The sequence below is a fragment of the Monodelphis domestica genome, chromosome 7 (assembly GCF_027887165.1).
Source record: "Monodelphis domestica isolate mMonDom1 chromosome 7, mMonDom1.pri, whole genome shotgun sequence".
NCBI lineage: Eukaryota > Metazoa > Chordata > Mammalia > Didelphimorphia > Didelphidae > Monodelphis > Monodelphis domestica.
In genome coordinates this window covers 288,033,494-288,105,582 of record NC_077233.1, presented here as the reverse complement: position 1 = coordinate 288,105,582, position 72,089 = coordinate 288,033,494, and positions in this window count along the sequence as shown.

Below are 72,089 nucleotides of genomic sequence, written 5' to 3'. Positions count from 1 at the left end.
CACAGTTTGTTCAGCCATTCCCCAATTGATGGGCATCCCCTCGTTTTCCAGTTTTGGGCCACCACAAAGAGCGCAGCTATGAATATTTTTGTACAAGTCTTTTTGTCCATTATCTCTTTGGGGTACAGACCCAGCAGTGCTATGGCTGGGTCAAAGGGTAGATATTCTTTTGTCGCCCTTTGGGCATAGTTCCAAATTGCCCTCCAGAATGGTTGGATCAATTCACAACTCCACCAGCAATGAATTAATGTCCCTACTTTGCCACATCCCCTCCAGCATTCATTACTTTCCTTTGCTGTAATGTTAGCCAATCTGCTAGGTGTGAGGTGATACCTCAGAGGTGTTTTGATTTGCATCTCTCTGATTATAAGAGATGTAGAGCACTTTTTCATGTGCTTATTAATAGCTTTGATTTCTTTATCTGAGAACTGCCTATCCATGTCCCTTGCCCATTTATCAATTGGAGAATGGCTTGATTTTTTGTACAATTGATTTAGCTCATTATAAATATGAGTAATTAAACCTTTGTCAGAGGTTTCTATGAAGATTTTTTCCCAATTTGTTGTTTCCCTTCTGATTTTAGTTATATTGGTTTTGTTTGTACAAAAGCTTTTTAGTTTGATGTAGTCAAAATTATTTATTTTACATTTTGTGATTCTTTCTATATCTTGCTTGGTTTTAAAGCCTTTCCCCTCCCAAAGGTCTGACATGTATACTATTCTGTGTTTACCCAATTTACTTATGGTTTCCTTCTTTATGTTTAAGTCACTCACCCATTTTGAATTTATCTTGGTGTAGGGTGTGAGGTGTTGATCTATTCCTAGTCTCTCCCACACTGTCTTCCAATTTTCCCAGCAGTTTTTATCGAATAGTGGATTTTTGTCCCAAAAGCTGGGATCTTTGGGTTTATCGTATACTGTCTTGCTGAGGTCGCTTTCCCCCAGTCTATTCCACTGATCTTCCTTTCTGTTTCTTAGCCAGTACCAAATTGTTTTGATGACTGCTGCTTTGTAATATAGTTTTAGGTCAGGGACTGCAAGGCCCCCATCGTATGTGTTTTTTTTCATTATTTCCCTGGATATCCTTGATCTTTTGTTCTTCCACATGAACTTTGTTATGGTTTTTTCTAAATCAGTGAAGAAGTATTTTGGTAGTTCAATGGGTATGGCACTAAATAGATAAATAAGTTTGGGTAGGATGGTCATTTTTATTATATTGGCTCGTCCTATCCATGAGCAGTTAATGTTTTTCCATTTGTTCAGGTCTAGTTTTAGTTGTGTGGCGAGTGTTTTGTAGTTGTGTTCATATAGTTCCTGTGTTTGTCTTGGGAGTTGGGAGATAGATTCCTAGGTATTTTATTTTGTCTAAGGTGATTTTGAATGGGATTTCTCTTTCTAGTTCTTGCTGCTGAGCTGTGTTGGAGCAGAAGTTTCTAATATTAATAAAAATCACAGATCTCATCTTCATGCCCCCTAGAAGTATGAGTGTAAACACACACACACACACACACACACACACACACACACACACACACACACACAAATATCCCCATCTATCTGTCTTTCTCTTTACTGTACCTGTTACTAGTCAAGAGGAGTTGGGACACTTTACCTTATCCCTGGCCATGGAGTAGCTCCTCTGCCCTGGATCCTTCACACAGTGACTGGGTTCAGACCGGGGATCTGGATCCTGGATAGGGCGACCCAACAAGTGTTACTCTCTTTTCCTTTCATTGTTTTCATCGGTTGCTTTCAGACCTTGGAGAAATGTACTGAGAGCTTTGGTGCAAGTCTAGTTCTGTGTTTTACCCAAGGTGGGGAGAGCTAGAGTAGGAAAGAGCTATTTATTCTTTCTCCACACAAACAAGCTTGACATATACAAAATCCATAAACATACATTAAAAAAGGATAAAGTAAGATATAGTGACAACATCACTCCTACTCGCTTCGGAGGTTGATACTTCAAACTACCTTAAAGTTGAAATATTAATCACTTAAAACAGACAGCTAAAACGTTTTGCGCTCCCGCTGATAGGCACTTTTGACATTCACTTTGGCTCTGTCCTGTCCCAACAATTAGATCTATATTTTCTGGAAAGTGCTGCCACCTGATGACCCGGACCTTCAGACTTCTAGATCTCACAAAAATCCCTTCTAAGCTTGGATATATCCATTGCAGCATTGCAGTGAGGTCACCTATGTTTAAGGCAAAGAAACACAAAGAAAAGCTGCCATGCAACAACATTCACTATGCTTCCTGGGCGTGGGGAGGAGAAGGCAAAATGAGAGAAAAGGAGACACGGAAAGAGTCAAAGAGATGAATCGCTGTTTTAAAGAACTGAAATAAGAGAAGCATTTCATCCTTTCAAAGTGCCAAGGCTTTTTAGCACTGAGCTGTTTCCCCAGAGAGTGCAAGGCTGTACAGACTCAGGACTTTATGAGGTGTATTCAAATCCAACTCCATGATATAAACCCACAGATTCATATAATTTAGGCCATTATTCCTAGAAGGTTACGTTTGGAGACATCCTCAGCTTACAGATAACAAAACTGAGTCCCAGAGAAGTGAAGTGAAGTGTGATCACCCAGATTTTATACGCACGTTATATTTGTATGTACACACATGTATGTGTATGTGTATACATAGACATACATTTATATCACACAGACATATATGGTTATATGTCAGATTGGCTAACATGACCAAAAGGGCAAAATGACAAATGTTCAAGGGATGCAGAAAAGTGGGCACGCTAATAAACTGTTGGTGGAACTGTGAACTGAATCATTCATTTTGGAGAGCAATTTGGCATTTTACCCATAGAGCTATAAAACTGTGTATCCTTAGATCCATATTGCTGGGTCTATTTCCCAGGGAGGTCAGGGGAAAAGAGCCTCTGTGTACCCAAATGTTTGCAATTTCTTTCTTTGCGGTGGCAAAAGAGCTGGAAATCAAAGGGATGTCTATCAACTGGGGATGGTAAACAAATTGTGGCATATAATTGTGATGAGGTGCTTCTGTGCCTTAAGAAATGAAGAACAGATACATGTTTAAAAATGCTTGGAAAGAATTACCAGATAATTAAGAGGGAAACAATTGCATACAGTAACAGGTCAAATATTTGAAGAATAACTTGTGAATGTTCACCTTCAGAGAATGAACTGAGACGTGGAAACATTAAAGAAATAAGCTATATATTTTGCTAGATGATTCCTTCTATAGTGTGGAGAGGGTAGGGAAGAGCTGAATAAAACAAATCAATAAAGTGGGGGGAAAAGAATTTTCTGATTCTCAGTTTCTAATGTAAAATGAGCACCTTTCCCTAACATGTGTATATGCACACAAACATTTGTACATGTATATATGTGCATACGTATGTACATATGTATGCATGCATGCATGCATGTATGTATGTATGCCTATATCTAACCCCTCTGTTCAAATACAGGCAGAGGCTATATCTGGTTTCCTATTTCTCTCCCTCTTGGCAGATCCCTGGCTACACTTCCCCAACCCCTTTTAAAGTCCAAGTAAAAGGAAAAATTCCAGAATTAAACAGCTATATGCTAAGCCAAGGACGATATGTACAGTCTTATGCTTTGAATCACATCTTCACAGCAGATCTGATGCTGGCTCATTCCTACATGGTGTGTATATTCATATAAGCAATACAGTAGAAAAAGAACAGGTGTGATTGCTCATATGAAAAAATGAACCTTTAGTTCTTGGTCCAAGCCATTCCTCTGCCATATATTGGCTGTGTGATCTTAACCTGGCAGTGACTCAGAAAACATTCTAAGGCTGCAACCTGAAAAAGAAAGGTGCCAGTAAAAGGACTTCTTTGCCTGGACCACGTGGATGAAAAAGATGAAAATGCTGGGTATACCAAAATGAAAACGATGGAAGCAAAACGGCGATAGGTTAGGTAAAACCAGCAGTGTTGGGGACCTTGGACTTATCTCCCACCAGTACTTACTACAAAGGCACCTGGGATATTATATAGAGTATAGCGGGATTGGATGGGACAGAAACTGGTACCAATAGTCCATCTTGGCTGGAAATCTAGAGAGTGTAAGAGGAATGATATATATTAATGCTGGAATGGAATATCCGAGTTAAAATTTGGATGACATTAAATGCCAGACTAGTGACTTGTTTGATCTTTTCTGTTCAGTTATATTTGGAGATGGAACAAAGGCGTTTAGAAGAAACAGCAGAATTCTTATTAGAATATTTGGCAGACAAATATAGTTTTCCAGAAAACGATTGATGCCCTGGAAGCAAATATACAAGAAAGTGGGTAGTTATTTGTGCACTTCTTTAAGGGAACTGCATAATTCAATGTACTGACAATATGCTTTGACATGACTAAGATCTTGTACCATTCACAAAGACTAAGAGTTAATTAGAAATTCAGAACTGAAAATTGTCAGTGAATTCAACCATGCAGGCAATATATCCTGAAAAGATGCTTTGATTAACAATCAGTCAACAAGCCATTATTAGATGCTTACTATGCAAGAGGCACCATGTTAGGGGATGAAGATAGAAACACAAAAGAGAAACAATCCTTGCTCCTAAAAAGCCTAGACTATAACTGAGGGAGAAAAATGTAATATACTTACATGATATACATAAAAGAGATCCAAGGTAGTTTTAGAGAGAAAATCCTACTATTTTGCTTGCAAATAAAATCAGGAAAATCATGTAGAAGTTAGTGTTTTGGCTAAGCTTAGAAGGAAATTAGGGATTGTAAGATGTGAAAGTATGGACAAAGTAAATTCCACGCATGGGGAATAGACAGTGGGAAAATATAAGCATGGGGGATAGCATTCTTTGTACGAAGCACAGAGAGAAAGCCAGTTTAGCTATATTATACTGTGGGTAGGTGAGTACAATGTAATAATATTGAGAAATGAAGTAGCAACCAGTTTATAAAGGACTGTAGATGCTAACAGAGTCGTTTATATTTCATTCTAGGGCCATTAGGGATTCACTATAGTTTCCTGAGAAGTGAGTGACATGGCCATACCTGTGATTTATGAATATTATTATTTTTTAAAAATTAATTAATTAACAATATTTCCCCATGATTGCATAATTCATGTTCTTTCCCTTCCTGTTCCCAGAGCTGTCGAGCAATTCCACTGGGTTATACATGTATAATTGTTCAAAACCTATCTCCATATTATTAATAATTGTAATAGAGTGATCACTTAAAGTCAACATCCCCAATCATATACCCATTAAACCATGTGATCAATCATATGTTTTTCTTCTGTGTGTGAATATTATTTTTGAAGCTATGTGCCAGTTGGACTAGAGAGGAGAAAGGTTTCCCCATGTGGCAGGAAGACCAACTATTGTTGCTGTAGAATAGTCCAGGAAATGAGATTCTGAAATAGGACAGTGACTATGTGAGTAGAGAGGAGACTGTCAATGAACAGGCATTTATTTGGTGCCAACTATGTACCATTATGCTAAGCACTGGAGATATAAAGAAAAATATAAAGACAATCCCTGCTCTCAAAGACCTCACACTCTGAAGGGGGAGAAAATTAACAACTATATGCAAATAAGTTTTTTACAGACTAAATTAGATCATATGATAAAGGGTACTAGCACTAAGGGGGATTGGAAAAACTTCTTGTAGAAAGCAGTATTTCAGCTACAAGTTGAAGGAAGTCATGAAGCTAGGAGGCAGAGTTGAGGAGGGAGAAAATTTCAGGATTAAGGGACTGAGTGAAAATGCTTAGAGTCCAGAAATAGAGTATCTCATATAAGGAATGGCAAGGAGGCCAGTGTCACTGGCTCCCAAAGCATATGAGAATGAAGTTAGATGTAAGAAGACTGGAAGGGTAGGAGAGGGGCAGATTATGAAGGGCTTTGAATCCTAAATAAAGTGTTTTATATTTTATCCTGAAGGTGATAAAGATATTGGATTTCATTGAGTAGGTTGAGGGATTTCAGGAAGATCATTTTGATAGCTAAGTGGAGGATGAGCTGAAATGGGAAGGGATTTGAGGTGAGGAGATCAATAACGATAAAAGCATATATATATATAGCATTGGGATTTATATTTTATTTTAGTTTTTTTATTATAAAGATATTTCATTTTACCAATTACATGTAATAACAAACTTTCACATAAGTGTTCCAAAGTTATATGATCCAAATTGTCTCCCTCCCTCCCTTCCAACCCTGCTCTTGGAGCTGGCAAGCACTTCTATCTGGGTTATACATGTATTATATATTATGAAAAATGCATTTCCTTAATGATCATTTTTGTAAGAGAATAATTATATAAAATCAAAAATCAAACATAAAATTCCAAATAAACTAAATTAAAAAATCACATGATTTGATCTTCATTCAGACTCCAGCAGTTCTTTCTCTGGCGATAGATAGCATTCTTTGTCGTAAGTCCCTCAGAACTATCCAGATCAATATACTGCTAAGAGTAACTAAGTCTATCACAGATGATCATTCCACAATATTGCTGTTACTTTGTATGATGTTCTCTTGGTTCTGCTTATTTCACTCTTCATCAGTTCATGTAGGTCTTCCCAGCTCCTTCTGAAATCATCCTGTTCATCATTTCTTGCAGGACAATAATATTCCATCACCATCACACAATATAATTCATTCAGCCATTTCCCAATTGGTGGGCATCTCTTCAATTTCTAATTCTTTGCCACCACAAAAAAAAGAGCAGCTATAAGTATTTTTTGTATGAGTAGGTACCTCCCTTACCTTTTTTTCCCTACCTCTTTGGGATACAGACCTTTTAATGGTATTACTGGATCAAAGGGAACGCATTTTTATACCTTTTTGGGCATAGTTTCAATTGCCCTCCAGAATGGTTGAAAAAGTTCACAACTCCACCAATAATGCTTTAGTTTCCTAATTTTACCATGTCCCCTCCCACATGTGAAGATTAAAATTAACTCTCCCCTAATTATAACAATGAAAATACTTAACTCTCCCCTGATTATGAAAATTAAATTGTAACCCTTGTCTATTTTTATATTTAATCCCCATAAGTGTAAACACAGTACTTAAAAGTTAAATATGAAGGTCTGCCCATTTATATCTAATCACCAAAAGTACAAATATCCCACTTAATCATGAAGTGGGAAGTATGTGACCCATGTGTGCAACAGTGGGTAATGAATCAGAATCAACTAACTGCCTTCTGGGCTCTCCTAGAACAGGACTTCAACTGTGATTGGTAGATGTAGAATTAGGAGAAGACACAGGAAGTGATGCAAGAGAAAATATCTTTAAAAGGAGCTGTTACTTCCTGTGAGAATGTGATTCTTCATGCTTTTGAGTTGAGGCTGGTGATGAGGGGCAGAAGGATCTTCTGACTGGACCTGAGACCCTGTTTTCCTGGTCTGCTGACTGGACTGACATGTGACGACTGAAAGGCCAACTCTTAACTGCTGGTTTTTCCTCTGAAGAGACCTGCCTCAGGAAAGACCTACTCTTGAGAAAGGCTTCCCCGGGTCCTTGGCTTTGCCAGGCCAGTTGAAACTAATTCTCCCTGCCCAGAAGGGCTGGAAGTAAATTACTTAGTGCTCAGGCTAGATATCTTACCTTATCTTCTCTCTGATTTCTTGCTTCACTCTTTCTACATTTTTAAAATAAAATGTCTTTCGAATTAATTAAATTCCTGGTGACCACACTCATAAAATATAAAGTCCAACCCTTTTAAATTTAAACCCCTTTACCCCCTTATACACAGTTATCATTTTTCTTTGCTGTCATACTGGCCAATCTAAGAGGTGATATCTCAGAGTTGTTTTAATTTGTATTTCTCTAATCAAGAGGGACTTAGAACATTTTTTATATGATTATTGATAGGTTTTATTTCTTCATCTGAAAACTGCTTGTCCATATCATTTGACCATTTGTCAATTAGGAAATGACTTGTATTCTTAGAAATTTGACTTAATTCTCTCTATATTTGAGAAATAAATCTTTTATCAGAGAATCTTGTTATAAAAATTGTTTCCCAGTTTGTTGTTTTCCTTTTAATCTTAGTTATAATGGTTTTGTTAGTAAAACCCTTTTTAGTATAAAATAGTCAAAATTATTCATTTCATACCTTGTAATGTTCTCTTTCTCTAACTTATAAATTCTTCCCTTTTCCATAAACATGACAGGTAAACTATTCTATATTCCCCCAATTTACTTATAGTTTTACCTTATATGTCTAAATCATATACCCATTTTGACCTTATCTTGGTAGAGGGTATGAAACATTGGTCTATGCCTAATTTTTGCCATAGTGTTTTCCAATTTTCTCAGCAAATAGTGAGTTCTTATCCCAAAAGCTGGAATCTTAGGATTTATCAAACACTATATTGCTAAGGCCATTTACCCCTAATTTATTTCATTGATCCACCATTCTATTTCTTAACCAGTACCAGATTGTTGTGATGATTACTACTTTATAGCACAGTTTAAGATCTGGTTCTTCTAGGCCACCATCCTTCACATTAAAAAAAATTAATTCCTTTGATCCTTTTTATTCCAGATGAATTTTTAAAAATTATTTTCCAGGTCTATGAAATATTTTTGGTAGTTTTATTGCTATTTCACTGCAAAAGTAAATTAATTCGGGTAGAATTTTCATTTTTGCTTGGTTCACCCATGAACAATTAATATTTTTTCCAATTTTTTAGGTCTATGTAAAGTATTTCATGAATATGATCAAATTTTATCTTCATAATAACCCAAGAAGTTATTGATGTTAGTATCATTTTACAGAAGAAGAACTGAGGCAGACAGACATCACATAGTTGGTAAGAATCTGAGGCTAGATTTGAACTCAGGTCTACCTGACTCTTAGTTAAGTGCTTTTCCCACTAGAAATATATTATGATAGTACATGACAAGGCAATGAGGGTCTCCACCAGCATGGTGATAGTGTCAGAGGGGAAAAAAGGCAATCAAATGTGAAAGATTTTGTGAAGGTAGGATCATCAAGAGTTGGTGATAGATTGGATATGGTAAGAGAGAATGAGGAGTTGAGGATGGCAAGACTATGATAAATTGTAATTAAATTAAATGCGAAGGTAGGTAATGGAAATTGTAGATATAGGTAAATAATTATTTTCCCACCACAATAGGAATCATTTCTTAATATGTAATTAGTATTAATTAAAACTAAAAATTAGCATTATCTAGAATGGAGAAATGCTAGAAGCTTTTTCATTTAGAGTGAAGGTAAAGTGAGGATGCCCATTTTCACTGCTTTTATTTAAAATGGTTCAAGAAATGTTAGTTATATCAGTAAGATAAGAAAAAGAAATAAAGAGAATAAAACTAGATAGTAAATAAAATTATAGTTATTTAAAAGTAATTAGATAAGTTTAGAAATTTAACCAAAACATATATCTTGGGCTATAGTAAAAATGACTAAAAATAGCTCATAGATTTAGTATCATATGATAATTTCAATAACAAGTTCAATAACCAAACTCTCAAGGAATATTTTCTAGATATAGGCAAGTGCAGTTCATCTGAGAAGCAAAAAAAAATCAAGAATCTAAAGGTAAATAATGGAAAAAATGCTAAAGAATAGTAATCATAAGGACTTTTAGATACTGCTTAAAATAAATAGAAAAATTGATCAGTGGTATAGATTAGGTAACTAAGGTCTAAAAATGATTGAGGATAGTAACACAGTGTTCACAAAGCCAAAGGAAACCAATTATTAGGATAGGGACTCACCATTTGACAAAAACTGCTGAGAGTGGCAGTTAGATGGCTCATTGGCTTAAGAGTCATTTCTAGAAATGGGAGGTCCTAGGTTTAAATTTGGCCTCAGATATTCATTGCTCAATTAATTAATTTATTACTGGGATAATTCCATCAATTGCATCTTTTGATAGGGGATACTGAGGAATAGAGGGAGGTGGTCTTACCTCTCTTTTGCTTTGGAACCAATAGACAGTATTGATTTTTTTTAAAAACTCTTACCTTCTGCCCATTTTTCCTGTTAGAAAGCCAAAATTAGGTCCAGATGGGAAAAGCATCTATAAATTTGTCCAGGACTTAAGGGCTATTAATAACCATGTCATAAAAAGCCATCCTGTAGTTCCAAACCCAAACACTATGATTTCCTCTATTCTTAGTACAGTCACATACTTTATGGTAGTGGATTTGGGTACAGTCTTTTTGTCAATACCAATTTTTTTGAGATTTTTAGGATTTTGAGAATTTTAGGAATATATTTACCTGTACCATTATTGGTTCTAAGGCAGAAGTGTGTTATGGGCTTGGGAATGGGGTTAAGTGACTTACCCAGGGGCACATAGTTAGGAAGTATCTGAGGCCAGATTTGAATCTAGGACCTCCTATCTCTAGACCTGCCTCTTAATCCACCCAGCTACCCAGCTGTCCCCCACAGTACTGATTTTAAGATGGCAGGTATGGCTTTTTATTTTTAAAACAACTACTGAGAAAACTAGAAAGCAGTCTAGCAAAAATTAAGTTTATAAAATATGTAACATTATATGCCACAATTAGGGCAGCTAGGTGATGGAGTGGATGGAGTATCAAGCCTGGCATCTGGGAGATTCCTCTTCCTGAGTTCAAATCTGGCCTCACATACTTACTAGTTGTGTGATCCTGAGCAAGTCATTTAATTCCATTTGCCTCAGTTTCCTCATTTGTAAAATGAATTAGACAAGAAAATGGCAAAACTTCTAAACTTCTCCTGTATCTTTGCCAAAGGAAAAAAAAAACAAAAACAAAAACAAATGAAGTCACAAAGAACCAGACATGACTGAAAAATGACTGAACAACAACAAAATATACAACTAACTCCAAATGAATATATGACCTAAATACAAAATAATTGTGAAATTGAATATACTAATTATCTTAATTTACCTTTAATTTACTATGTAAATGAGGAAGCTGTGTGAGACTAACTCCAATTAATTGGGATTCTGAGTGACTTGGAGGAACTGCTTGATAGGAGATAACCTGAATGAAGTAACCATGGAAACCAGTTAATATATTGAGATGGGAGACTCTGCTAGTTCCTTGGGTCTTAGCAGACTATCTATTTCTGTTAGCTGTGGAAAATTCCTGCCAGGCATTGTATTAAGTGATTAGGGATGTAATTCTCACAAGATAAAATTCAAGTTATCCACAATATTTTCAAGACATGCTCTCATTATTAATAATGTCTTGAAAGAATGACTTAAGTTTCAATACTCTACATCAGTGATGGAGAAACTTTTAGAGATGGAGGGCCAGGCCCTGCCCTCCACCCCCCCCCCAGATGATGTGCTGTGCACCCCCTTATCCCACCCAGGGGAGAGAGGAAGTACTCTCATTGGGCTGATGGGAAGGTGAAGTGAGGAATGTCCTCAGTGAGTATAGAGAAGGGAAGGGGAGTGACCGGAGTGCTCCATTCCCCTTTAGCTCTGCCACTTGTGAGCCACCTACCTTGCCTGCTGTGTGTTCCTATTGGGCTGCTGGGCAGAGGGGCAAGGGATGTAAAAAAAATCTCATCAGGCATGGTGGAAAGGGGTGACAGTTACATGCCCACAGAGAGTGTTCTATGTGCCATCTTTGGCACTCATGCTATAGGTTCACCATCACTGCTCTACATCTTCTCAACCCCTCCTGAGTTGTCTCTCCCCTTTGATTGGCAATCTGGAGGATAGAGCACTAAAGTCCTCCCAAAGCCCCCCTTTAGAGAGGGGCTCACAATTCCTAGTAACTCCATTATCCACCAGCAACATTTTTTGAATTCCATTCTGCAAAACAACTTGCTCCTAAATGGACTTCTCCTTTTAAACCTCTCTTCTCCCTAGAGTTCAGCTTCCTCATATTTGTGCTTTCTTCCTCTATTTGAAGGAAAACTTCTTAAGGACAGGGCCTCTCTTTTTCTTATTTGTATACCTAATACTCAACACTGTGCTGACACATAGTAAGCACTTAATGAATGTTTATTGAATTCAAGTTCCCAGCAATCTCCCATTCAATAAGTGTCTACTACATGCCAGGCATTGTATTAAGTGATGGGGGATTCAAAGAAAGTGAAAGATAATTCCAATCTTAAAGGATTTCACAATTTAGTGGAGGAAATAACAAGCAAACAAATATGTTCAAACAAGCTCTATACAGGATGAATAGGAAATAATTAACAGAAGGAAGGGACTAGAATTAAGAGATAGGGATATCAGTTGGGGACTGGTTGAACAAACCATTGTATATGAATGTAACAAGTTTATTGCACTATAAAAGTGCTAAATAAGATAGGTTCAGAAGGACTTGTAACTGATATAGAATAAAATGAGCAGAATAAGAGAGACAGTCACATGATGATGACAACAATGACAGAAGAAATAACTCAGAACTCTCACTGATCATGACTTGAAAAGACATGATTTTAAAAAAGCATAAAAATGGACATTTCTGGGAACTTGCCCACTTCTTAGAAGGGAGGGGAAGAAGCAGAGGGACAAAATGAAATATCCATACAGTCAGGGTAAAGGCTTTGATTTATTTTCCTGGACTACATATTTGTTATATGAAAGGGTTTCTACTCAGGGAAGGTGACTAGAGGTCAGTGAGAGATGTGGAAAAACGAACAAAAAAACTTTTTAAAAAATGTGTAGGTGATAAAACCATTTTATTAACCTTTGTATGTATTTGTATATTTCTTTAACAAATGGTATATAACATCATTTACAGTATCACTTATATTCTTTCCTGTTTTTATCTTGAAATACATTTGTTGAAGATTGTGAAGTTCACAATAAAAATTAAACTTTTAATAAAGGAAACATCACTGACTCTCCTTGTCTCCAGAAGCCTCTCCCAGAACCTCTCCCCTCCTCCAAGGATTGAACTCAGGACCTTCAGTATTCTAGAGTGATGCATGACCTTCTATGTTAAAGAATCACTCAGCTTGGGCTTAGCCCCCATCTAAGGTGGATTGTTTTACTTTAGGATCCATTATTCAACCTGAAACTGCTAGCCTGAGATTCCCTTCAGGGTGGATTCTCACGGGAACAGGGAACAAGTACAAGCTTTGGGGTCCCCAACTTATACACTAGTCCTAAAACTTGGGGTTCATCAGATCTCACTAGGCTACAAGTTTGGGGTTTCTCGATCCCATGTTGACAAATCCATCAGTACATTTAAAAAAATCAAATTTGCTGAAGAGTTCTAATGATTGTTAATATCTCTTAGATTCCAATCACAAAAAAGGAGGCATCTTAAAAGCTCTTAAGCAAAGGTATTAGTGGCTAGATGGTCTCATAAAAGTATCAGAATCATTTTAATCCCCAGCACTAAAGTCGAAATGTGTTGAATGTGAGTTAAAAAAGAGTACAATGATTCATTTGTCTCTTTTTTTCTCTCATGTATGCAGTGGTCACGTTCTATTGAAACCAAATGAAATCACTTATATATGTTTTGTAATGCACAAAGCAACGTAGGGATCTTGGTCCTTATTGGGTTTTTTCCTAGAAAAGAATTTAAAGAAATAAAATGATTATCCCCTATAGTTGGATGTCAGTATAAATAGCTCTAAACAAATAAAGAAAAGCTCCCTAAAATGAACTGGACACAGTGCTTGCCTTTGGAATATTTGGTTTTTGGAACTGGGAAACTAAAGGGGAATATCAGCAGATGGTCTTGATCCTTCGTGGCATTAACTTGCCCTGGCTCTTTTGGCAGTGACATAGATTCTGGCTCTCTTTCTACTCTTAGGGATCACAGCTGTTTCTGAAGCAGAATTCTCTCCCACAGGGCAATTTCTCTGAATCAATTAATTTTGTTGAATTTGCACTTACTATCTCCTTGCTTATGTAGCTTGTGGACCACATCAATTACAAAGACATCACTGACATAACAAATAGTTTAATAGGATCGGAAAGCATGAGGTTGAGAGATGGCGATTATGTGGAAATAGAGTTGGCTCAGGAATAGTAGAGAGTGCTCAGATGAACTAAGGAAGTGATAGAACCAGCATTTTCCTAACTGGGGCTTCTTTTGTATCTGCTTCCCAAAGAGCTCCAGGTTCTGTGTCGTAGCTTCCTGGCGGAGACGTATTAAGGAATCCCAGGATGGATAGTCTTGTTCCTCTCAGACTTGGTGGATCTCTGAGGCCACGTTGATAGGGCCTGATGCTTTATTGGCCAGTTTCCAAAAGGAAATAAGGAGGGTTTTCACCCAAGAAGCTAAGTACTATTGTGTCCTTGTGGCATTTTCTGGCTTTGTTAGGGAAAAATAAGTCTCCTTAGATAAGGTTTAGTGATTTGGAAGTACTTTTCACCCTAACACAAATCTTTAGGTGCAGACACAATATGTTATCAGGATCATATGCTTTCCAAAGCAACCCTTCCCAGCTGGGTCATACCCAGAAGGAACTTTTGTTCCAGTGCCAGGACCCTTCAGGTATGCAGGATTACCGCCATAGTATGATGAGTGTTAAATAAGACTTTTGCAGAATATTTATGCTCTCTAAGCCATTGTTTGACCAGAAACTATGTTTGGATTATGTATGCCCAGGCTTAGATCTACTACAAACCTCATGCAGGTGTGTGTGTGTGTGTGTGTGTGTGTGTATTTCCATATATCTATCTTATTTGAATTATCCAAGGTTCTAGTCATCTTTCTTTCTTATTTATTTTTTGGTTAAATTTATCTACTTCCGAGAGGGGAACATTGAAGTCTTATTATTTTGTTATCTATTTCCACCTATATCTCATTCAGTTTTTCCTTTAAAAATCTGGATGCTATAACACTCAGTGCATAGGTCCAATATTGATAATGCTGCATTAACCATAGTACCCCCCCAACATATTCATCTCTTCTAGATATATTCATTTTAACCCCAACTCTGTTAGAGATCATGACTTCCCCCTGTCTTCTCTGGATCAGCTAAGGCACAGCATATACTCCTTTAACATCTCACCTTATTTTATGTTTGTTTCTCATTTTCTGTGTGTTTCTTGTAAACCACCTATTGGCAGGTTTTGTTGTTTTTGATTCTTCCTGCTATCCATTTTCTTCCCATGGGTGAATGCATCCTATTTACTAGCTGTGCATGTCCATACATTTGATATGTACTCCCCTCTAGGTATCCCTCCATTTCCTCCCTTTTCTTATCCCCTTGATCTCCTTTTTCTTAATTAACCCTTCCTTCTTTATTCCAATCTCTCTTGTCCCAACCCACTTCCCTCCTGTTTCTCTATATGTTAAGAAAACGTTTACCCTTCTAATTGTGTATGTCATTTTCTTTTTATCCCAGGTCTGATAAGAGTTGGGTTTTAGTATTCCCATCTTTCCATCTCCTCGCCTTCTTTTCTGTGGCAGTTCTTCCACTCATTCCTCCTCCAAATGAGATAGTCATTCCACCTTGCTTCCTCCTGATCTTTCCACTACCATTTTGGCTCATTCTATTACATTCCCTTGACCTTGAGTCTTCCATGCATATTCACCACTTCAGAATACCCAAGGAATGATGTCATTTCCAGGGGCCATAGATGACATTTCCCATACCAGAATCAAACAACTTAACCTTTTGTGTAGCTAATGATTAATCTTTCATTACCTTTTTATGTTTCTTATATATGAAATTTTCTGCTGAATTCTGTGGTTTTCTTCTGGAATAGTTCATTAAATTTCAATTTTGCCCCTTTTATAATTATCTTATTCTTGGTTATAAGCCCAGTTCTCAAGTTTTACAAAGTCCTGTGTTCCATGTCCTGCATTCTTTTAATGCTGTAGTTGCTATAAACTGAGAGATTCCAGCTTTTGGAATAAGAACTCACTGTTGAACAAAAACTGCTGGGAAAACTGGAAAAGAGAATGGCAGAAACTAGGTATAGACCAATAGCCCATGCCCTATATCAGTGATGGTGAACCTTTTAGAGGGGTGGGTGATGTGAAAAAATGTTCTCAAGTGCACACCAAGAAGGGGTGGGGTGTTGAGTGAGGCTTCCAACATTAAGAGAAAAAGGAGAGGAAGAGAGAGAGAGAGAGAGAAAGAGAGAGAGAGAGAGAGAGAGAGAGAGAGAGAGAGAGAGAGAGAGAGAGAGAGAGAGAAATACAAAATTAGACATCTAGTAACTTAACATTAATTTTGATCATGAGGGTGGAACCCAGGGATTCCCTGATTCTAAATTCATCACTTTATCCCTTGATCTACCTGGCTGGTTTAAATGGACAATATGTTTCAGCTTTTGTAAACTTTACTCTAACTCTCAAAAAATTGAGTTTTTAAAATATGTTATACAATGAAATCTTAAAATGATCATTATATAAAAGTCACCCTGTTCGAAGTCTTTAAAGTAGTGTGTCTGATGTTTAATTCTTCCAGTGGCATGTCATATAAGAAGCAGCCAAACATTTTTAGCCTGTAATAAGTGATCAATTTGAACTTGTCTAACAGCTTCCCATAAACAACACAGTAAATTATTGTATGAGATACATAGTAACTTAAAATCACTTAATCTAAAATAAGATCTAAGTTGTCTTACTCCTTCTAGTACCCACCATATACCTCTGTCTATCTAAAGTATTTGAAAGGAAATAATTTTTCTGCATCTCATAAAAATTTAATTGGTGCCTCGAAGGAACATTTAAAAAACAATTAGTAAGTACTTTGCCTATTTCCTTCAGCAGAGAGTCTTGGTGAACAATATGGATGAGGTAATACTATCAATGGACTCTTACTGTTGGGAGGCACATTCTGGCTGTCACTGGTCTTCCACAACATGGGCAAACTTTAATGAGAAATGTGCTAAAATGACCTCGGCACACAGCACTGAAAACAGAAGTTAAAACACTTCTGACCTTCAGAGATCTATTCATCATCATCTGATAATTATCTCAAGGAAATCAATGTCATTGATAGAGTTCTGGCTTGTGTTCAAGTAGATTTCAAGTAAGACACAATTTACTATTTACTGCTTATGCCCTGTTGGCCTTTCCCATATGTTCCTTTCTGGCATATGAGTGACAAGCAGTCATCAGGGTAACTTGTTAATGGAAAAAGGCAGACCTTTCTACATTAAAACTTGAGCCTACCAGTGTAGGAGGCACTAGCTAATTCAAATTCCCAAGTCTAGGAATTTCAAAGAATAGTAAAGGGAGAGGGTACATCCTTTTTATTCCTATTGTTACTCTGAAAAATCCCAATGTTTCTTCATTGCAAACAATGCTAGTCCTTGGTTTTAAAAGTATGTTTTTGATCATACTAAAGAGCTGTCCTTAAGAGCCTATGATTTTTTTCCCCAATTTAAACATTATTTTATTTGGTAATTTTCAAGCAATATTCCTTGGAAACATAGATCCTTTTCTTATCCTCCCCCCTCCCCCCACCTCTCCCATAACCGGTGCATGATTCCACTGGGTATCACATGTGTCCTTGATTCAAACCCATTTCCCTGTTGTTGGTATTTGCATTAGAGTGTTCATTTAGAGTCTCTCCTCAGTCGTATCCGCTCCACCCCTGTAGTCAAGCAGTTGCTTTTCATCGGTATTTTTACTCCCACCGTTTGTCCTCTGCTTGTGGATAGTGTTTTTTCTCCTAGATCCCTGCAGATTGTTCAGGATCACTGCATTGCCATTGATAGAGAAGTCCATTATATTTGATTTGCCACAGTGTATCAGTCTCTGTGTACAATGTTCTCCTGGTTCTGCTCCTCTCGCTCTGCATCACTTCCTGGAGGTTGTTCCAGTCCCCATGGAATTCCTCCACTTTATTATTCCTTTGGGCACAATAGTATTCCATCACCAACATAGACCACATTGTGTTCAGCCATTCCCCAATCGAAGGGCATCCCCTCATTTTCCAATTTTTTGCCACCACAAGGAGCCTATGATTTTTTAGGATTTTTAACACAAGGGCCACATTTTATCCTTCACCCACATAGCTATTCAAAGAATGTATTTTGTTATCTGTTATTTTTTTTGTTAGAATCAAGTAGATAATACTTATGCTTATCTGCATGCAATTTTTATTTCTTTAATCAAAGCATGAAGAATTTTAATTACTTTGAAAAGAGTGCTTTAGAGACACGGCTTCTACATCTTTATAAAAATCACTATAATCCATTTCATCATATGCATAGTAGAATTCTGGAGCTGTCAGTTGGAAAGAACCATTGCTTGTTTGCATTGGATGCCCCCTTTGTACTGGCAGATCCACAGAATCTCTATTTTGGAAGGGATCACAGAGGCAGCCATAATAGCTGGCATCCCTACAGTGGGATGCAGCATGACACTTGGAGCAGGAAGTTAGCTTTCTAGTCAGGAAGACTTGGGTTCAGTTCTACCTCTGATATGCACTAGCTGTGACCAGGGACATGTTCATTAACCTCTAGAAACCCCAAGATTAGGAGTAACAGAGAAGCCACTGGTTTGTAGCAGAGAAAGGAGTTTCTTTACTGAGAGTTCTCCATAGTGATATGACCACCTTTAAGCCCTCCCAAATAAAAGTTCTTTAAAATTCTTCTAATGGATTCCAAATACATATTTTGTGAATACAGAGGATCATTGGTGATTGGTATCTGTGGGTAGACATAAGTTCCCCAGTGCCTCTCTACTTACGGCTCAGGAGACAATTAGACTGTCCCCAGTGAAATGCCCCTCTTCCATCTCTGTGGAAAAGGACCAAGTTGCAATTTCACGCTGAGGGCTGAATGCCAGGAGGTCTAGGAGATCGCTGTGTCACCCCAGCTTCCACCTGAGACTTAGGAGAACTCCTCGAGGCTCTTACTATGCCAGCAGTAAGGAAAAGATGAGGCAGGGTCAATGAAACAGAGCTGAAGGGATTCTTCCTTTCATAACTTTAGCACCTTTCTCCTCCTTTCCTTTTCTGGAGATAAGCCATTTGCAAACTTTTGTCCATTTGCCTTTTACACTACTTTTGGCCATTTGTTTTTAAAGGAACAGATTTCTCCAAATGGGTGTTCATTTGTTGTGTAGCTTGTTTTTGTTATATGTCGAGTGTGTGTGTGTGTGTGTGTGTGTGTGTGTGTGTGATAAAAATAGCAGAGAGGGGTAAATTGGAAGTGAGGTATATAGGAGAGATCAGGATTGCAGATGTGATTGAATCCAGGAAGCATTCTTTATTGGTCAGAAGTCTGTAAATAGACCGAAAAGGGATAGCATTGATCCACATTTTGCATCACTGATGCAGAGAAAGATCATGAGAATCTGCACTGATCATTTGGGCACAGATAGCCTAAGGCTAGCAGTTCCTGGTTTGAGAAAGAGGGAAGTTTCTTTCCTGTTGAGCCCATTTGCTTCAGGCACCCTTTTCTGTATAGATTCACAAAAGCCCCCTCCTCACCCCCACCTGGAAATGGAGCTGGGGGTCTGGACTAGAGAAAGCAATCCCTGGAAGGACGTGAGGACAGGGCGACTATCCACTGTACGCACCAACCACAAACTGCTAGCTAGGTACCAAATAATAGAATGCATATCAAATACTTTTCAAAGGCATAAAATAATATGTATAGGTCACGAATACACACATATATTCTTTTAATGTTTGCAAAATGACTTAAATATGTCATCTCATTTGATCCTCACAATGTAGGCAGTCTTGTCCACCTCTTATAGATGAGAAAAGTGAGGCTTAGCAACTTGCCCAAGGTCATATGGCTGTTAATTGTCAAAGTTTGAATTGGAACCCAAGACTGCTTGATTCTAGCTGCTGTCTAATCCAACCCCTGCCAAAACGAGGATCAATTCAATAGCCCATGTAAACGAGTGGTCTAGATGACCTTGGGTCCATTTCACTCTTGGCTAACTATAATTTTTTGGGAATTTTTCTTTAAAGCAAGTTAAAATCTTGTTCGACCCATTTTTCTTCATTCCAGTCCCCAGACCAAGCAGAACAAAAGTCTCATTCTTCTTCTACAAGACAGACCTGCCAACACTTGACGTCTTCCATCCTGCCAACACTGTCTTCCCTGTTCTAGCTAAATATTCTGAGTTCCTCTAACTCATCTCCTATGGCAGGATCTTGGGATGTCTTAGCAACCGGGTTGTATTCCACTAGAAACTCTACAGATCTCCAGTGTTCCTAATAGTTAGTACTCTGAAGTAAAGAGAACATTATTCCATATGTGTCCTGACCAGGACGCAGCATTACACAAATGTCTTGTCTAGCTCTATCTATCTATCTATCTATCTATCTATCTATCTATCTATCTATCTATCTATCTATCTATCATCTATCTATCCATCTATCTATCTATCTATCTATCTATCTATCTATCTATCTATCTATCTATCTATCTATCTGTCATCTATCTATCTATCTATCTATCTATCTATCTATCTATCTATCATCTATCTATCCATCTATCTATCTATCTATCTATCTATCTATCATCTATCTATCCATCCATCCATCTATCTATCTATCTATCTATCTATCTATCTATCTATCTATCATCTATCTATCTATCTATCTATCTATCTATCTATCTATCTATCTATCTATCTACCAACATAATACTGAATGTCTTGGTTGCAATATTAAGCAGTTGAATCATTTTGAACTAGAGAGGAATTATAAAAATATTTATTTTTTGGCAAACCCTATTGACTCTTTCTCAGGATAATGTGTTTAAATGTATAACACAATACATAGGATTATAAAGAAAATTAAGATATTTAAATGCATTAACAAAATATAATAAAAACTGGAGCAAAGAATAGCAATGATATGATAGCAAGAAATGATGCTCTAGTTTCATGATGAGGGCAAAGATGAGTGTATATCCTATTTACCTTGGAGCTGAAGCTACTTGGTCTATCATGACAAAATCAGGAATGGCTACACTTACCATAGCATCTTTCTTTACATTCTTTACACTCTACACCTCTGGCAACCATATACCTCCTTCAGAAATCATATAAGGTTATTATAAGGGGAGTCTGTAGCAAAGTATTACAACACTTTTCATTTCCATCACTAAGAAAGGGCTATTTTTTACCCCTTTAGGACCTAATGTGGTTTAATATTAACTACATGGGATGATTCAGGCAACTTTGCAGTTTCTCATTTGACTTTATCTGGAATAGAATTTACTCTAGAATTTTAGAATAGAATTTTTGTATTCTAGAAATTACTATAAGGAACTATACAAATACTAACTCCCCAGAACTTATAATATCTACTCTCATAATCCATTAATCCCAATACATACAACTACGACCCAAATAAGGATTCTTCCACCAATGACTATATGAACAAGGATACCTCTTCCTTTGCTAATCTTTTATCCCAATCCACTGAGGAAAACTGGGGTGCCCCTTTGGATCTACTGAGGGCTCTTGGGTAAAAAAAGTCACCTGCCAGAATCCATCAACTCCTTGTAAGTTTGGTACTGTTCTCCTTCCATTGTTACTCAGGTATATGACCCCTGATTTCCTCTAGAACCTCCAGTTTAGAAGAGTCCAAGCCTTAAGATAATTTTGGTTCTCACTGTAGGAATTTTATCCCAAGAGTGTCTCTAGTCTAGATAGACAAACAAAATAAAACTTGATTTGTTCAGAATGGATAAGTGAGGATGGGGCTATTGGGGATGTCTTAATTTTGGCCAAGACAGAAAGATTCTTTTTTTTTTTTTATAATCCCACGTTTTATCAGATCATCTTCTTTTTGACATCATATTTTAAGAAGCACACCCAAAACTCCTCATGGGAAAATGTTTCATCACCCTAAATAAACCCAACGTCATAGTAAGCAAACTCATTATCCCTAGAGTACCCATTTGTGCAGGCAGCCATATTTACCCATGCAGTCCTTAAAGTCATTCCAATTTCTCACTCAAATGTCACCAATTGATCTGCCCGAGCTAATATGAGGGTGTGTTGAGAAAGCCCACATTTAAAGCTTTATGACACTCAGGATAGGCTCTATTTAAAAGCTAAGGTTTAATTGTTCAAGACATTGGCCTTGTAGGTGGAGGGACATGAGTGGAGGAGGCTCAAGTTAAGTCAACCAAACATATCTCTTAAAAATTTCATTCTCTTCCTTGCTGACTCTCATGGAGGAACTATATACAGAGGGAATTAATGTTTTAAGAGCCAAGTATTCAGATGCCCCTATTTTAATCCCCTAAAAAGGGACAAAAGATAATGTCAATCTGGGAATCTCTAACTGATTTAACAGTTTTGTGAGAAGATTGAATCAGGACAGCATGTTGGTCAGTTGTGGGAACTGATTGAACCACACTGACTCCATCTAGAGCTAGGCTAGTTCCCTTTCCTTTCAATTATGGGACTAGTCCAAATTTCATCTTGTGAGAAATGTGTATTCATTTGTGAGAATTGGGAGAAAACATTGTTGCCTTGTTTGAACCTAATCCTGCATACCTGGGAAATCAGGTCATCTATTATACCCATGATGTCATATGGCACATGTGCCAGAGGGGTCATGAAGAACCCTCTCTGTAGGCATGTGTGCCATTGCCCCAGCACAGAGTTCTCCAGAGTTCATTACTAGATAGCCAGAGGGATGGGGGGGTGAGTTTACCCCTCCTCCTCTCCATAAACACCTGAGGACATTTTTCACTTCACTTGCCCTTCTAAAAGGCTCACCATCACTGACCTATATCCTTAACCAAGGGTCTAGATTATGTCGACTAGAAACACACTCATCTTAACCTTGATGTAAGGGGTTTTCTTCTAATAGTGCATCTCAAGCAATCCCTGCAGTTTATCTGAGAATGCTCTCCATTATTAATCAATTAGTTATTGTTTTCATGTTCCTTTGAATGTTTGCAAACACTTGTGGGGAGTGAAGTACCTCTTTTTCTGAATTCTTGATATTGTACCTGCTCATTCTCTTTTTTCAACTTGGAAAGTCTCTAATCTTTCATTCAATTAGAAATTGGATTACCTAATGTCATATTCATTTCTTTTAATTAATTGACCTTATTTGATTAATTGGTTTTTCATAAATGAAAGTCTGTCTCCCCCTGGATTTGGGGTCTAACCCTATGCTGAGGAAGGGGCATGATTCTGATTTGTTAAAAAAAATTGGCATGCATTGCTTAATAAATTGATATTCTCAGAAGATCAAATGTGTTTATTCTATAATTTCTTTTTTTCTTGTTACAATCTTTAAAATCTGACAGAATTTTACAGCCAAATGAGGCTCTTAATTGGACCCCACTAGTCTACATCTTTACTAGCCATTGTTTTTAATGATTTATTAGGTTGTTTAAACTTCTGCAGCTTCTCCAGTTCCTTGGTAGGGAAAGCCTACCACCTGAAGGCCCTCTATAGGAATTCACCCTTTTGAGGTAGCAGTTAGAGAAGCTCTTTTACCACCAATGAAGTTCATCTTCACTCCTGCTTCTAATTGCCTCCTACCCTCATCATATCTCAAATCCAAGTGGGGTTCAACACATTTTTCAGCAAAACCTTTAAGTTGGAAATCATGCTTCCCACCTGTAGCCTATTAGTTCCTACCATCCTACTAGTGTCTTTTTCACCTGTGTATTAAGTCTATATAAGTCTATAAGCTCATCTTCTGCCTTTAAGACACGGTCCTTGAAAATCTGAAGTATGTTCTTATCTACCTCTAACTGCTAAAAACACAAAGACAATTTGTTTTCATTTTCCATATGTTGGTGAGTAAGCCTTTAGAAAACATTAGCAAGAGTCAGGGAATACTGGGTTTTGCAGGACCTTTATCATCCCGGTCAAGGTCCTGAATAGTCATTGGAATGATCCTACAGGGTGTAGGATTACTGTATGCATGCATGTATGTATGTATGCATGCATGCATACATGCATGTATATATGCATGCATGTGTGTTTACACACCATCCACACATATACATACACATGTATGAATGCATATTTATAGCTTATTGCATTCATATATGTATAATATACATATGTGAATCATATATGTGCATATACAAAAAGAAAATACAGGTTTCTCTTCTTCCAAGTTCTTTGCAATTCTGCCTTCATATATTTAAGGGGACTGAGTATCAATCTCTAACAATGAGGATATTGGAATTATGCACATATTTGCATATATGCATATTATATTTAAATTAAACGAGATCTATAAACACATATATGCCGATATATGTTATATATAAAGTTATAACCGTGTAAGTAAGAACAACCTGGGATGCCTTTGGTAAGCAGTCATGGCACAGTCGAAAAATGCTTGATTTATAGTCAAAGAATCTTGAATTGGCTTTACTATTTGCTACCTGTGTAAGCTTGGGGAATCCATTTCTGATGATTAGTTTCCGAGTATCCTCTAAAAATTGTCATTTCACCACCTAATGAGATGACATTTGATTTGTTAACTCTGAATCTATGCTGCTACAAAGATCCCTGTAATCCTATGTTATATGTAAGTAGCAATGATGGAAACCAACATGGGGTCCATCTGGGGCTCTTATAAGTTATCAGAGTTATAAATAGGAATTCTGGTGCTTGTGGAAAATCAATTTGGAATGGGGGAAGTAGACTGATGGGGCCATGTTAGGAGAGGGAATGATCCATTTCCAGAGAGACCAAATAAAGCATAGTAGATATCTGGCAATTTTATGAAGGATGAAGGAAGTAGAGAGATTATCTCAGAAGAATGGAAATGCCCTCTGGGGTGCCACAAAATATGTGATTAGAAGAGGATTGCCATGCAGTGGGGAGAGGTATGGTTTTGGCACCTGGTATTACAGCCCTAGTCACAATTCTTACATATAGATATTTTCTCTATGATCTCTCTTAGAAGAAAACTATTATGTACAACTGCTTCTTTCCTAGGCCAACGTTCATTATTTCCTCCTCCCCCCCACCATGGTTTCCTTGATTTGTAGAAAATATCTCAGACCTTATTAATAACAAAATGGTGACACATGTACACCAAATATATAGCATATATGTTTAAAAAAAACACAAGTTTTATGAGTCATCACACAGAAATCAATGGCAGCTTCAAGGAAAGCATTAGTGGAGATCAAGCAGACTTACAAGTCATATTCTACAGCAGACCACATCTCTATCAACGGATAATTGACTAAAAGACCTTGGCAGAAGAAATCTTTAATTTTTATTTTGTTTCATGGACATTTGGCATTCTAGTGAAGCCTATGGACCCTTCCTTAGAATTCTGGTCTTATTAAATCAATAAAGTAAAATGCAAAGGAAACCAATCATATTGAAATACAGTGTTCAAATATTTTAAAAAGATCAATGAATACAACCCAAGTTAAGAACTGGTGAATTTTAGAGAAATATTTCTCTTTATTGTTTGTTGATAATATTAAAAATTCACTCACTAGAGAAAAGTATCACCTTAAAGACGCTTTTCCAAAAAGGTACCTTCCTTTCATAAATCACAATAATGAGTGTTCCTTGGAAAGCGTAACAGAAATAGTAGTGTTCCTTGTCTGATGCTGATGAATATCACATGATGAATAAAAAGTGGAGATGTATGTTTGCCAGATGTATTTTCCCCTACTATGAAGCAGATCCAATCCGAAGTCCAAGTGGATGGTGAGAGCCATCAAATGCACCTGGTTTTGTTTAACATCATATTGGTTAAATCAAGCCCTAGAACAATGGGGAGCATTCTTCAGGAGATCTATAGTCAATCCAAAGAACCTGGCCTGACCATACACATGGGAAAGAACATGTGCATAAAGATTGGCTACTGTCAAAATTATAAGAGTTAGATGAACAACCTATGGAGCTCATCTATATGTCTATTTTTCTCTAATCATAAGTAAATCTATCATCATCATTATCTATCTTACAGCATAAATAGACAATGAATTTGTTGGGGTCACAATTCTCTGGGACCTGTATGTTAATTTATAATTATTTATTAAATAGTGAAAGTGGATTGGAGAGAGAAAAGACATAAATCTAGCTAACCTGAGCTCACCACTCATCACATGTCCTGATCAATACCACTGCTTCCTAGGAAATTAGTACAAACTCCCTTGATCTATGACATAACCCCAGTTACATCACTTTTTTTTTTTGGATTTCCTTGATTTGATCTCAGTCCAGGTCTGAGGCTAGTCTTCCGGATGCCAGGAATCATGTGGGACAAGAGGCAAACATCTCCTGAGATGCCAGGGAGTGCTATTCTTAACCCAATCAAAGAGGTAACACTCAAATGGATTTTCAAAACTTTCATTTCGAAAAGTAAACAAGGGTACAGATTTCTTTCTTAATTTCTTTTTAAACTTTTTAAACATATTTTAACTAAATTACTTTATATAAACTAAATTTAAACTAAAATTAAATAACTAAATAAATTTATTAATTTCACACAGATTAAATATGACATTGAACAGAAGGAGGGAAGGAGTTTGAATTGCTTTCATGAGATTATTATCGGTAAGAAAAATATCAGAGAGAGAGAGGGGGAGAGGGGGGAAGAGAAGCAGAGAGAAAGAGAGAAAGAGGGAGAGAGAGAAAGAGGGAGGCAGAGGGAGAGAGACTCTGTCTGGCTTGGTCCAAACTGGGCAGGGCTTCAGAGGCCCCAGCAAAGGGATGCACAGAGGCTAATTAAACAAGGCTTCTCTCCTCCTCTCCGGAGGTTAGTGCCTCCAGAGAGACCAAGGAAAGGGAGTCAGCCTTTTTCACTCACACATGTGTCAGTCCAAAGGGGAGCAGTCTGAGGTCTCAAGCCTGAGCCCTTCCAAGGCCAAGTTCAAAGGGGAAGATCTCCTCACTGGAGTTACCATCTTATGTAAAGATGGTTCTTTGCGTCACTTCCTGTGCCTTTGGTCCCACTTTTCCGTGGACTAATGGTGGCTTTAACTTTGCTTTGGACTGCCCAGGAGGCAATCAGGTGCTTTTGATTTGTCACTGGCTAACACACGGGGGTCATAGACCTTCTCCCTTCCCCTACTTAGGGATTAAGTGGTTGAAGGATTAAGTGGGGGTGTCTACATGTCTGGTGGCTAAAATCTAAAGAACAGGTGGGGAGAGTTAATCCATCTTCACACTCTGAATCCTCAGTGTCTAGGGACAAAGCAGACACTCGGTGTTTGCTGATGATGACAGAGATGATAAAATAACCTAGAAGAGGAAATAACCATATAAATGTAATTTGTGAGTGTGAGAGGCATTCTTGGACTGATGACTAACAAAAGGGACAAGTCCCTGCTATATATGCATACATACATATATATACATATAATGTGACTTTAGTGCTACTCTATATTTACAGCCTCCTGAAATAACATCTGTCTTCTGTGTAACTCTTGAAACCTAATAATTGATAACATTTTTCTTTTCCTAGAGAGGCCACGTGGGACTTTTTTTAGATCATCCAATATTTGTCTTATAAAAATCTATTCTACCTCTGTGGGCGGGTAGAGTCAAACAATGAATCTGCAACTGGGAGGCAGTGGCATATTCTCTAGTTTATAGAGTTCCTGAAGAAAAATCTGGTCTAGGGACTAGTTTCTTATTTTTACTTAATACATCTATCAAGTCATCTTAAGAGTAATATGACATTGAAAAACTAAAGCTTAATACATCAATTTCTTTTTTCCCCCCAAAGCCTTATTTTCCATCTTAGAATGAATAATATGCATTGGTTCTAAGGCAGAAGAGCAGTAATAATTAGGCAATGGGGGTTAAGTGACTTGCCCAGGGTCACACAGATAGGAAATATCCAAGGCCAAATTTGAACCCAGGACCTGGCTTTCAATCCACTGAGTCACCTTGCTGCCCCCCAGATTGCTTTAAAAATATTCATATGTGTAATATCCATGTACATACATATATCTATATCTATATTTCTCTTTTTTTGACTACCAACTTTTAGTTCAGTGTTATCAGAGTTTAATATTTATTAATTTGACATATTTGCTGAAACAGAAGTGTTTCTCCTCCCGTGTTTATGTATTTAGGTCAACTTGAAAAAACAATCTGGAATGTAACAATGAAACAACGTTAATGTCTAATCTAATTTTTTTAGCTTAAGGTTTATAATAATCCTTTAAATGTGTTCTAGTTACCTTCTGAGCGTATCATTTATTCCAATGTAGGCAGCAGACATTAGTGTGGAGAGCAAAGGTAAGTGTTTCCCTCTCTCCAGGGAAAGGTGTTCAATGTAGTCTTCCCAGATCAAGCCTGTCTCTGCCCTTAGGCTGCTTTTGAGGAAGGATTTTCCTTTTGGATTCTGATTTCTCTCTTTCGCCCTCTCCTACTCTGGTGAAGGGTTAAAGTTTTTGCCTGGAGAGTGCTGTGAGTCTACCATTCTGCCCTCCATTTATTCTCAAGCTTGGGAATATAGGGGGCTCTAGAAGATTACACCGAAAGGCACAGTAGTTCAAAGACCATTCATGGCCTTTAGCTTCTCCAGATTAATTTGGAAAACTAGAAGTGTATAAAATTATTCATCAACCCTAGATTAGGAAGGCCCTGAGTTTGAATGCTGCTTCACTTGAATTTTACTCCCCAGGCAGCTGAGCTTTGTGAAGAGAGGAGCCACGAAGCTTCCCCATTTGCTAACCTCAGGTGTCATCCAAGTACTCACAGGAAATTCGTGCTTCCGCTTCATCCACAGGTAAACCATGAGAAGAATACCGTATCAGTATGAGAAAAGTTCAGAATGTAACAAGGAAACATTGTACGTGAATGCCTGAGAATGAACAAATATGTGGAGACGAAGGAGAGCTCTCACACATCTCCCTCTTCTTGAGGAAGGCCAAAACAAACTTGTGATAAATATACAGTCAAGCAAATTCCCTCACTAGTCATGCCCCACCCAACATTGCCTCTAAGAGGTTATAGGATGTTTATCGTGAGACCTCTGGAATTGTTGCTGCTCACTGCATTGATCAGCATTCTCAAGTCTTTCACTGTTGCCTTTATAATGCTATTCTTATTTTAGAATTGCTCTTCTTGTTCTGTCCACTTCACTCTACGTCAGTTCATATGTCCTCGTAAGGAAGTTTCTCCTTCATAATCTCCTTCATAATTTCTTAATATGTTATCATATTCCATTTAAAAATTTTTATTGTTATTTGTTTAACCATTCCCCAACTGATGGGTATCTCCTAAGTTTCTAATTCTTCGCCAGCACAGGAAGAATAGCCATAAATATTTTTGTACTTATGAGTCCTTTTCCTCTTTCTTTGATCTCTTTGGGGGTAAAGGACTACTAGTGGTATCACTGGGTCAAAGGTGTGTACAGTTGAGTAACTTTTGAGGCATGGTTATAAATTTCTTTCCAGAATGGTTGAATCATTTCTCAGATCCACCAGCTATTAATTAATGTATCTATTTTCCCAAAGACAATCCAATATTTATCATTTTCCTTTTTTGTTGGATGTGTCAATGGGATGTGTGTGAGGTAGACCATCAGAGTCGCTTTAAATGGCAATTCTCTCTTCCTTATAACCTCTAACCCTGTTCTTTGTCTTCATCATGACCTCCAATCACTCTATCTCTTAATTATTTCCGAGGTCACCCCTGGCCTATTTCATCTTGGTGAATCATTTTAACTCTATGCTATTCTCTACACTCAGTCCCTTGCCCTACTTATTCTCACATGAAGCCAAAACAAAGAGATAAAGCAAAGTGTTAAACTCAAAGTACAAGAGTAGTCATCAGAGAAGGCAAAAGCAAGACGACATGGATTGAAAGAGATAAATAAGAAAACCATAATATACTTCAATATTCCATAGACAATGATTTGCATGCCAAAGATCCTGGAGGTGATGGGGAGCCACATTAATGAACGAGGGCAGAGCAGTTGACATCATCATATCTGCACTATACAATGATCATTTTGACAGCTAAAAGGAGGATGAACTGGAGTGAGAGGAGACTTGAGTCGCAATAGTTTGGGTGCACTGAGGTGGTAGCAGTGTCAGAGGAGAAAAGAGTGTGAGAGAGATGTTATGAAAGTAAAATGGATAGATAGGCTTTGGCAACTGACTGGCTATGGGGGTTAAGAGAGAGTGAGCAATAGAGGATGACGCCTGGATTCTGAGCCTGGATGGTAGGGAGGATGGTGTTACTGTAAATAACAAAAGGGAAATTAGGAGAAGGGAGGGATTAGGAGGAAAGATGATAAGTCCAACTTTTGAAATGTTAAATTTAAGATGTTTTTATGTTGGATATCCAAACTGAGATATTGCCTTACCCTCATCTACTAATTTAGTAATCCTGTCAAAAAAGAAAATGGGGTTATTCTGGTATGATCTATTCTTGATGAAGCCATACTATCCCTTTCTAATCACTTTTCTTCCTGGATATTTCCTGACTATCACTTTAATGATCTGTTTCATATATTCCTTAGGAATCAAAGCCATTCATTGACCTGTAATTTAAAGAGACTCTTCTCTTCCCTTTTTTGAAAATTAGTACATTTGCCCTTATCTAATTTTGTGGACCTCTACCATTTCCCACAGTCCTTCACATATTGCTGTCAGTAGCTCAGCAAGTACATTTGCTAGGTTGTTTTTTTTTCCCCCCATCACAGATCTTTGGATCATTGGAGTGACTTTAAATTCATTAGGGGCAGCTAGAGATTCTTTTACTCTCACCTTCTTTATCTAAGGATTCAAATCTCTTTTAATCATTTTTACTCTGCTCTTTTCAGTATAAATGTTGTTTTCCTTTGTAGTAACCACAGAAGCAAAATAAGAATTGAGTAGCTCTGTTTTATATTGGTTATCAGTGATCACTGTTTCATCCACTATAAGTAAAATCCCGTCCCTTTTTAAACCTTCCTTTTCCTCTCAATATAGCAGACCCCTCTTTTTTTGCTCACAAATTTCCTTACAAGCTTAAACCTATTCTGAATTTATTGCTCCAAATACTATTAAAAACAGAACCATAATACATGGGCTATCATATTCATCTCTTTTGATGGCTTGGCTTGCTTCCATTTCCTGAACATTTCTGTTTAAAATTTAAGCATCCCGGTGAGTTCCCTGGGCACCTACATTGTTTTCTTCAGACATCCCTTTTTTACCTAGTCATTGTTTCTTCTTGTTTCTTCAGAATTTCCTGGGCTGATTTCCTCTGAAGCATTTTATTCCATTAGATTCTACCTATATTTCCACTGAGTCCTTTGAAATCTAATTCCAAGTCTAAAGTCCATGTCTGATCATGTCTATATTTCCTTTCTTTTATCACAAACTTTTAGATAGAATGGTCATTTTTCTACAAAGGCTCTCATCATTTTCACCACAGCAACCAATTTTTTTCTTCCCCACTAATGAGAATAAGATCCTAAATCAAATATCCCCTTGTTGTCTCCTTCTACCTTTTGAAAGATGACATTCCCACTAAGACAAGTTAAGAAATTTTCAACTCCTCTGCTTTTTGTATCCAGCAGATATCTGGATAATTGAAGTCCCTGGTCATTATTATAACATGTCTCTGTGCCAAACTTATTATCTCTTTCCCAAACTTCTCACTGATTTCCTCTTTCTGTCCTGATGGGTCATAGATTACTCTAAGGATAAAATCTCTTCTCTTCTATTATTCTTCCCCTCTGTGGTTCTTGGATTTCCTCACAGATGTGTATTCCCTTAGGCATATAATGCTACCTTCTATTTCTACTATAGATGCTTTAACTAACCTGTTTCTTTTGAATAAGGTTTACTAATCCAGAGACATATAAAAGTAATGAGTCTCATTCAATTAAAATGATATGTTTGAATTCAAATTTGTTCCCTTTGAATTAGGACCTCTACCTCTCATTTTTTGCCTGAGACTGTAAGGGTAAATTTAGGGATTGAGACTGAATATAAATATATTTGATCACCAGGGTTTAATTCAAATCCCAAACAAAATATTCAAATCAGTTTGGAAATTTTATGGTGGTTTAATTAATATAGAGGGAAGTAATTAAGAAGAAGAGAGAGGGAGAGAATATAGGATTTCTCCGGCCTAGCCTGTGCCAGAGGGAGTTCAAAGACCTCTGCCACGAGGCCTCCTCAGAAGATTAGGGGCTTCCTAAGAGGATAGTGTTTTGGAAGGTAAAGGAAAAAGGAATCAGCCTAAACTCTGAGAGAGCTCAGAGAAGACGCCTCACCTGACCTATGATAATAAGCTTCTCCCAGTTACTGTATCAAGGACGCTCACCGCCAAACCTGAACAATAGCTGTAGCCACGCCAAGATGCCAAGACACTCAGCATGCTGCCACCAGCCACCTCTCCACCACAAGAGCCAGAGCCACCTCTCTGCGAAAAGAGCTCAAAGAGAGGAAGTGACGCGATATATATAAACCATTTTTACATTACTTCCTGCATCTCACATGTACCAATGGTAGCTTAACCTTGATTTAGGACAGCCCAGGGATCTGTCAGTTGTTTCTGATTTGTCATTTGCTAGCACATGTCTGTCAGAGGCCATCCTTCTCAGCACTTCATCTGTAAGTAGGGGTGTAGACATTCCTCTTTTGTTAGACTAAGCAGGGTGGAGTAAATATAAAATTCACAAAGCTTAGGTACTTGTATCTAGACATTTGAAAACATGGATTTTACTAGTCTCCTTTCTTGGATTTTGTGTTAAAAGTTGTTGTTTTAATTAAAGACTCTGAATTGTTGAAAGTAAAATATTTAGAAATTTGCAAATCATTTCCTCCATAACTATCCTCTTTGTTGCTTTTAAAGTTCTGCACAGTATGTGGAGAGCTGATTTTTAATTTGCATTTTGAATTAATTTACATTTTATGTGAATCAGGCACTGTATGTATTAGAAATGAACAAGCTAAATGATGCATAAATCACCCCATTTCAAAAAATAACATATTGTTCTTTTGTTTTAAATGATCCACCTTTTAGCTATTTCATATTACTGGTTACATAGTTACTTATTCTCTTTCAGTGAAGAAGAATACCTCCTTAAGATGATGGGACTGATGGTTACAGACACAATACATCTTCTAAGTATGAGGGAAGGAAATCTATTTTTCATACTTTTGATCTGAATTAAAGGATGCTCAAGGCTGCCTGCGTAGAGCAGGAGGTGATCCATCATCACCTTACAGAAACTGGCCTCCATTAAGAGTTTTTGATAGGTTAAGTGCCTCTCTCTCTCTTACATCATTACTAATGACATTCTCATTATTTTTCCCAATTACTGTGTGTATCTGCTCTGGTGAAACACTCCTTGAGGTATCTGTCATAAACGGCTAGGACAAGGGAAATATGTCCTTTGAGATAAGCATTCAGACATAAGTTTACTTGCACTCCCCCCTTCCTTTTGGAAAGGCTCCTTTATCTGCACAGACAGAATTATGATTTTGTTTTTGCATAAAAGACAGGATGTAGTCTCTTAGAAGCGAAGTCATGTTTTCATTTCGAGCTAAAGGGTTTTCTTTAATGAATAATTGCATTCTATTCGATACCAAAGAAATCAATCTGAGGAGCAGGGAGTCAAGTGATGGGTCAGTGTAAGCCCTTGGTATGGTTGCTAGCAATAGGTCACTGTTCTGGTTCAAGAAATCTTTTGTCTTTCCTATTTGCCCCTCCTAATTAGTCTTGCATTCAGACTGGATGAAACCTACTGCTGAAGATAAATTTCAAGGTGGAGGAAGTGTCATCTAGAAATGCTGGTACTGTAAAGGGAAAAAATGAAAACTGAAATTTACTTAGCGTGTTAGAGTTTCACATTATAATTTCAAGCCAATTTTATTCAGTTGGACAAATATCCATTTAAAATTTAATATATACCAGGCGCTGCAAGTGAGATACTGCCATTTTGAGAATTCTATGGGAAACCAGACAGTATATAGTATAGTGGAAAGAAAGAGGACTTTGATAGCCACAAGACCTGTGTTCAGATGTTGGCTTTGACAGTTGTAACCCACATGGACTATGTCTCTTGGCCTCAGCTTCTTCCTTTCCGAAATAAAGAGGTTGGGAAATTTGGAACTCTGCACAAAAAGTTAGAAAGTGTACATGCTGTGGACCAAAGATACCACTACTACTACCGCTACCCAAAGAGATTAAACAAAGAGGAATAGAATATATTATGTAAAAAACATTCAGAGCAGATTATATCATAGTAGTAGTAGTAGTAGTAGGGAAAACTAGAAATTAAGGGGGTTTCCATTGACTGGAGAATAAACAATATGGATGCAACAGAATATTATATGCTATGAGAAATTTTGAAGGGGCTGTTTTCATAGGAGGCTTGAATGGGCTGTTGCTGAAGAAAATGAGCAAAAGTAGGAAGACAGGATATTTGATAACTAACATTATACAAATGAACAATTTTGGAACACTTAAGAATTCTGATCACAATGCAATGATCTACTATGATTCTCGATGGCCAAAGATAAAGAATGGTACCTACTACTTGACAGAGAGGAAATGGACCATATATACAGAATGGGACATAGTTTTTAATATGGCCAATATGAGAATTCTTTTTTGCTTGACTATACATATATTTTAGAAGGTTTTTGTTTTCTTATATTTTTTTTCAGAGATAGAAGTAAGGAGGGAGAGAAAAGAAATATTTTAATAAAAAATTTTATAAAAAATGAGTTAATAATATTTTAATAAAAATTTTTATAAAAAATGAGAGTTAGACTAGATGACTTTTAAGATCTCTGTTAACTTTAAATTCCAGAAATAGAGATAATATAAGTAAAGGAATTACTAAAGAATGAAGATGAGAGAGCTTGAAAGCAAGACTTGTGAATAGTTACAACATGAATCCCTTAGAGCTAATTGTATAAAAGATGTTCAATATGTGCTATGCTTCAAATAGGATATGCTCGGTACAAAAACTTTTGTATCATTGGCTAGATCAAAAATCGATCTGATTTTATGTGGTGAATAGTTTATGGTCTTTGGTATCTAAAACTAACTCAGAGATTGCTTTTATATCCCATTGTTTGAACTGAGCCAAAAACATGGTCTAATCAAGAGAAAGAAAAAAAAAGAAAAAATCAGGTATCACTCCTTTTTATCTGACGTTTTTTCTTGAGAATGCTATATTTGTTGAATCAGATTTAGAGCTTAAGTAGACCTTAGAGACAATCTAGTAAAACTTCTGCATTTTATAGGTAAGGAAACAAAATCTCAGAAAGGTTAAATGACATTAAATCTAGGTCACCCAGTTGCTAAGCAAAAAGACTTAAGTCTTCTCTAAAAGACTAAAGATCTCTAGATGTAATGCTTTATCTTATCAGGATTTTTTAACCTGAAGTACACATAGTCTAAGGGGCCCAGGGACAGGTTTTAGGGGATCTTTGCATCTAGATGGGAAAAAATAAGCACCTTTATTTTTACTAACTTCTAATTGAAATTTAGCATTTCTTTCAATTATTTAAAAACATTATTCCAAAAAGTGGTCCATAGCCTTCACCAGATTGCCAAAGGGATCCATGACACACAAAAAAGATTACACCCTCTGTCAAGACCTGCTCGACACATTACTCATGGGTTGAGGAACCAGGATGAGAGAAATGGGATTACAGGAAGGTTGAACTGACAGACATCCAGAATCCTCCTGTTGATCAGTGACAAAGTTTAATGACCTGGGGTATATACTTTATAGGGAAAATTATGTAGGCTAAGGGATTAGGTAAGCTTTTTTGCAGAGGTAATGGTTAGTAATGAATTACAAGATAGAGACAATGGATTTAGGTTACCTCAGTGGTTCTAAACAGAGTTTTCTATAGGTGATAATTCAATATGTCAATGTGGCTGTTTCTCGTAGAATTCCTGCATGAGTGGTTTCTTGGAAGAATATACACTTTCTGTGAAGAGAAAAGTTTGTTTTTCTCATGCTGAGGAGCAGGCTACGTGTTTGGCAATTCCTATACTATGGCTGTGATTTTACAGGGGCCTACTCTCACTCCTGGGGCTACAACCCTCCTGTATGTCATCATGAATTTAAATATTGATCATTTCCCCACTTACTTTGCTAAACTTTTGTTCGGAATCTACAACACATATGGCAAATCTTTGGTACATGGGTCATTTCTAGTCATCAGCTAACCTTATAGAACTTTGTGGTCTGTTATTTTTGCCTGTAGTGTAAAATTCAACATGGTTATAAAGGTCTTAATAGGAATTTCCCAAAAGGCTACAAGGTGGAGAAATTATTCCTAAAGCTAGCCAACATTTTTTCTTTAAAATAAAATGCTGCCCTCTACAGATGGGGAGAGTAATTGCTGTTTTCTTCTGTTAGAAGATTTAAATAGTGGTAGCTAGGAAATAAAACACTTTTTAAAACAATTATAGAAACATTCACTATTGTATTATTTTTTCTTTCAGGAACTGGAAAATATTAGCTATTAAAAAAACTATGGAATAACATTGTGCTTGTCTAATTTTAAAGCCACACTTTTTATTTTCCCTCTTTCATGCAAAAAGGTGCTTTTCCTTACACAGTCTTCAATAGAAAAACATATTACTCCTGTTCCAAAGTAATAAGCTTATGGAAATCAACTAACTTTCAATGTCCAGAGGCAAGACTGTAGAAGGCAGATATATAGGCTAATCAAAGCTAATTATCTGTTAATAAGGGAAATATAATTAATTAGGAGGGAAAAGTAGTAAGAGAAACTTTGAAAAATGAGAATCTTGAATGTAGCTGAAATGTTACCCTCAGCAGTTGGGAAAGAATGGAGAGAAGATTCATCAGGAGAAGGGAAACATCATACTGAAGATCAAGGAGTTGATATGTCAGATTATGCTAAGCATTTTAAGCATTCAGGTATTTCTGGGGGGCTCTGAATGTGGGAGGGAAAAGCCAGGAAGACTTGGTTAAACATCGATTAAATTGAATGACTGTTTACTGAGCATTTGCAAAATATTGATGCCAAGTATTGGGTGGGCAGGTAAGGGAAAGGGGAAGTTGCATATATAAATATGAATAGTCCCTTAGAGAATGTTGGACATCAACTGGGCTTTGATGATTTCTAAAATTGGTTCTACTGTGATTTGTATGGCTCAGTCTAATTTCAGGAAATTTCGGTTTGAGAATGGAATGAGACATTTGTCGAGCGTTCAAGAGTTAAAAGGAGATCGACCCGGCTATAGAAGAAGGATATTCAAGAAGGCTATGCAATGCCGACGTCTAAGCCCATACAGCTGAGCATCAGCAAAGGCTTGATCAGAGCACCTTACTGCTATTTTCTCCTTAAATGTCTGGGAAGTGATATCATCAGTCTCCTGAACCAAATAAGTGCTTGATAATATACTTACATTTTTTGCTATTATAGACACATGGCAGATTGAATGGGTGCCCTACTTTTGTGCAAATTAACAAAATGGGTAAATGAGAAGATGTTTATTATATAAACAGCCCCCCCCCCGCCCCCATAGCTTCATCCTTCTTGAGATATGAAAAGGAAGAACTGGCTACCAAGAGTTCTGAACATGTTCTCTGTGACTTGTATGTGTATGTGTGGGTGTGTATCACAAGGTTACAAAGAAGCCAGTAATATTATATATATGTGTGTATGTATGTTCATCATTAGATTGCCAGATGGGTCTATAGTACAAAGAAGTTACGGACTCATGATTTCAACAGAAAGACCATTTAGTGCATTCAACACGATTCCTCCATTTTGAGATTTTTAAAAAGCCTTTGCACGCAGTTCTGTTGTTTGTCTCGAGGTAGAGCCGAGCACAGGACTGCACACATTCACACTGAGTCCAATTCAGAACTCTATCAGTCTGGGCCAACCCTAATGAAAACAGAGAAGCCTATAAGCCATAAGAGAAGTGTGAGAGGCTGATAGGAAGAGGGAGTGGCTGGGGATTCCTGTGGCAGATGAGACCCTTTTTATAGAGAAGGCTGGAAAAACGAATTGACATGTAGCCAAGACATCGTCAGTGATCCCCTTCAATACAAATACACTGATGTAAGAAATTTAGACAAAAAAGAATTCTTGTATGTTTATATGGAATTTCTTTGCTGGTGTGTTTCGTTGCTACAGGTGCAATCTTGTGTCGCTTTTTCATCCTGCATTAGAATAATAGGAGATTGAGTTGTTTTCCCAGGAGCTTATTGACTGCTGAGGTCACATGGGAGGGGTACATTGGATAGTTCTCAAGGAAGGAGGAAGCTGTAACTCAGGGGTAAAAGGGAACGTTGCCTCCACTCTTCCACTTTGAGGTTATGTGGACTTTTGAAGCCATGCACTTAGCAATGGAATCCTGCTTCTCTTTCTTTCCTCTTTCAAGGGTCTGAAAAAAAGGGGCCATTTGCTAGCAGTGTTGGCCAACTCTAAGTCCCTCAGTAGCCTTCCCAACCCACTAAATAAAAAAGATCCCTGGGGAGCTCAAACCCTGAAACACTGAGTTAAGACCAGAGGATGGGCTTCCTTGGGGGGACTTTGAGTTTAAATCAGCCGACAACCGTTTAGGAATCTTCTTTTGCTTCACTGGCATGACTTAGCTCAAGTTCCCAGTCCCTACTCCTTTCCCCTAATGCCTAGTTTGACTGGAATCAAGGAAGTATCCTCCAATGCATTTATCAGCTATGGAGGGAATGATTCGAATCTTTGCTACCTCCTTGTGCCTTGAACAGAAGCTTAATGCTTTTGCTTATACCTCTCCAAGCCAAGCCTGCCCCAAATCTCTACCTCTGCTGCCAACATTAATGACAATAGTAGGATTTTCAGCTGTCAGGTCTTCTTTAAGAAATATGGGAGAATGGAATAATAACAATGAAAGGACAGACAGCAAAAGAGATAAATGAATATAAAGCTGCCAGCACTGCTCACTGCAGGAGCAGATGTTAGCTTATCCTGCTCCATGATCCTTTCCCTTTTCCTGAGAAAAAGAGAAGCAGAACTCGAGTTCTGCAGTTAATTTTAAGTGACTTTGTCCTTGACCCAGGGGCAAGAGTAGGGTGGAGGTAAACAATTGTCTCTGTGGGCTCTGGATTAGCTCACTCCCCATTGCTCTCAGTTCACACTATTTTCTCAGCCTTTGTTCATTCCATTTGGAACAATAGCAGCATCATTGGTAGCAGAAATAATACTGGCTGTTGTTGAGTGTCTTTGGGAATGAGTCCAATATCCATCTGATTTTTCTAATGTTATTTCTCAGATTTTCTACTCTTATCTATTAATCTCCGATGTTTTCTATCAGATTTAATCATCTCATTCCAATGACATAGTTTTGAATTCTGGGCTATTTACCACAACCCAAGATCGATGAAGAACTTTCCAGTTTCCATATTATACTTTCTAGCCTCAGTCTCCCAGAAATCCTTACTAAAAATATTTCCAGAAGTTCTGGCATAATATTGCTAGCTAATAGATTCTGTATTATGAATAGGTCTCATCTCCAGAATAACCTAGTCTTTACACTGAATTGAGACTCATATTCAACTCAAATAGACATTTATTAGTTAAGACAAGTAGGTGGCCCAATGGATAGAGCACCAGACCTGCAACTAGGAAGAGCAGAGTTCAAACTCAGTTTTAGACACTAGCTATGTGACTCTGGGTAAGTCACTTAATCCTGTTTACCTGTTTATAAAATGAACTAGAAATTTATAAAATTTATTTATTTACAAAATAAATAAATTTATAAATGAACTAGAAAAGGAAATGGCAAACTGCTTCACTATCTTTGCCAAGAAAATTTTAAAAGGGCTCACAAAGAGTTGGACATCACTGAAAATGACTAAAAACCCCACAAAATTTATGCCTACTTTGTTTTAGAAAATGTCTTAGGCAGTCCAGGTTTTAAAAACCAAACCAAAATTCACTCTTCTCAAGAATATTATACTTTCCTGCACGTGAATCATAAAGAATTTAAAATTTTGCTTCAAGTGGCAAAGAGTATTAGAGGGATGTAAGAGACCTTGTGCACATAAAGTCTATGGAAAACAAGCCATGATCAAGTTCAGTACAAGCTTCTGCAGCATGGGTTACAAGCTCTATGGGAATTCTGCAAACCAACTATTTTTTGACTAAAGTTGGGAAGGAATTTGGAGATCTGAGACTCAAACATGTACTCAGATATAGAATATGTGTTAGTAGAAAGCAGTAAAAAGGATATGCTCTAGAAATCTAGAAATTAGTAGATTTATTTTGGAAGAATTGGTTCCTAAGTTTGGATACTTTTAGATCACTAAATTTGTTTTTCTATGAAATATTGTGATTTTATATGACTTGTCTTGAGCTTGACATATCTCCAGTTCACCAGCCTGGCTGAAAACAGTACAGGGTAACACTTTCAAGGTATCTAATAGCCATTTTTATTTCTTAGAGGATCACATAGTTGAGAAACCAAAAATAATGGCTGTTCTCATTAAACCCCCAAAGCTCTCACCAGAGCATCTATCTCCTTTGGTGACAAAGCAGTTTGAACAGTGTGCTCAAACTATCTCCTCCATAGGAACCTGAAGGAGCACCAGAGCCATTATAGAAAAAATATGCTCACCTTTGTAAGTCAAATGTTCTCATAAATTATTTTCATTACAGATTAATGGTCTGTGAAGATTCCAATCTTTCAGAGTGTTCCGTTATAGCATGTATACTGTGCTATATTCAGTTAAGGACAGGTTCTTAGGGAAGATTTTATTCAGGGTCATCAAAGCATCATTTTACATTTCTTCCTATTTTCTGGGGAGTAGGACAGGATTTTATTCATTGCTCATCTCTTGTAGATGCTTTAAACAATGATTGAAATAATTTTTCTTTATTTTAGATTGGGAGGCTCTGGCTTTTATATAGATTGCCATCAAAAAATTTAATGGATATAAATTTATTATTAATAATATTTAAAATGTAATATTTTTGGAAATTGAATTTATTGATCAATAAAAAAATGAATATTTCAGTTATTGTGATTGCTAATAATAAAATTATAGATTGCTATAACCCTTTCTAATATATAAAGAATCTTCATATTTAATTTCTCATTTTAATTGTTATAGCAATATTCTGGGTTAGGCAGAGAAGAGAGAGATTCATGGGGTGGGCTGTCTCTATTTCCTAAAACTGTAACTCACGAGCTTTACTAATATATTTGTCTTTAATAGTCAGATAAAGGACACAATTAGTTTAAACTAGAGACATTTAATGACATGGCATAGTAAGAAATGCAGCAACAAAACATTTGTTCACAAACCTGAGAAGGAATCAATAAATCAATTACTAAGTATTCTAGTAGGCACTGGAGACAGAAATACCAAGAGACAAAGAGGATCAGTGGAAAGAGCAGACACACAAGGAGAACACAGATAAAGAAGCACATGTGTTGGGTTACATGGAACCAGGCCAATGTGCATGCATGGAAAGGCAATTCATGCCTCTGACCACTGCATCTTCTAGTTAAGTCAGAGTATTAGGAGGTGGAAAGGGAAAATGTACTGGACTAGCAAGAGTCAGGCGATCTCTATACTTTTTAGGGAATTAAGTTTTTAACACAGTCATTTTAATATTTTATTAAAACTGAGGAAACTGTAATCTTGAGGATTAAAAGAATATTTTTATTTTTAAAAACATTTCTCTCCTCTATTTACATATGTTTTGTAACAGTGGCTACTATGGGCATTGCTTTCTAGCTAAGTTACATTTTCACTACTTCCCCAGGCTTAAGAAAGATGGAGAAAATGGTGCATTTTCTCCATGTAGATGGATGTTAATAATACTTAATAATGGCTAAAATGTGCTGTGACCAGTTTTGTTGTTGTTGTTGTTGTTGTTGTTGTTGTTGTTGTTGTTGTTGTTGTTGTTGTTGTTGTTGTTGTTGTTAGGGGGATTAAGCATTTGGTTAAATATTTACTAGAACTATCCAGGCCACCCCTTATTATCAAGAAAATTCCTCAGTGGGGTGTCTGCAATACATAGGATGCCTACATTTTTTCGGGGTTCTCTGCAATACCTGGGACATTAAAATGGGACCTAGACAAAGATTTCTCCAGCGCATCTCTGCCATATAGGGAGCACCAGGCATTTCTTCACTCTATCCCTACAATACAAAGACGATCCAAATGGAGGTAGCAGAGAGACCCAGAGGGGATGTCTGTGGCCCAATTATCTCCCGCCTCCAGAAACAGAGGGCCTCGATTTCTTTCCTTCTCATCTTGTCCTTATGCTCTTTCCAGAGGCAAAGCTCCTCTGCTGGACAGCGCCTTCCTTTGCTCCTTTCTAGAGCTCCAATCAGCTTTCCAGATGAACTCTCTGAACCTTCTATTTGCGGAGTGCTGCAACTTCTAATGGATGTAGGAGAGACAAGAGAGAATCTTCTCACTCACTTTCCCTCTTGAAAAGGCAGAGTGACTCCCTCGGAGGATTCAGTCTTCTTCCATACTTGGCTCTCTTCTTGATCGGGCGGGACGATTTGTTTCTGGCAAGCGGAGGTCTTCTTGTCTCATATAACTCCACCTGGTTATCCCCTGAGAAAGGGGTTACAGATGGGAGTGTCTCTGCTTGGTAGATAAGGAAACAGAATAGGATCTTTCAATGCTCTTGTTTACAAGATAAAAACTTGTATGTTCAGAGTTAATGGAAAGTAGGTACTAGATTTATGAATTGATATTACTAAAAATGCATTATTTTCTAGTCGAAATAAAATTACCTTCATCACTGTGGATGGCAATTGCAGTCATAACATTAGAAGGAAAGCTATGGCAAATCTGGATATCATACTAAAATGCAGACAACCCTTTGCCAACAACGGTCTGAGTAGTCTAAGCTATGGTTTTTCCAGTAGCAATATATGGTTGTGAGAATTGGATTCTAAGGGAAGTGAAGTGCTGCAGAATTGACACTTTTGAATTGCATTGCTTGAGAAAACTTGAGAGTCCTTTGGACAGTAAGAACAAATCAGCCAATACTTAAAGAAATTAATTTAGATTATTCATTGGAAGGGTTAAATCTGCAACTGAAGTTTAAATACTTTGGCCACATACTGAAGAGATAGAACTCTTTGGAGAAGACCCTTATGTTGGGAAAGATTGAAGGCAAAAGGAAGAGAAAACATCAGAGAACATCAGGTGGATAGATAGTGTCATGGAACAAAAAACATGAACTTGGACAGACTTTGAGAGATAATGGTGAATAGAAGGGATGCTATGGTCCATTGGGTCATGAAGAATCACCCAAGATTGAATGATGGAACAAAAAAATTTCATATTTTACAACAGATAAACCAACAAGTGGAAAATTATATTATAGATCCAATTCTCACTAACTGTGAATGGCTGATATTTTTGGTAGACATAATGGGAACCTTGGGGGAAATCAGTCACCCTCTACTAGACTGTTATGGAAGAGAGGAAACAGAATACCAGTCTGACATATACCCAAATTTCAAAGGAATCAAAAAAGAGATAGGTTAGATTCCAGGTACTAATATTCAAAACAGGAAGTCAGCCCAGGAGAAATGAGGAAACTTCAAAGATAAAATTCTGAAGCAATGAAGAGAAATAAGAAGGGTTACACACACACACACACACACACACACACACACACACACACCCCTCAACAATCAATTCAGATGATGTAAAAGTTACTTACATATAGAAGATGCCATTAAGTAGGTAACAGAGGAAGAGCTTAAGAGTATGGAACCTGCATAGAGATACAAAAAGAATTTCTGGAGTATTTAATTTCAAAATGAACTGAGGCTGACCAGAAAGCTAAGTACAACAAAAGTATTTTTTTTAATGTTTTTGGGGAAATCAGGAGATCAAAAAAGTGAAAGAACCCTAAATAGAGCAATGATAACTAGCAACAAAGAGAAACATTTTCTTATTTTTGTTTTGCCTTATCATTTACTTTGTCAAGGAGGACTTTTGTATTGGAAATGGTAGAACAAAAACAGGTAACAGTGAGTTGATATACAAAATAAAATAGGCAATACTAAATGAGCACTGGAGTTGCCATAACCAAGATGAATTCAAACTAGTCTATAATCCCAGATGAACTACATCTTCAGGTTTTGAACTGGTAGAAGTGGTAGCTAACTTCAATAATATTTAAGAGATCAAGGAGAATGAGAGCTATCATAACATTAGAGAAGGCCCAGTGTACCAATTTTTAAACAAAAGGGGGAGGGGAGCAAAGTAGTATTTAATAACTATACAGTAAACTTTGTTTCCTCCAAAAATTGTAGAACAATTATTAAAGTGAGATGTTCATGGAATGACCTAGGAAAGGAATCATAAAAGGTTAAGAAATTTAAAAAAGTGCATCTCTACTGATCTACAGAGCAGACATGCAACAAAAACCCATTATAGTAACTGTGTTTGACAAAAGTAAAGATTCAAGTTTTTGGAATAAGAATTTATTATCTGTTAAAAGTTGTTGGGAAAACTGGAAAGCAGTTTGGTAGAAACTTGATATAATTAATGTCTTACGTCATTTACTAACATCAGGTTAAAGTGGATACATGACCTAGGCATAAAGGGAGATATAAATAAATTAGAAGAAAAAGGAACATATTACCTATCAGATGTTTGGATAAGAGAATTTATTGATAAATAAAGGATAGAAAAAAATGTAAGATGTAAAATGAATAATTTTAATTACACTAAATTGAAAAGATTTTATATAAATAAAATTAATGTAGCCAAGATTAGATGGAAAGCAGTAAATTGGGGAAAAATCTTTACAGACAATTTCTCAGAGGTCTCATATCTAAAATATATAGAGAACTTTGTTAAATGTAAAAAAAATATAAGCCATTCCTCAATTCACAAATAGTCAAAAGATATGAACAAATAGTTTTGAATAAAGAAATAAAATCCAAATAGATATCCCTTCCACATCATGGGGTTCAGAGGTGTAGTGACTCTCCCCATTCCTTTGATCTGGAAAATCCATGTAAAATTTTTAGTCTTATTTTTGTACCAAAAAGTCTGAATTTTTTTCCTTTTCTTTTATGGAAGTTTACAGTACCTTATATGCATTTATGAGTTATTAAACTTTTAAACATATCTCTACATTTCTAGCCTTTGTGGGTTGTTTGCTGGCTTTCATATTCTTTTTTTGCAAACATTTACTTATTTTAACTTAAAAAAAGAAATTATACATGCTTATGGTATTAAAATATAAAATATATTGACATTTTACAGCACTATTGACATATTTTGTGAATTTCTGAGTTTCTAAACCTTTTCTGTCTCATCTGCTGGCCTTCATGTGCAGTCTGCAGCTTCTAGAAAATTCTCCCCAAATTCCCAGGTGTTTTATTACCTACAAAAAGCAATGGGAAGCAGCCATGATCTCATTTAATCCTCCTTTATACAGCAGAGAGGGCCCTTATTATCTTCACTTTATGGAGAAAGCAGAGAGGGATACAGTCTGATCCCATGGTCTGCTGACTTGTGCTGGGAAAATGATCTTTTGTGCTTTCTCCTTAGAAATCCTGACCATTACTTGGTTTATTTGCTCTTCCTCAATCCGTGTTTGATTATTTTTAGGAGAAAGATAAGCTGTAATGATTCCTCCTACTCTGCTTTTTTTTGCTCAATAGTACAATATAGGAAAAGAGAAAGAAAAGGTGAGGAAGAATAAGTATGTTAGCAGCATAGTAGCATCAAGAGAAGATTGTTTTGGCTGCTAATATTGAGACGAATCACACAAGAAGATGCTTTTTGTATATACTTATATAGGAAAGATTTGCTGTCTGCTTCTGATTGACCACGTGGGCATGACCTTATACTGTGGAGACTCGGATCTTGAGATGATGAAGCTGCTTCTCACTGACCATGGGGCAAAATCTGATGACTCAATGAATCTAAAAAAAGGGCAGGAGCACACGATTGTATTTCTGTGGCTTTTCTCTTGCCTTTGAGATTATCTGGCTTTGGAACTTCCATTAAAGGGATGGGAAGATGGGCAATTGCAGCGTATCTACATTGTAGGGCTAATGAAACATAAAGATCTTCCCAGTTCCTGGTGGATAGAACCTAAAGTGACCTGGCCAGTCTTCCCTCTTCCCTCAGGACCTTGGCCATGGTCCCAGGGAACAGGGAATTGAGGATGTGTTTTGACAGTTCTCTCAGACCTTGGAATGACGGACCATATTCCTGGGACAGAAGAAGCACAGATGGGTCTTGTGTGTCTGGGAGACACAAGTTATGCCAAGAGAGCATGGATATTTTGATCCCTTTAATCGGGCCATTTCTGGTCGGTGAGGATGTAGTGCTGACTTTAGCTAAGTGGCCATGCAAAGACTTGGCTTCATGCCCTCTTTGTTCTGAGATCAATATAAGGTGACTCCTTCCTCTGGCTCTTGGAGTTTCACCCACGGAGGGAATGCTTTGCCCAGGACCAAATCAGACATCTGGAGCTGAAGTGAGGAGAATCCCCAGCTAGAAAAACCAAATGTAGGTCCGTCCAGATTTGCTGACGTATTGGACTGTTGGATTCTTTTGAATCTCTCTATTTCTTTATGTCTATCACCCTTATTTATATTGTCCTTGTCTTTCTCCCAATAAATATGTCCATTCTCTTAACCTACTCTCAGGGAGCTTATTATGCCATGCAACCCAAACCCAGTATCAGCAGCTGCACACATCACTATTTCCCTTACAAATGGCTACATCTGCTTTGCCACAGGAGCCGGAGAAAGATGACTCTGCTGCGTAAACGACTACCTGGTCTTTCATCTTGTGTTTGTCTTCCTGAAAATGCAATGGAGCATTAGTCTGGAGGTGCCTACATCCAGGCTTCTACATTGGCAGGTGACCTGGTGACGTCGAAGTATCCTCCTCAATAACATTTCTCACCTCAGAGGAAGCAGCAGTGGCAGTGATGGGAGCTCATCTCCTTGGTCCATCTTGCTAGAAAACAGTCAAAGATGAGAGTGGCAATAGAGATCTGAGATGAAATTTAAATGAGCCATCAGTAGTCCCTCAAAATGCTTTATGTTCTTTTTCATTAAACCCTTCTTTTCTATCTTAGAATTCTGGATAGAAGCATGGAAAGGACTGGACAATTGGAATGAAGTGACTTGCCTGGGTCACAGAGCTAGGAAATATCTGATGCCAGATTTGAACCCTTGTCCATTTGACTCAAGGCCTGGTGCTCTATCTACTAAGCTACCTAACTGCCCCTAGTTCTTTATGTTCCGATGAGTTTTAAATATCAACCTCCTGGGATAGTCTAAGTATCATTATATCACTATTCCATCCTTTTATAAGTCCTTTTATTCACTGGAGCTTCAGATTGAAAAGTGTAGGAAACAAATCCCTGACACATACCCAATCCATATTCATTGAGTATATTTCTATTTCTCACTTTGGGAAGATCCTATACATTTAAGATATAATTTTTTTTCCCCTTGACAGTTGAGTGAAGGCTAAATGAACTGATGAGTCCAAGGAAAGAGAGTCAAATCACTTCCATTAGACACCAAGCTGAAGAATGTGTTTGGGTCCCTAGCAAATAAGAATTGGTCACAATTTCCCAGCAGTCCTCATTGACTGTAGACTTGTGCATTGGAGACTTACTTTAAAACATCACATATTCATAAATTTAGAATCAGAAATCAGAGGCCATTTATCATCCACATTCTCATTTTATAGATGAGCAAATGAATCCCAGAAAAGACTAAGTAATTTGATCCAGATCATCCAGATATTGAAAGATAGAGTAAGAATTCAAACCCAAAATTTCTAACTTCACATCCATTGATCTTTCCATAGAATGACAAAATAAAGGTCATGCTGGTGCATAAGTGAGAGCCTCTGTGATAGAAAAAAATTAAATGTTCTTGTCAGGGATCAAGTAAAATAGTCTGAACTGAAGGTAAATCTGTGAAGGAATTTAAATCTCTTCTCAAACCATTGGAACATCCTTCCCTCCTTTTTCTATAAAAATAATTTCTAGTAGACAAATAGGGCTTTCTATTGGGTGCCTCATCCACAAGATGGTGTACTAGCACAGGTAACCTGAATGCATGGTGCTTGCAAAGAGAACTGATTGGAATGGGCAAAAAGGGTTCTAAAGCTGAAAATGCCAAGTACCCATGCATAAAGCTAATTATTCCTGAGCCTGTGGCTTTGCATGGAATGTGCTTTGGAAAATATATAATTCACCTCTATTTGATTAACTTTTACTGTCAAATGCTTTTACTTATTTACTTTAATGCTACAGTGGAATATGCAGTTCATTAACTTCTAATTTAGCTAAAACTGAGCAAAACTGTTTTTCTTGCAAATCACAAAGTATTTTCAAATGGCAAAATAGTGAAAGTTTGTTTTCGGTGATGCACATTGTATTGCATGTCGGTAGAAGAAAAAAACCCAACAGGCTTTGGCTTTTTGCCTGCTTCATTCTGCTAGGAAAGTTTTCCTTGGAACGGAGATGACTACTAGGCTCATCTTCTATTGGAGTGTGTTTGATGAGGTTGGTGGAATCGTAGTGAGTAAGCCTCAGCATGAGTTTAGAACAAACCCTTGGGCTTTCAGGTTTCAAAAGAAGCTTTTAAATATTTGGAAACTCTGGAAATATTTGAGGTTTGTTATTCTTTTCTGTTGTCTGTAGAGTTTGTACAATATCGGCAAAGGAGATCCGATGATAATATCCATTGTGGGGTTAAGAAGGTACAATGAAGTGAGCCTATAGCCCGAGCCCCGACGGGTAGACCAAGACCTTGCTCATGGTTAAAAAGGGCACGTTGCCTTTCTACAATGCCCATTTTTCTGACTTGTCTCCACTTTTGCAGTGCCATTAGGACAAGCAGTAAAATCTGGGCCAAGAATCTTGGAGAAGAAAATACGGACAATTTTGCTGAAAGGAGTTTCTTTCTGAGACTTTTGTGTCCTTCTGTACAGATTAAGAAAATATTTGCCCACAAATGAGGAAAAGAGAAGGTCTGGGGGCTTGTTCCATCCTGAGTTTTCAAATGTTCTATATATGATGGTCATTCAATAAGCACTTATTAAATGAATGAGAGAATGGATTTACTTCAATAAGCATTTATCAAAATACATGTGCCAGCCATTAGGGCTGGAAAGACAAAAATCACTGCAGGATGCAGAGATGGCATCTCCACAGATAAGGAAATACAGTTTATACCCAAAATATGTTGGCTAGACTGTGGCTGTTTTTCATTAAACTGGCTGGAAAAATACGTTTCTCAGAAGAGAGGTTCTTAGGGCAGAACAACCTGATATTGTCGATGGAGAGTGACCTGGGAGTCCAGAGTGCTTCAAGGTTTCCAGTGCAATGACTGACACAGGCTGGCTATGCCATTAAGGGTAGGCTCGTCATTTAAATTCAAAGCTCTCCAGTCACCTTTCTAAGCTGCAAAGAAGTTGTTGGTAGGCACGAGTGGAGGACGTTTCTATGGTTGTGTGCTCCCTCTCCTGATGGAATCACAGGTCAGATTCCTTTCCCTCTGAAAAAAATCAACCCCAACTCCCTCTTTAAGATTTACATGGCACACAGCTCTCAGCAACCCTGAAAGTGTATGTCGATTGTGTATGATGTACGATGATGAAAACAGAAATTGCCAAATTAAAAAATATGTTGATAAACCCCATGATCCAGGGGACTTCTACAAGTGTCTCTGAGATCATGTGGGCCCAGATTATCTGGAGGTTATGATACCCAAAGGGTACAGCATTTCCCCATCTCCACTCCACTGGAGGAACATTCTAAGGAACCCTCTAAAATAAAACTTAGATCTGGTTCACGTTGAAAGAGTTTACCCATCTGTGGGTCAAAGAGTCACCTCCCACAGAGTTCTCCACTTCCAATACAGGGTTCCTTGTATAAGACAACTTTGTTATTTTCTGCAATACAGGAAATATATAAGATGCAAAGAATGTATAAGTATGTGCTAAAAACAAGAAACAAAACAATTGTCATCTATTTACACATATTATATTGCCCTGAAAGATAAAGATCTGCTGTGGGACTGATGAACAGATATAGCCCATCGACATCAAGCCTGAAATGTTGAAGTAACTCATAGCAATTATCTTAGCGGGCTGGCAAAGTCTAGAACTCCTGGTTCCTTCTTGAATGGCTTTAATCTTCCATCTGCAGGAGAATACTCATGCTGGCTATCCTCCTTTCCTCCAAGAAGCCCACCATTGCAAAAATATTTCTCTGGATAGTTCATGGTCAGCGCTCAAACTCACAATTAACACAAGGCTGGAAACTTGAATGAGCAAATGAGGATTTAGGAAGTTGAAGATAGTCTTAGGTTTGCCCAAGTAAGCTCATGTTTCCCAAAGCCATGCTGTGTCATCACTGCTGCTGCTAGACTTGCTGCATTCCAGTCTGAAAGTTCAAAGGCAATAAATCAGTAAAAAGGGACTCCAAAAATGTGTCACTTCTCTTAACTCTTATAGATGGACCACTAAGGGAATCACTCCTCCTGGCAGAGGTCCATTTTCTCAAGCCTCATTAGGAGGTAATTACAGCTACTGGGCACCATGGCAACTTGTCTCCTTCCTCTTCCTCCTCCTCCTCCTTTCTTTTTCTTTCTTCCCCTCCCTTTTTCTTTAAGAAACTGTATGGTTGCAAATAGAATAAGCATTTGGAGACATTCTTTGGGGCAAGAAAATTCTTCAGCATCTGTCTGCATACGTTTCTAGGAGATGCAGGTTTATACACTATTTTATTCTTTAACTCAAGGAACATCAAAGGCTATCAAAGAGAGATATATGCACCTGGAATGAGAAGAACAGATGGAATACATAATTTAATTAGAAATTAGGTGATAGATAATGAGGAGACAGGATGGAAGCTGAAGAAACAGACTAGAGGTGTGGCTGCAATGGCTGGTGTTTTGTGAAAAACAGATTCCACCACTGCTGCATTCATTAGCCTACTTAGAGAGATGAGAGCTGGAGCCTGGGAGAATGGGCACTGAGGCAGAGTGGCTGGCAGGCAGCAGCTCCAGGAGGCTCAAAGTCACCTCTGGCTTCATTGGTCCAAAGGGATGGTGTAAGATACTGAGAAGAGTGTCTGAGAACCTGGAGCTTCCTGCTTTTCCATTTCAGAGAACAGGGACCAGATAGGGAAGTGGATGTTTCTCCTCACTCCCCAACACCTTTGCCCTGAAGGAAAGCAGTTTCAGTGGGGGTATGGGGGCAAAGGCAGGTTGCAAAAATAGAGCAGGTAGTAAAGGCGTTAAAGCATTGAATATATGACAGATTGGGCTGAGGCATCCAGCAGTCTGGTAGTTTCACTTGGTTAGTTCTGTGTGGAGAATGGATCCTAAAGTAGCAGCTATGCGATGCATTTTTCATAGAGGGCACTTACCATCGTATCTATTACGTGGGTACAGAATCAGAGGATTTAAGAGTTGGAAGGGACCTCTGAGGCTGCGTCAAATAGCCCGTACCTTTAGAGGAATCTCCTCTACATTCTCCAAGTGGTCATCCAACCGACTTTTAAAAACCTCAAGTGAAGGGAAAATCACAACCCACTACTAAATAATGAAATAAAAACCTATTTTAAGTATTTTAGTAAAGCTTTAGGGGTGTTGATACTTGAGCTATTTAATTGATCTAATAGAAACAAAGCTTTGAGATGAGAAGTGTATGTTTAACTTTAGACTAGACCAGATTTGGTGAACCTTTTAGAGATTGCATGCCCAAATCTCACCTTCAAACTGCCAGTAAGACCTCCACCCCATTACCCCAGACAACAGAGGGAGGAAGTGCTCATATTGGTCTGCTGGGTGGAGGGGAGGGGCATGTGAAGTTCCACTCCCCCCCAGTGGAGAGGCGGAAGGGAGCAGCCCCCTCCGGCATGCTGGAACACGTGTGTCATGCCTTTGCCATCATGGATCTAGACTATATAACTTTTTGACCATGCAATTAGGTACCTTACTTTACACATCTGGGATAAGGCTAAGGATACCTCTTTCAACTTTCCTTCTAGGATTTTGAGGAGAAAATGAGATAATCTGTCAAAGTAATAGTTTTATATAAGTGACAAATATTCAATATTTTATTCATCTGTTTTGTTTCTTGTTATGTGCTATATATATGTATATATATATATACACACATATATATAATGTAACACTTGATTTAAAGTAAGACAATTAAGATTTATTTTAGTCAAATAGTAAAAGACATTTTTGTCTTTCATAATATTATATGGAATTAATAGACTTTGAAAGTATCAACTTAAAAAGAATCAGAATCAAAATGTTTAACTGTTCTCTGTGTTTCTATTGGGTGGAGTCATAAATTATGTATTAAGCAAAGAGAATAAAAAGTTACATAGAAAAGTAACTAAATGAAAAGTATATATAAACCTTCAGCCCAATAAAAAGAAAAAAACGAATGGTTTTGGCAACCATTATGAGGCCATTTTGATTTAGACATTTCTAAATGCAATTCTAAATATGCTTTTCATAGGATGGTATATGGAGAGTTGATGCAATTTAATCATTTTTCAGATGACAAAACTAAGGCCCTGGGAGAGTAAGTGCCCTACTCAAGGCCTCCTACATTGTACATATCAGAGAGAGAATTTGACCCCAGCTTCTCTGATCCCAGTACTAGGGCCGTTTGCCTTAAACCACACAACCTCCCATAATTATTCCTAATTTTGAGCACACCCCCAGTGAGTATCAGAGGAATGAGTAATGCGGGAATTTACATTTGGTGTATATGCCAAAATGAGCCTCTTGGTTCAAATGAGGACACAGTTATAAGATATGAAAAATTCATAATTCTTTATTTCGGGAACATTTCTCAGAAACTTCCCTTCATCAAGTTCTCATCTTCCCTCACTTTTCAGTGGGTCACATTTCTGCTCAAATTTGCAGGGGCCAAAAAACTTATGAATGAATGAAGCTGGGATTTCATTTCAGACAGAGCAAGCAGTTGATGAAGACAGTCCTATAATCCTTTCCCCATCTCTGGGTTAGTGGGGAAGCTGCAGTCATTATTCATTATCCTCTGATAAAGAAGTGATTTTGATGGAACTTAAAGAAAAAACTTGTTCTTTGGCAATAGAAAAGTAGCTTTCCGATGTGTTGAAATGATGCTAACTGATAATTGAGTTCGTCTACTTAGTGTATAGATCAGTCCTCTGGGATGCAGAATTCCATTCCTCCACTGAGGTAGATTGTAACACCTTTATAATTTATGGCCTGGGAGAATTGCCCAAGTCCCAAAGATGTTGAATGACGCCTATAAATGTCAAAGGCAGAATTTGGGGACTTCTTGTCTTTACAGATAGTACATTCATTATTATAGCGACTGCCTCTCCATCAGTGAAGAGCACTTTGCCTAGCATTCTGTGATTTTGTTTTAGTATAACTTCTCCTAAGCCCATCAAGATTGAGGCAATGGCTTTATTCCTCTATAGGTCCTTGTCTCTGGACCCATATGATCTGGTGGACTGGGTTCACCCCTAAAGGAGATGGTTCCCCAAAGAAGGGTCCCTTCTGTTTCTTTTGAACTGTGTGTGTGTGTGTTTTTTTTTATTCTTATCCCAAAAGTTCAAGAAAAATCATTTAAATTTCTTAAACTTTAGGGCTGAAAGATACCAGGATTGGATTCCATTGATTAGAAATCAGTTCAAGGTTTCTATTTATTGCAAAGATCAATTAGTTCTTTTCTCAGTTAATCAATAAACATTTAATAAGCATTTACTATCTTCCCTCCAAGCAGTTGTGTAGCAGCAGCCACACTTTAGTAAATCATTTTGGCAGACAAGCTAAACTAGGTTGAGGGTAAACAACAGGTCTTAGACTCATTGGTTGGTATGAGGGATGTTTACACCAAGCATGTGAACATTTCCCTGGCAGAATAGGTAGGTGGATGTGAACAATCTGTTAAAAACAGCCATGAAGGTGGCTGAAGCAGGTGCCACGAAGGCTTCAAGCTTGGTCAGACATCAAAGATGCCAATATCATCTACTGCATCCTGGGCCATTGCCAGTCATCCTGACTTTGTCTTACCACTGCACTGGGATGTCTGGAAGTGAGAATGTGGCTGATAACGATGAAACTCTGTCTCACTAAAATGCAATTCATGCAAAAGTCAAGTAATTTCTCCATGAGGGTATTGATTCTCTTAAAAAAATGAAGAGCAAACAAAAATAAAATAAATACTAAAACAAACAAATAAAAACTCAATAAGCATATATAGACAAACACTTAAACATGATATAGTAACATCATACTGAGAGATTGTTAAAAATATTAAAATATGAAATATTTTATTTGGATTGTTTTTTATTTTTATTTAGAATATTTTTCCATGGTTACATGATTTGTGATCTCCTCCCCCCTCTAACCTCCCTTCTCCACTGGGTTATACATGTGTCATTGTTCAAAACCTATTTCTATGTTATTCATATTTGCAGCAGAGTGATCTTTTCACATCAAAATTAATTAAATCCCTGTCACACTACGTGACCCATCATATATTTTTCTAATCCACTCCTGTTTCCACATTTCTTTTTCTGGATGTGGATAGCGTTCTTTCTCCCAAAATCCTTTGTATTCTCTTGAGTCATCGCATTGCTACTAGTAGAAAAGTCCATTACATTTGATTGTGCCATAATGTATCAGTCTCTGTGTACAATGTTCTCCTGTTTCTGCTCTTTTCACTCTGCATCAATTCCTGGAGGTTTTTCCAGTTCACATGGAATTCCTGAAGTTCATTATTCCTTTCAGCAAAATAATATTCCATCACCAACAGATACCACAATTTATTCAGCCATTCTCCAATCGAGAGACACCCATTTTTTTTTTGTCACCACAAAGAGTGCAGCTATAAATATTTTTGTACAAGCTTTTTCCTTATTATCTTTTTGGGAGAGCAGTGATATGACTCTCCTCACCAGTATTTTGCTTTTTTTTCACCCCACCAGTTCCCCCTTCTTCCAATTACCCCCTACTTCCCTCATCTTGTTCCTCTTCTACTTCTCTGTAGGGTAAGATAGAATTCTATACTCCACTGAGTATATTCATTTCCCCCTCTCTGATCCAGTTACAAAGAGAGTAAAGTTTCAGTATTGCCTGTCACTAGCCTTATCCTCCCCTCTCTGTATTGTTTTTTCTTGCCTCTTTCTGTTATATAATTTACCCCATTCTTTCTCTCCCTTCACTTTTCTCTCAGTGCAACCCACTCTTTCAGCCTTTGATTGATTTTTTACATGTCATTCATATGCATACATATCATATCATACATACATATTATATATCATCACATTAACATATAGATCACATATGATATATTTATCATCATCTATATCATATTATCATAATCAGCTTACTTTTCCACCCTCTTTCTGAGTAAATTCCTTCTATTTTCTCTACTACTGAGAATAATTATTGAGAGTTCTAGAAATCCTTTTTTTCCATGTAGACATATAGACATTTTTACCTTAATGAGTCCCTTAATTTTTCTCTTTCTTATTTACCTTTCTGGGCTCTCTGGTATCTCATATTTGGCCTTCTAATTTTTTGTTTAGGTCTGGCTTATTCCTCAGGAATGCTTGGAAATATTCTATATTATTGAATGTCCATTTTCCCCCTTTAATGAACATACTCAGCTTTGCTGGATAGGTGACTCCGAGTAAACCCAAATCTTTGCCTTCCTGAATATCATACCCCATGCTTTTCTATCCTTCAATGAAGAAGCTGCTAAGTCCTGTGCCATCCTGATTGTAGCTCCATGGTATTTTAATGTTTTCTTTCTGGCTGCCTGAAGTATTTTCTCCTTAGCTTGGTGGCTCTTGAATTTGGCTATCATATTCCTGGAATTTGTTTCTTAGTAGTTTCACAGACAGCCAGAATTGAAGCAAAAGGGCTTCCCCCTGGGACTTCAGCACAAAAAGCAGAGCACAAAAGCAGAGCACACACAAAAAAAGACCTTCACAAGAGTGTTGCAGCTCACTGAAGGGGAAAAGGCAAATATATACACTGATTCAAGATAAGCCTTTCTTGTTTTGCACACCCATGGGGCCATATAGAAAGAAAGAGATTTATTGACTTCCAAGTGTTCCCCTTTAAAGCATGGGAGAGAAATCCTGAATTTACTTGAGACAATCACTTTACTAGCATTTTACTAGCAAAACTGCTGTCATTCACTATTGAGGGCACCGAGGTCTAGATTCCAGCATAGCCTGAGGCAACCACAGGGCAGACCTAGCCACTAAGAGAGCTGCAGGAGCCATTTCCTTGACTGCTCTGACACTAACTCCACTACAGCCCACAGTACCAATGGACATCTCCCCCTCTTATACTAAGGAGGAAACTGAACAGGCAGAACTTCAGGGATTTACCCTTAAAGACACCATGTGGTGGCATTCTCCCTCTGGACCACTGCTCCTCCCAAAGAACTTAATATGGAAATTGGTTATGGGGTTACATAACTCCACACATTTGGGCAGAGAAGCATTAACTGTTTTGATAAAGTCACTTTTCACAGGCAAAGTCATCTCTAAAACCATGTAGGAGGTCTGCAGATCCTGTGCCCTTTGTGCCCAAACTAACAGCACTGGAGCTCTTAAACCCCCTCCTCTCCTTAAGCCCATCCAAAGGAGAGGAGAATAGTGGAGGGGGAATCACTTATTCCTGTGAGCCACTGGAAGATCTCAAATTCATTTTCCAGTATAACCAACCCAAAGACACTCTGGAATAAGTAGTCTCCTTCCCCCCTTCCTCCTTGTTATCTTAAATCTGTCTTGCTCTAGTGATGACTATCCTTTTTCTTATACTTTCTGTCTCTTCCTGTTTTTTAAATCATGCATGTCCAGCCAACTGGACAGATAATTCTCTGATTTGTAACCTTGTCACTTCTCTAGTTGCTTCTAGGGTGGAAACTCTCATTGGAGTCACCAAGATGCCATTGCAACCCTGCAACTGTTCCAGCCTGAACCCCTGGACATTGCCTACAGCCAGTACTTCTCTCTTGACAATAGGCAGGGATAGCTCTAACAACCATTTTCAGCTCTGAAGAAGCTACAGAAGATACCCCTTTTTCCCTTTGATTTTTGGAGAGGGGGGAGATGGTATGGCCATTGTACCCCCAGAAACTCAAACTATTAATAGGGAAATTCCTTTGCTCCATTAGGCCCTGACTCCCAACCCAAAACTCCTGACCTTGAAGATTAACCTAATTTGATTGCCCCATTGAATTGAGATGACAAAGAGACCCACCCCATTCTTTTATTCTCCAAATCATGAGAACCACCCCAATGCCCTCGGCCAAACCTTCCCCTCCCCTTGCTCCAGAGTCATGGCTCCACTGCTATAGAAGAGTATAAAAACCCCAGAATGGAGGCATTTTTTTTTTTTAGTTTTTAAAACATTATTTTATTTGGTCATTTTCATACATTATTCATTGGAAACAGATCATTTTCTTTTCCGCAACCCCCCACCCCCACCCCTCCCCTAGCTGGCCCAGGATTCCTCTGGGTATCACATGTGTCCTTGCTCTGAACCCATTTCCTTGTTGTTGGTATTTGCATTAGGGCGCTCATTTAGCATCTCTCCTCCATCATGTCTCCTCAACCTCTGTAGTCAAGCAGTTGCTTTTCCTCGGTGTTTTTACTCCCTTAGTTTGGTCTCTGCTTGAGGATAGTTTTTTTTTTTTTCTCGTAGATCACTGCAGATTGTTCAGGATCACTGCATTGCCACTAATGAAGAAGTCCATTACGTTCTCTTGTACCACAGTGTATCAGTCTCTGTGTACAATGTTCTCCTGGTCCTGCTCCTTTTGCTCTGCATCAAATTCTGGAGGTTGTTCCAGTCTCCATGGAACTCCTCCACTTTATTATTCCTTTGAGCACAATAATATTCCATCACCAACATATACCACAATTTGTTCAGCCATTCCCCAATTGAAGGGCATCCCCTCATTTTCCAATTTTTGGCCACCACAAAGAGTGCAGCTATGAATATTCTTGTACAAGTCTTTTTCCTTATTATCTCTTTGGGGTACAAACCCAGCAGTGCTATGGCTGGGTCAAAGGGCAGACAGTCTTTTATTGCCCTTTGGGCATAGTTCCAAATTGCCCTCCGGAATGTTTGGATCAATTCACAATTCTACCAGCAATGCATTAATGTCCGACTTTGCCACATCCCCTCCAACATTCATTACTTTCCTTTGCTGTCATGTTAGCCAATCTGCTAGGTGTGAGGTGACACCTCAGAGTTGTTTTGATTTGCATCTCTCTGATTATAAGAGATTTAGAGCACTTATTCATGTGCTTATTAATAGTTTTGATTTCTTTATCTGAGAAGTGCCTGTTCATGTCCCTTGCCCATTTATCAATTGGAGAATGGCTTGATTTTTTGTAGAACTGGTTTAGCTCTTTATAAATTTGAGTAATTAAACTTTTGTCAGAGGTTTTGGTACTGAAGATTGTTTCCCAATTTGTGCCAGAATGGAGGCATTCTGGGAGCAACCCTTCGGGTTGTTCCACTCATTATGTCTTGCTGGCAAAAAATCCAACATTACTAATAAATCTCTCTTTACTTTAAAACTAAGTTTCAGTCTTGCATTCTTGCAAAAGGTATCCTTCCTGAGCCCTAGGGGTGCACCTCTACACCCCACAACATTTGTACTGTCTGAACAACTTTTTCAAGGCAAATCTCTTTTTGGATATTGTCTTGCTTCTAGGGTCCCATCTCATTCATGTATATCCCTATTGATCTACTCTCTTTATGAGAAGGGCTTATTTATGTTTTTGGACTTGTATCTTCAGCTCCTCAGGGTCCTTCTATTTCTTTAAGATGCACCTCAGATATCATATTCTTCATGATGCCTTTCCTGATTGCCTAGTTCTACCTCTTAAACTGTTCTGTATTATACTACATTGTATATAGTTGTATTTGCTCACCTTATCTTTATGCTCATATTTTTTTTACGTACTTCTTGTTTCCTCCATTAGAATGGCAGCTTATTACTAATAGAACTTTTTTTCACTCTTTGTATTGTATCCCCACTGCCAGGCAGATAGAAAGTGCTTAATAAATACTTGTTCATTGATTGAGGGAGTCTATAGATGACCGTCCTCTCTCCTGTAAGAGGTCTGATTCCCTGAAGCTGAGTCCTTTCTTAAGTGACTTTCTTTATTTCCCTCTTTCTGGAGTATGTCTTTGCTTCCTCAATTGTGCTTCAGATTATCTGGAAGTGAAAAACTCTTGAACTGCAGGATGAGGTGTCTCTCTTTAAATAAGTTGCTAGATGTTATGGTTGATAAAGTGTAGACAAGAGGGACATTCCACTCCTAAGAGATGGAATCTCCAGAAAGAGATTCTGACCCTGAGCTGCCTCTAATGTATAAGCTATTGAAATCCCTGCAAAAACATTTCCAATTTTTGTTTGTCGAATGAGATTGCTCTCTTTAATTTTATCAGAGAAAAAAGATTCATAGATGACCAAATGAAACCACAAGTTTGCAAATAGTTTAACACCTTGCTAACACATTAAAACTGCCCATGACAAAATCCCAAGACAAAATCAGCTGAGTTTGAGATGGAAAGGAGAAATACAGCCCCTGCTGCTGTATGTCCTTATTAATTATTTGCTCTAGTCAATGTCCTGTACTAGGTGCTGGGGGAATTACAATAATAAGGCAGTCCTTCTTTTTCTGTTGTCCTACTTAAAATCTTCTAGTTTCTTCTCCCACTGGTTTTTATGTGATCAGCAAATATTAGACTTTGTGACATTTTGTTTCCCTTTCCTGATAATGTTGATTGTATTCTGCATACCTATTGACATGGGCATTGCACCCCCAGAAACTCAGGCAAACTCTTATCAGGGAAATTCCTTTGCTCCCTTACATCCTCCTGACTTCTAGCCCAAAAATATCCAATGACCCCTATAGGATGCTGAGATGATTGTCCTCCTCTGATCCTCCTTTAGATTTAAGATGGACAGAGAGATGTACCTCCAGCCTACACCTCGACTCTATCGGGCTGTTTCTCAGACATCTGTCTGTTCCCTAAAACTAAGGAATCTTTTATGAGGGTCATTCCCTCTGTCTCCAGGCAGACCCCAGTCAGATGACCACCCACTCCTCAATGCCTGAGTGGCAACCAGTCTAGAGTCACGTCCACACTATGGCACAGTATTTATTTTAAGAGTATAAAATCCCCAGAATTGATGGGTTGTGAGAGCAGCTTTCCATCTTGCTGTTCCACCTGTACTATCCTCCTGGCCCTTCTCAACATTACTCTCTAAATTAATACATTTCTCTTTTTATTTTCAAGCTAGGTTTTGGAGTCTCGCACTCTTGCAGTAAGGCATCCTTCCCGAACCCCAGGGGTGCACCTCTTCACCCTCACAACACTATGAGTTCTTCTAAGAAGTCCTCCTTTAAGGTAAGAATAATTTTGTTTGTGTCTGTTTCAGACCTATTTCCTTGTTACACAGCAGTGAATGCATCTGCTTTTCCCACTTGCTAAATTGTTTGGCATTTTCGCAGTGCTGCCGCCATTAATTTCTTCACCTTGTACACCAATGCAGTCAGTGTAGGGATTAGTTAAGATTCAGGGAGCATATTTCTAATAGGAAGATAGGATGTCTAGTCTTCAATGTTATGCTATATAAATTGTCAATTTATAACCTACATTAATTCTTCCTTGTATTTATCTTTTTCATGCATAAGCCTTCAGCAATCAAGGGGAATTGTAGCCTGCACTTTTTCAACATCACTGACGCCCAATGTGTAGAGATTTCTAAGTTATCAGAGCAGCCAGAAAGTCTTTGCTTTGCTGATAGATTTTGAGTTTTATTCTACATGAGGGTTCGCTAACCCTCTCATCGAATTTTGTATCTTTCTGTGCAAAAAATGATTTCAAATATTTCTTATCATTCCAAATTACAATGAATACAAATTAGAATGAATTACAAATTATATGTGGGGCCATCTATGAAAAACACCATAAAGTATATTTAGCTTTCTTCTGGGGGTCAGAAAAGCCTGTCTTAGGTAAATACTTATTGCCAAATTAATCCATTTTAATATATACTTCATTAGGGAAAATGGAGTATTAATGAACACACAATTGACCTTAGACATTTCTGATATTTTTACTACCAACTATTGAGATTGAATATTTATCCAATAATTAAGCATTTCAGAACATTATTTTCCATTAATGGTTATTATTGGACCCATAAAGCACTTTATCTTTGGTTCTTTACAACTTGAACTCCTCAAAGATAAATGCAGAAAGCCCATTCTGCAGTGGAGTAATAGCCTGTTGCATGTGATCATGCTGTGACAGCTCAAAATAATCAGCCTTTAGGCTACTCGTTCTAATAATTTGAAAAACTACTCTTTTACTTTGCTTCTTTGCCTTCCACAAAATCTAATATCCTTTCTTTTCTCTTTAAGAACTCAGAAATGTGTAAAACAGAATAATTTCTACCAAAGCCATAAGTAAGTAGGAAGCAATTAGAGTGTTCATCTGGTGCCTTCCAAAGTAGAAGGAACAAGAGCTGATACCAGGAAAACTCGTGGAGCTCCCCTTCACATTGCTCAGTGTCAGGGTTCTAGGCTTTGTGCCAAGATCGGTGGTATCCCGGGATCCCCAGTGGAGTTAGTGTTAGGGTTTCTTAGGTATCTTTGAGTTCCTGTTTAATGGCATTTGCCCTGGATGTCAACATTACTAGGAATAGTTTGGTGTCCAAAACAATATTCAGTTTATAATTCAATAAATGTACCTTCTATTGTCATAACGATATGTTATATAGAGTGATGAGATCAAGGGATGTTTCGGAATGCTGTTCTTAAAGAGAAATCATTTAGGCCCATTTTTCAGAATGTGTCCATGTTTAAAGCAATTTGGGTCCTCGATTTGCAACCAAACAGTGACTAGGAATTATGATAAAACTGGAACAAACAACCATAAAAAATAAAATTAGATAACAAAGAGAAAGGCGTGAGACCTTTTATATTATTACTCCCCTAGGGTATGCTCATTGTCCATGATAGGTCAAAATGTGAGATTATCATAAATCATAGTGTATGTACAGGTTTGAGATTGTCTCCATGAATATTTGATAGTATAACAATTCCTTGTATATAATGAGAATAGCTTTATAATTTTTAGTCTGTAGAAATAGAGGGCTCATTGTTAGAAACAGATCCCAAGGCAATGTCTAGAAACTTTTATGGTCATTTGCATATCCCCCCCTCGGATTATAAGGCTTAATGGCACCCTCCAGGACTCTCCCACTCTCTTTTTGGCTTTTTATGTTTTGTTTTCCTCATTAGACTGTGACCTCCTTGAGGAAAGGGATTGTATAAAAAAAAATCCTCACCTTCTTTCTTAGAACTGATACTAATTATGGGTTCCAAGGCAGAAGAGTGGTAAAGACTAGACTATTGGGCTTAAGTGATTTGCTCAGGGTCATACAGCTAGGAAGAGTCTGAGATAAGATTGGAACCCAAGATTTGAACCCAGGACTTCCAATTTATAGGTCTGGTGCTCTATCCCAAAGCCACCTGGCTGCCCCAAAGGGATTGTCTTTTGACTTCCTTAGTATCTCCATTGCTCAGCACAGTTCCTGGCACAGAGGAGGAGTTTAAGAGATGTGTATTGGCTATTGACTACTGACTAGTGATGGGTATGCAACACTGTTTATAGTAGGGCAGAAACCATCGTATGATAGTGACCAGAGGCTATGGTGAGTGAGGTAGACTCACTCATGGCAGAAAACAATCTGATAATAGAGCAGGAACACGTTGCTCTCAGAGCTTCGGCGTCTTCCTGCAGGAGGCTCAGTGGACTACTTGACCAGTACAACTTCAACCTGAGAAGATGCCATCATGAGGAAGACCCTGTTTAACAGAGAAGAAAAGAAGACAGAAATAGGGAGAAAGGGTGGTCACGGAAGTGTGAGCCACGTGCCACCTTTCTGAGATTTAACGGTTCCTTGTAGTGTGCTGTTCTTGCTAATAAAGTCCCCGGGACTGTACGTGCTGATGCCGTGCTTTGGTTCTGCCACTCATGAGAGAAAATATGGTGAGAGGACTGACACGGACGTTAGGCTAGACTTTCTTTGGTCTTCCTCTCATCCAGGTTTCAAGGCTCAGCCACACACCCCTCTTCCTTACAGAGGCACGTCATTAGGGATTCCACGAGGGACAGAAGTTGGGAGCACCTCTTGGGGGATGATGGCACCACTCTGTTTTATACCATCTGTGCCTTGATACAGTGTTCCTATTGTGGTACTTTTAAAGTATGCTGAATTTTGTCCTTACTATTGAAATGGGTTTTAATCAATCAGGATGAGTCCTAAAAGGAGAAGATTCAGTCGGTGGGGATTTATGGACATTATTACGAGTAGTCGAGACAAATGTGGGCATTTTTAAAGAAAGCAGTTTGGGGCGATGTAAACCTGAGCAGAACTAAAAGGAAGCTGGATTCTGGAGGACTAAGAAATGTTCTGCAATAAATTTAAGCTTCCCTTGATTGTGTGCGCTTATTTGGAGGAGTGACCTTTCTACAATGGAAGGAGTCTGAAGTTAGACCATCAATACTGACTGACTGAGTGCCCACTATATGCCAGGCACTGTGCCAGGTGCTAGGATATGAATAGGAGAGACTGTCCCCGTCCCAAGCAAGCTTTGGTCTGCTGGGGGAGACAACCCAGACAAGGAAGCAGGAAACAGAAGGGGAAGGTGCTCAGCCTGGAAGCACGATGAAGTCCAAGAGAGTCCGTCTGGACAGGAGATGAAGAAATGGCTAATGCCTCCCTTCCATGGAGCTTTGGGGAAGATCCCTTCGTCCTGCCTTCTGTCAGATGGGCAGAGGCTCCTAATGCAATGGGAATGCCAATGCACATGTGATGTTGCAGGGTGATGAGGTCCTTGAGGGCAGGTGGGAAATATCACAGGAGGAAGAGAGATAGTCCCACGAGGGGCATCAGAGAGTATTTTCAGGTGTATCATAGAAAAGGACAAAAGCAACTGACAGCTTTGCTTTCATTAAGGGTTTCTTGCTTATATTTCCATTTCTACTTCCAATTGCTCTGCTTCTATAGGCTAGTCAGTATAAGACCCACTTATTATGGCTGTGATCAATGAAAATGCCAAACTCTCCACTGGTAGAAACATCATTTAAGTGCAGTGGATGGAGAGCCAGGCCTAGAGATGGGAGGTCCTGGGTTCAAATCTGGTTTCAGACACTTCCTAGCTATGTAACCCTGGGCAAGTCACTTAACCTTAAGTGTCTATTTTTTTAAATTATATATGGAGGCAGCTGGATAGCTCAATGGATTGAAAGCCAAGCCTAAAGATGGGCAGTCCTAGGTTCAAATTTGGCCTCAGACACTTCCCAGCTCTGTCACTTAACCCCTATTGCCTAGTCCTGACCACTCTTCTGCCTTGGAGCCATTGGCTCCAAGATGAAAGGTAAGGATTAAAAAGAAAAAAGAAACATCATTTACTCAGAAGCTATTTGGGTCTCATGGGTGCAAGAAATAGGGAACATTTATTTAAAGTGCTAACTTTCTATAATAGGATGGAGACTTACGTACACTTGTTCAGCACATACAAAGCTTGTGACTTATAGGCAAAGCTAATGTGTCTGTGAGCTCTGATTTAGCAGCTACACATGTTTAGGACATACATACTTGTAACAAAGTTCCGATGCTACACATCTCCCATCTTTCTCGTTTTCGGCATCATCCTTTCTCTTTTTCACAAAAAGGATGAATGTTTGCTCCACTCTTTTGTCGAAGAATTTTGAGCTTGAATGTTCAGCGTTTTTAAAAAGCGAGAACCTCTCTTGACTAGAAAGTTTGGGGTAGAGTTTGAGCAAGAAGTCTGTAAAGCCTTCCTCCAGGAGTTCTCTGGTGTATACGTTGTTGCTCTGAGGGATGCTCCCTTTTCAAGTGAACTTCAGAGATGTAAACTAACAATCGAGTTTGATGATAACTTTCAAGAGCCAAAGTCTGTGATTGAGGGCTGCGAGATGGGGAGGAATATACTGTATTTGTCTGAAATGCCGAGGGCTTTTTCAGGCTTTGGAGGCTCACTAACAGCAGTGGACTCAATCCTGATGCTTCAGGAATCAAAGAAATGAATGTCTTTATATAATGACAAGTCGTTTTCACTAAGGAGTTTCTCTTCTATTCTCTCTCAGTATTCTCTTTCATTGTTTGCTTGTAATAGCTCCATTTTTTATTCTACGTATTAGATCACTGCACCTCATTTAAAAATGCGTCAGGGTGATACGCTGTTAGGTATAATACATTTCAAATTGCTTTTGTACAATGCTATCTTTCCCCATGTTTCGTGGTACCTTTTAAAAATGGGTTTTTATTAATGTGCTTCTTTTTTGTATCACAGTTTCCCACAGTATATCTCATCCCCTTTTCCTCCCAGAGAGCCATCTCTTATAGCAAATAATAATTTTAAAGAAAGAAAAATGGAAGAAGGGAAAATCAGTATAATAAATCAAAAACGTCTGAAAATATGTGCAATGTGCAGCACCGTTGGAGCTCCCATTTCTGCAAATGCGGTAGGGTGTGGGCGCCTTCTCAGAATTCTTTTAAGCCATGCTTGTTGGTCTTTTTTTATAATTTAGCAACATTCACTTTTCCTGTGTGTGTGCGTGTGTGTGCGTGTGTAGTTGTTGTTTCCAATTACGTTGCTGTAGTCATTCTGTAAAATTTTCTTGGCTCTGTTTTCATATCACTCTTCCTCAGTTCGTGCAGATCTTTCTACGAGGCTGTATTCATAGCATTCATCATTTCTTACAACCCGCCCATATTCTATGACAGTAATGTGGGACGTAGTAACAAATGTCTTCAGAGCATACGGACATCATAAGCTTGAAAATTAATTAAAAGTTTTCCTACTGGTAGCCAGAGCTATGGATGTGCCGGACCGTTCTTAATGCTGTGGATCAACATGTAGGAACCTGTGAAAGTCATCTAATATTCTTCTTTCAGTAGACTTTTGGCAGCATATTTAGTAGCACAGAGTCTGCGGATTTCATTTTGACCCTGGGAAGCTCTGTTAGTGATATGAGGAAAAAAACCAAAAAAATGTTTTTGCTGACATTTAAAATCATGTAAAGCTAGAAGGTGCTTTTCTTAGAGAGCTTCATTTTTGTTGTTCACTTATGTTTGACTCTTCCTAAGCCCTTGGTCAGTAGCAATCCACAGAGTTTTCTTGACAAGGTTACTGGAGTGCTTTGCCATTTTCTTCTCCAGTGCATCCTTTTGTCAGGCAATCAGAGGTTAAGTGACTCGCCCAGGATCACACAGTTAGGACGTGTTGGAGGCTGAATTTGAACTCAGGTCTTCCTGACTCCAAGCCCAGTGTTCTAACCACTGAGTCACAGCTTCCTCTAGAAGACTTCACTTCAACCCTCTAATTCTGCACATGATTTATGTTGAGAGTGCATGAGGAATAATATCTTTTTTACTTGTGAAATCTCCATTTTTATTCTAAATATTAAATGGTTATACTTAAGAAACCATCTGAAAAATATTTATTAGTCAGCAGCATTATGATAAAATGCAAAAATACATGGGTTTTTTTTTCATAGTAAGAGATCAAGCTTTTTACTTGCCTGCTTGATTATCATCGTTGACTCCATTCCCTTTTAAAACGCCAAGAATCTTAAGGGAAATAATTTTTTCAGAGAAGAAACGAATGGGGCCTGGCAGGATCAGATCTCAAATTGTATTACAAAGTAGTCATCATAAATAACAAGAAAAATAAAATATATTACAAACATGTTTAAGCAAAATCAATTCCCAAATAAGCCATATCCAAAAAAATGTCTTCATCTTCACTGTATCATCTTTTTTTCTGAAGTAGGGCAGCATGATTCATCATGAGTGGAGAAAAGTTCTTGACCAAAGAAATGATAATAATTATCATAAAAGAGAAAATGGAAATAAAATTGTGTAAATTATGTAAAATTATATAAAATTGAAAAGCTTTTGCATAAAAAACAATGGAATTAGATTGAGAAGGGAAACAGTTAACTGAAAATTGCTGCAAAATTGCCTATTATCTAAGATATATAGAGGATTGATACAATTACATAAAAACGAGAGCTGTTCCTCATATAAATGTTAAAATTGAGCCAACAATTTTCAAAGAATGCAGATCTTTCAATGAAATGCAGGCTTTTGTTGTTCAGTTGTTTCAGTTATGCCCTGCTCTTTGTGACCACATTTCAGATTTTCTTGTTGGTTTACCATTTTGTTCTCCAGATCATGTTATATGTGAAGAAATTGAAATAAACAGGCTTAAGTGACTTGCCCAGGGTCACACTGCTAGTAAGTATTTGAGGCTAGATGAATCTCCCTAATTGTCTCCAAAATGAAAGCTATCAAGAACCATATAAAAATGATATGAACCCTAAGAATAACACAATACAAATTAAAGTAACTTTGAGGTTCCGCTTCATACCCCTAATATTAGCAAAGATAACCAAAAAAAGGAATAAAAGGAAAAGAGCCATTGTTAAAGGATGTCATGAAGACATGTGCACAAGAACCATCTTACCGAAGCTGTGAATTGATCAGTCCACTCTGGAAAGCATTTTGAAACTCTTCCAAAAGTCACTAAAGGGTATCTGCCCTTTGATTTAGCAATACTACTACTTAGCCTATCCAAAGAAATAAAATAGAAGAGAGAAAGGATCTATATCTTCAGAAAATATTGTATAGGAATTTATTGTTGTTGTCTTAAAGAACTGCAAACAAAATGGATGTTCTTCAGCTGGGGAGTCCCTGAATTCATTCTGGTGTGTGAATATAATGAAACATCATTATGTTATAACAAATGACAAAAAGGTCAGATTCAGGGAAACTTGGGAGGACTTGTGTGACTTGCTTCAGAGTGAAATGAGAAGAACCAGGGATGAGGCCAACAGTATCGAAAGACTCAAGAACTCTGATCAGTACAATTACTGACCGTGATTTCAAGAGATTTAAGGCGATGTTTAATTCTCATCTGTTGACGAAGGAACAGATGAAATGCTTTCTGTAGATTTTCTAATACAACAAATCCATTCATTTGTTTCACTTAACTAACTTTATTTGGCCCAAGGGATGGTTCTATTTGGGAGGAGAGCCAAGGGGGAGAGGGTAATAACTACAATGTAAAAACAAAGCAGACAAGTGCATTAATGAAACATATAGAAATATACAAAAGAGAGCAGAAAATACAAACAAGCAAGGCAATTTTGTCCTATCATATTAAATTTAACAATCAATTTAAAAAATCTTGCTGATTATATAATTATCACCCTCCCATTTAAGTTAGTATGCATGACTTTATTTTTTAAAGAATCATAACAATTAAAAAAACATCATTAGATAAAGAAAATTTACAGTTAGGATTTTGTTTTGTGTTTATTTCTTGCATTTTCTTTTTTCATTTATGCATTTTAAAACTTGTATTTATCAATGGAAGAGAAAACATTTGTATTGAAAAAAAGACCTTATGTGTGACACATCTATGGGAAAGGAAGGGGAACAATGAAAGATAATGGACTTAGAGCTAGAAGGAACTTAGCTCATCTAAGCAGATAGCATATGGGCCACAACATTCTTGAAAGTGGCCTAACCATATTAAAATAGAATTGGAAAATATTTAACAAAATGCATGAAATACAATAAAACATAGATAATGCTGCTAAATGGTTTTCACTCCTGCCTCAAAATCCTGTAGTTACAGACAAGCAATAGAGGAGCAAGAGTGGATGCATTGGGAGCTTTAGTCACAATCCTAAACATAAGCAGCCCTGAGGATGAAGTCACCTCACTGAACTGAAGCTGTAATGGAATTTGGCAGTCCCTTGGGTATCTGAGAAATCCTTTTAAAAGGACCGCAATGAGGAAAGAGTTAGAAAAGGAGCCATAAAAATTGTTTGCTTCACTCACCATAACTCTTGCCTGCTTACCTTTTCAGAAGGGTTACCCTCTGTTTGAAACACACAAAAAGTGTAACAAAAACTTTTGGAAATACAAACACAAGGCCCAAGGGAAGCCCCAAAAGGTAAATGATAAAGAGAAAATTTAAGGGACTCATTAGGGTCAAAATGTTTGTATTTGTACATGGAAAGAGGATATCTGTAATTCTTAAACATTACTTATAGTAGTAGAGCAGATAGAAGGAACATACTTAGAAAGAGGGTGGGGAAGTAAACTGATTGTGATATGATATGTAAAAAAATCAAGGAATGTAAAACAGGATTGCACTGAGAAAAAGGAAGAGAGAGATATAATGGGGTAACATAAAGAAGCATGAAAAATTATTACAGAGAGGGGAGGATGAGGGTGGTGATAGGCACTGCTTAAACTTTACTCTCATTTTAACTGACTCAGAGGGATATATATATATATATATATATACATATATATATATATATATATACATATATATATATATATACTCACTGGAATATATAATTATATCTTACTCTACAGAGAAGTACAAGGGGAATAAGACAAGGGAAGGGGGAGATAATTGGAGTTAGGAGAAAGTGGAGGGTGATCAAAAGAAAAACACTAGTAAGGAGGAATGGAATGAAAGAGAGTAGAGCATAATCAAAAGGGGAAAGTAAGATGAAGGGCAATACACAGTAATCATAACTATATGAATGTAAATGGGATGAACTCACTCATAAAACAGAAGCAGATAGCATAGTGGATTAAAAACCAGAATCCTAATAAAGACTGTTTACAATAAACATATTTGAGGCAGGGTCACACACACAGATTAAAAGACAGGAGCAGAATTCATTATGCATCATTTAAAGTAAAAAAAATCAGGAGTAGCAATCATGATATCAGACAAAGTTAAAATAAAAATTGATCTGGTTAAGAGATAAGGAAGGAAATTATATCTTGCTAAAACATACCATAAAACAATGAAGTAATAACAATACTAAACATTTATGCAACAAATGGTATAGCATCCAGATTTATAAAGGAGAAACTAAAGAAACTTAAGCAGGAAATAGATAGTAAAAATATATTAATGGGGGACCTCAACCTTACCCTATCAGAACTAGATAAGCCAAACCAAAAAAATAAATAGGAAAGAAGTAAGGGGAGTGAATGAAATGTTGGAAAAATTAGAGTTAATATATATCTGGATAAAATTGAACAGGGATGAAAAGGAAAATATTTTCTTTTCAGCACAAAGTACATATACAAAGATCAACCATGAACTAGGGCATAAAACATAGCAAACAAATGCTGAAAAGCAGAAATAATAAATGCAACCTTTTCAGATCATAATGTGATAAAATTATAATTAATAAAGGTTCATGGAGAGGCAAATTTAAAATTAATTTGAAATTAAATAATCTAATTCTTCAAACTGGTAGGTCAAAGAACAAATCATTGACACAATTACTGATTTCATTGAAGTGAATGACAATGAGGAGATAACATATCAAAATCTATGGGATGCAACCAAAGCAGTACTCAGGGGATAATTTATATCCCTGAGTGCCTGTCTGAACAAAATAGTTTCAATCTAGTTTGAAACTTAAAAAATTAGAAAGAGAACAAATTAAAAACCCCAGATAAAAACTAAATTAAATATCTAAAAATTGAAGGAGAAGTTAATAAAATTGAAAGTAAATGAACTATTGAACTAATAAATAAAACTAGGAGCTGATACTTTGAAAAAAACAAATAAAATAGATAATAAGATAGATTATAAAATATAGAAAGAGTGAAAGTAAGAAAATCAGAGAGAGGATAGGGTAAGATATCTAGGCTACACACTGAGTATTTTGCTCTCACCCTGGCTCAACCCAGGTAGGGCTAGTTAGTCCTTAGCCATAGGGGTCTTGGTTTTTGAGCCAAGGACCTGGAGATGCAGGGAACCTCTATCAAGAGGGTAGCTCTCTCCTGAGGCTAGTTCCTTCAGAAAAATCGGAGGAAAGGAGTCAACCCTTTTCACTCACCATGTGTCAGTCCAAAGGGAGAGATTTAAGAACAATCACACCAAGTCCAAGGTCTCAGATCCAGTAAGCAGATTCTTCACTAGCCTCCAACTCAAACTCAACTCCAGAAGAACTCCCCACAAGAAGTTGTAACTCCTTTTTAAAGACACTTCCTTTGCATCACTTCCTGTGCCTTCCTCCATTTTATGTCTATCAATTACAGCTAAAGCTTTGCTTAGGACTGCCCATGGAGCAGTTAGTTGATTCTGATTCATCATCCACTATTGCACATGTGGGTCACAGACCTCCCCCAATCAATTGTGAGTGGGGTGTTTATACTTTTGGTGATTAAATTTAAAAATAGGCAGAGGAGAGTTAATTTAATCTTCATGATCTGGGAACAATTTCATTTTCACAATCAGGGGAGAGTTAATTTTACTTTCACAATTAGGGGAGAATTAATTTAATCTTCACAAATGGAATAGACTAGGGGTAAATGACCTCAGCAGCCTAGTGTTAAATAAACCCAAAGACCCCAGCTTTGGGGACAAAAACTCACTATTTGACAAAAACTGCTGGGATAATTGGAAAATAACATGTGAAAAATTAGGTTTAGATCAACATCTCACACTCTATAGTAAGATAAATTTTAAATGGATAAATGACTTAAATATAAGGAGCGAAATTATAAATATATTAGGTGAATATAGAATAGTATACCTGCCAGGTCTATGGGAAATAAGGGAATTTAATACTAAGCAAGAGACAGAGAACATTAAAAAATGTAAAATGAATGATTTTAATTATATTACATTTAAAAAGTTTTGTTTAAATAAAACCAAAACTAGAAGGGAAGCAACAAACTGGAGAAAAAATTTTTAACAAAAATCTCTGATAAAGATATAATTTCCCAAATATATAAGGAATTAAGTCAAATTACAAGAAATGAAGCTGTTTCCCAATTGATAAATGGTCAAGGGATATGAATAGGCAGTTGTCAGATGAAGAAATCAACACTATCAATAAGCACATGAAAACGTGTTCTAAATTTCTCTTGTTTAGAGAAATACAAATCAAAACAACTCTGAGGTACCAACTCATACTTGACTGGCCAATATGACAGCAAAGGAAAGTGATAAATTTTGGTGGGGATGTGGCAAAATTGGGAGACTAATAGACTTTTGGTGGAGTTGTGAATTGGTCCAATCATTCTGGAAAGCAATTTGGAATTATGTCCAAAGGGCTTTAAAAGATTGCATGTCTTTTGATCCAACTATATGTTTACTGGATTTGTTCTCCAAAGA